Source organism: Manis pentadactyla, chromosome 5, assembly GCF_030020395.1.
Source record: "Manis pentadactyla isolate mManPen7 chromosome 5, mManPen7.hap1, whole genome shotgun sequence".
In the NCBI taxonomy this organism is placed as follows: domain Eukaryota; kingdom Metazoa; phylum Chordata; class Mammalia; order Pholidota; family Manidae; genus Manis; species Manis pentadactyla.
In genome coordinates this window covers 98,185,329-98,257,417 of record NC_080023.1, presented here as the reverse complement: position 1 = coordinate 98,257,417, position 72,089 = coordinate 98,185,329, and positions in this window count along the sequence as shown.

Genomic DNA, 72,089 nt, shown 5'->3' with positions numbered 1-72,089 from the left:
CTGTAAGATAGAGATTAATATGAGTGAAATTAATTATGTGTATTGTGAATATTAGCTCATATGTATAAATTCATGCATGTGAATATTAGTATGTTTAATATATTAGTTAATGCTATGATCTAAATGCTTGTTTTCCCAAAATTCCTATGTTGAAACCTAATTCCCAAAGTGATGGTATAAGGAAGTGGGTCCCTTAGGAGGTGATTAGATCATGAGGACAGAGCCTCATGGATGGGATTAGTGCCCTTAATAAGAGAGGCCTGGAGAGCCCCCTCATCCCTTCCTCTGTATGAGGTTATAGTTAGAAAATGCCATCCTGGAGGAAGTGAGATGGTCTCTCTCGTCAGACAGAATCTATACTACCTTGATCTTGGATTTCCCAGCCTCCAGAGCTGTGAGAAATAAGTCTGGGCTGTTTATAAGCCACCCAGTCTACAGTATTTTGTTTTAGTTGACTGAACGGGCTGAGATAGTTAATGTATGTTAACACTAATTAATAGGTTGAAATGCCTAAGGGTATACTTGACTTGCCATATACACTAAATAAAGTTAGTTGTTATTGCAAGAGTTTACTTGTTAAATGCTTACAATTTATTAGGCAAATAGAGTATTATTTATATCTAAATTCATTTAATGTATTTATGTAGATCAGTTAAAATGCAGACCTAATTTAGATTTATTTTTTTTATGTTAGAACCGTGTATGATTCAGTCTTTCCCTTTGCAAGTGAGATAAAGACCCCAGATGAAAGAAACTGCTAAAATTCAAATGAACATAATGTACACAATCTGAACATGGTCTTAATGACACATTATGACATGTGTTTTAGTCATTTATGCTGGTCAACAGGGTATGTAAGGTCTTATAAATAACATTTCTTTAATAAAACTAGGCATCAAATGCTCATTAACACAGAGATTTCCTGAAATCCAAGCTTTCTCACACTCAGCTGTGTGGTGGGTGGTGGGGAGGTGGCATGGCCTTGCCTCAGTGGGTGGTACGATAGTCCCTGGGGACGGCACCAGCCAGGCAGAGAGCAGCACTCGGGAAATTCTGCACAAGGGAGGCCTCAGGGAGGGTGCCTGGCAAACAGACATTCACGGTTGGGCTCATGGCTGGGGAGGAGGCAGTGACAGGTGGGAGAGGGACAGAACAGCCAGCACAAGTCTAGTAGGGATGTCCTGGTGTGGGCCCGGCTTTCCATCCTAAAGGTCTGAGCAAGCCCAGAGTGCCCTCCTCCAGTCCACCCGCACCGCGGGAACCCGGCAGCGGCTCGCCAAGGCCCTGCCTCAGCCCCGACCCACCGCACCCCAAATCAACACCACTTTTCTTCGTGTTACAATTTAATCTTACTTCTTTTTATTGTTCTACTAAGAAAAACTTTTACATTATAAAAAGAAAAAGAACAGAGCTCTGTCAGGAAAATATCGGGAAAGTTTAAGTTGGTAATCCATGACATTTTTATTGCATTAAGTTTTGCGGAATGTTAATAAGCTTGATGACATATATAGCAAGTTAGTATCATTATTCAATGTTTTGGACTATAGAAGTAGTCAGCAAGACATGTAAAGTCTCTATCTAAAAGAAGAGAATGAAAATATAAGTAAATAAATAAATGAAAGTAAGTGGTGCTATGAATTTAATAATTCAACCTCCAACCTTCCTGTCCTCCCCAACCCTCCCTAGAAATCAGGGGGTGGAGCCAAAAGTTCCAACACTTTCTTCTAGGTTGGTTCCCACAGCAACCAGCCCTTTTCTTAGTGTAGCCCAAAAGTCCCCTTATTAAACTGGCAAGAGACACCTTGTTGCTCTCATCACTAAGGAAATTTCAAGGTTGTAAGAGCTTGGCCAAATATTATAAATCACAATATCACAGAGATGCAACTAAATATAGGTGGTATCAGATCATGTAGGTTTATACTTCAAAATAGCCCTCTAAATGTAGAAAAGCATAAAACCAAAGCTACAGAGTTCTAACAGATGAAGGAAACTATCTAACATTAAAAAAAACACAAGAAAACCTTTGGGTTCTCTAAGTATATGCTATAAAAAGACAAAGTGTAGCATGGGCAGGGAATCAAATCAGTAGGCTAGCACAATAATCTAAATGAAAATTAAGAATCCTGGACAATATAATATAATATTATGATAATATGTGATAATATAATGAAGCCAACATATTGGGCACTTATTCTGAGGTTGCGTCTAAAAGCTTTCTGAAGGATTAAATGTGAGGATGAAAGAATGAGTAGAATCAGGATGGTTCCTAAATTGTCAGAGGGAGCAGCTGAGTGGAAAGTAGTTTAACTGCTATGTAAAAACATGGGAAAGATGGAGGAGAAAATATAGCTTTTGGAGATTTAGGCCAAACAAGAATTCTGTCCAAACAGTTCCAAAACAGGCATGCCAAGTTCAAGGTGCCAGCTGGGCAAACAAATGGAAATATAATAGGTCGTGACATATATGGTTCTGTGGTTCAAGGGAGAAGTGGGAAGTAGATCTATAAACCTGCAAGTGACTGATATACAGATTGCATTTAAGGCCAGAAAACTGAATGACATCCAGTAGGGAGAATATAAAGATAAAGAAGCGAGTCTTGGATTAAATTCAGGAGAAACATTTAATTTTAACAAAAGAAGAGAAACTATTTAAAAAAAGGTCTAAGAAGACAAAAATGAAGAGATTTGAATAGGAATGTAAGTTGTAGATAAATTATTAAAGGAAATATTACTTTATTAGGATTGAGAAATTTTTTTAGTTTATAGAATTTTTTACTCATTTCATAACTTTCAAACAATATTATCAATGTTGTACATTATATTTCAGTTTTATTCTTAATTGTATTTAGTCACAAACCATATACTGCATCGTATTTTAAATTTGTGATACATTTATCTCTGCAATGAGCTCAATACTTTCTGGCTGAAAAGATATAATATGTGGCTTTCTTCAATTTAATTAAACACATTACAATTTATATATGAACTGCAACACTGAGATAAAACAAAAAACCTGAACTTATTTTAACTTCCAGAGAAAACACAAAGGAAGTGATCCCATTCATACCAACTACCAGATGTTCATAAATAGACAGTTTAAAAAACAGGTCAAAGTTTATTCAGACACATTATGAAAAAATTAGGAAAGTAAAACAGGATGCCAACTTAAAAACTTTCAAAGGATAGGTCAGAAACCACATAAAAGTGAAAACAAGGATATAAACTACAAACTCTTTACTAACAATGTAATACAATGTAGCCTTTCTGATATCTAGCAAAGACTGCACTCAATCATAGGGTGTTTGTATGATCCTGTAGACACATTTTATATTTCATAATGAAACATTATCAGAATCTTCAGAGTGGGCAAAGCTCTGGTAATAAATTTGTCACAACATGATAAATCCAAACCTAGTGAATCAAGACATAAATATAAAACTTTGAAGTTTTCATCTACTTTGGCTTTTAGGGAGACTTGACTGGACTGGCAATGTCATAATGAACTATAGTGAAGGGCTTGTTGGCTTTTTTGTTTTAGAAAAAACATATTGTAGGAAAAGCAAGGTCACTCTTCTGTAATAAGAATTTGATCATCAAACTTGGAAATAAAGCATTCACATAGTATATAATAAAATGGAGATTTAATTTCTACTCTATTATTTTTTTACTTTTAAGTAAAAATTTTTTAAGTATAAGGAGCTGGAGCTACATCACCAACATATACAACAGTGTCTAAAGCTGTTCTTGAAGAGAATTGGGTTCATATGGAAACTTAGGGACCAAGCTATAAGATTCCCAGTTTATCAGTTTTGTCTCACTAAAGCCTTACAAGCATACATTCTGTGCATAAAGAGACTTCCCCAAATGTTAACACATGTCACATATTTTCAATAAGAGATATGAAGATCAAATAATTCATCACTTATTTATTATAAATTAAGAAAATCTGAAAATAGAACATTAAAGTAGAAATAAAAAAATATTTATTAACTTAAACTAATACACTTTTCATATTGTGCATTTCTTTCATATTATTCAATGTATATATAACATATAGAGATGCCGAACAAGCATTTATAAATTAATTAATAGAGTGAATAGATGAATCAGTATTATAAAAGAAGGAAATTAATCAAGCATCCCTATTTCCCTTTCAAGTCAAGTGGATCAAATGCCGTTCAACCAGCAACTTGGGAAAGCACCTCTTATGTCCATTTTAAAGACAATTCTTTTTGTGAGTAAGAGGTGGAACCAAATATGCCAAGATCATTTTGGGCAAGGATTTGGAGCCACTAGAGTTTGTAGGCCTGATGTATGTTGTTAAAATTTTCAGTCTGGCAACGTTATTATTGCCTTTGCCTGAAATATTGTCGACCGATACGTAAATACTTTGTTTTATTTATTTACATGTATAGTCACCCAACTACACATAATACAATTAAAAACAATAAGTGTACCATTTGATAAATTTCCAGAGTCACTCTGGCTACTTTGTTGAGAACAAAATACAGAAACACAAGGAAAGAAGAAAAAACCCAGTTAGGAGATGATAAGAATAGTATCTGCTTTATTTCAAATACATTTTGAAGATAAAGTCAAAAGGATTAAAGATTGGTTCAGTGCAGTATGAAAGAAAGGCAGAAAGAGGAAAAAGTGGAAATGAAGGAGTTACTATTAATGAAGCTGTGAGAAGATTTTCCTGATCAGAGTTCTGTGGGAGATTAGGAGTTCAATTTTGACATCCAACTATAACTATTAAGACATTGCACCTCCGAGTCTAAACTCTGGGACACATAACTGGACTGCATATGAAAATGCAGAGTAATTGACATGTAAAGAGATTATAAAATCATGGCCATAGATGAAATCCACAGAATGATATAAGTAGAGAAAGTGAAAAGCAAAGGACCAACATTTGTACCCTGGCATAGTCTAGCCTAGGCGGTCTGAGAGAAGAGTAACCAGCAACCACAAATGATAAGGACGGACCAGGGACAGAGCAGTGCTGTGGAAGCCGTGTGAAGAAAGTGCAGAAGGAGGAGGGGCGGTCAAGTGGATCAAATCCGTCGCTAGGTCCAGTAAGGGAAACCCGAGAACTAATTACTAGATGTACAAACACCAACATCAAAGCCTGAGTGAATTAAGAAATCTTGAAGAGACAGGAACTACAGATATCAAATTCGACAACTTCTTTGAATAATTTTTTGACAAAAGTGTCAACGCTATGACAGTCACTGGCATAAGAAATGAGGTCGAGATATTTACATTTTAGTTATATGAGAACAAAAAAAGTATGCTTATATACTGATGACAATAATCCAAAAAGGGGTTGGGGGTGGCTAGAATGGAGAGATGGGGCTGTAGGGTGGGTATAATTAATATCCCACCCTCTCTGTGTTCTGAGCTTTACATAGCCACACCCTCCCCAAAAGGGAAACAGTCAGTAGAGTTTAGCCCCCTAGGAACATAGCTGAGGAATGAAAACAAATAATGGATCTGGTTGGAGAGAAAAGCAGAGCAAGTGGAGAATAATCAACACATTTCCTCTTTTTTTCCCAAATAATACATATCTAAGAGACAATTTATTCATACTATATATAATAAAAGAATGAAATAATGTTATATGGACCAATTTCAGAAATAAGTTGTCTAACTAGCCAAGAAAATAAGATAAGACATTGGCTTTAGATTATTGATATTTAATATTAAATATTAGATAAATATTAAAATGAGTAATAATTATGTCTACCCTTTAATAGGAACACTGTTACATTTAAATGTCTCATGAGGAATTACATAATCTGCTTTAATATAATCCAACATATTTTATGGGATCCAAATGTTGAAAATTGTGACTATATATTCATTTTTTCAACCTCCAGTGGTTTCTACACAACTCTCATACCAAAATGTCTTTTAAATGCATTCCTACTGGTGTTTTTGAAGTATACCATTATATACATTGTCTTTATTTCCTAAATATGGGGAAAGAACTGTACAGACCAAAGCACATTTCTATCATATAAATTGACTTTAAATATATTTTGTCTAGTTTCCTTTTCATTTCAAAGTAACATAAATCCTCAAAACTACTTAACATTCTTTGTACATGGTCATTTTTCTAAATATTTTACAATGGGATCAAGGGACAAATGTTTTCTTGTTCTATAAACTACAGTAAGTACAAAGCAATCACAAATTCTTTGCAGTCAAAAGAAAATCCAATAATCTTTGGAAACAATAAAATTGTGATATCATTTAACAAATGAAAAGTTGCAGTCCTTGGGGGCCTTTATTTTTGGTCATTTCACAAAACACAAATCTAGGTTGACTCCTTATACTTTCAAGTATGTAAGGAGTTTTAATTCTCAGAATAAGTCTGATGGCAGTATACTAACAAAACATAAATAGTAAGAATGGGGATTACAATGATATCTAATTTTGCTAAATAAGTGAATTATAAATACATTTTTAATCTAAAGAATGTTCCCAATCAAATAAAAGATGACAAATTATTAGTACTAGTAGTAGAAGTATATACTATGGTCTGACAGTTTGATATTGCATTAAAAACTAATTAAATTGAGGAACTTCAATTATGAATTAAAAACTTTTAATATGTCTCTATAAGAAGTTTATCTTTCCTTTTCCTAATAATAGCAATATTTTAGAATTTATGGTGTGAACAAGACTATTAAGTACCTTATATGCATCACTCTGCTTATTCTTCTAACAATTTAAAATAAGTCTATTATCTTAAGTATATAAATCTATATAAAGATATCAATCTCTCTATAATTCATATGTTTATGCACACTTTACAACTGAAAAAATGAAGAATCAGAAAACTTAAACTGATAATGATAATGGAACAATTAAATGGTACAAAACAACGCAAAGTGACTCCAGAATTTTTACAGAATTTTCTTCACTTGTATGAAGACTTGAATATCGGCAGAATATATAGGTAAAAGTTAAGTAATCATGATAAAGGGTTGGGTATATATCATGTTACATATATAAATACATAGTCATATGTAAAAATTCCACATATACATATAGTCCACAAGTTGTTTTATCTGTTAAGAGCCCACAATATACCAGGAGTTAGAAAGTTTACCAAAGAAGAAAAATGAAACAGGTTCTCTAAAGAGCTTAAAGCTAACCAAGAAAATAGTATACACATGATATAATCTATATGATACACAGAATATCTGCTTCAGGTATGTTAAGAATAGAATTATTGTAGGGTACATAGTTTTTATGGAGTACACAGAACCGGAAATTGAAATTGAGGAAAATTCACAAATTGTGAAATTCACACTGCCAAGGAAATTAGGATATAGGTAAGACAATTCTGCAGGGTTTGCATATAATAATAATTGTGAATCTTTCAGAAGAAAGAAAACACCTTCAAAGGAAATCACTTGAGATGACTGCATTCTGACTACTCCAGATCAGTGTTGTATTAGTTCTAGGGCACAGATGCCCACAGGACACTAACACAAGCTATCCTTCTCCTGTTAACAGCATTTCAGTCATCTCCTAACTCAATCAAATTCATAATGGCTTCTGCAGTGGTAAGACTAAAATATTTATGAAAGGATTCTAATCTTTCAGGGTGTCTGTAGTGACAATCTATCATGATAGAGATTTATGTAATCCTCACTTTAGAGTATTGCAGTGTGTTTTGTTATAGTAATCCTTTTTAAGGATTACCCTGCCAAATCACCTAGTTGTAAATTTCAGAATTTAACAGTTTAGAAATGTGTGTCAAATGGAGTTTATCCCCTTTGTTGTCTATAATCTCTGGTATCTAGTATGCTGGAGAAAGTAATCTTCATTTAGTGTCCCTTGATTCAAGGTTGAATTCATCCATTCACTTTTACCTTTTGTAGCTATCACTCAGAGCATTCCTAATAAGATAATAAATATAAGCCTTAAGAAAACAAAATTGGATTCAACTCTCAAGAGGGTGCTTAACTCTGAATTATTCTAGTTCTAACCCACACTCTATCTTCCTGAAATATGTATAAATGACATGATTACTGGTTATCAAGTTACCGTGTCTTTTGATATATATTTTATTATAGTAGACTTAAGAACATTGTACACATATTAATGCATATAAGCATAAGTGTTTTTTTAGAGTTTATGGTAGTAAAGTTTTCTATAATCTTGAGCTACTCAAGAAATAGATATAATACGGCTTCTGTATAGAAAATGTCATTTGTCTAAAAGATCAAGAATAAAGACATTATAGATTGACTAGATTATAGTCTGTGTAATTGGGAGGGCTGCACTTGATAAACACTTTTGAAATTATTTTAAAATGCTGTATTTTAGAGCTATAAAATTCATTTGTATCCTGTAATTTATTTCTATAACATTCTAGTTCAACTAATAAATACTATTGGTTATCTTCTTTTTACCAGACACTTCACAAGTACTTTCTATTCCTAAAACCACTCTGCAAGGCAAATATTAACTCTCTCAATTTTTAAGTAGTCTTTAAGAAATTGCGTTTCTGCTTAATTTGACTAGAGCTGCTTCTGGTTTCTGCTAAGAACAATGACTTATATACAATGTTAAAGGGTTTTTTGCTTGCCAATAATAAAAAAGATACAAATTCTGACTTTTTGCATGAGATTGAGTTTAATGTATCAGCATATTGTTCTCATTTTTTATGCCAGATATAGATACAATGTATTATTATATATCATTTTATGTATATATTATAGAAAAAAGTAAAAGAAAACAAGTGTGTTTGGGGAAGCATATGTGTATATTTATATGTGTATGTGCAAAGAGAAATGGTGAATAAATACTTTGTTGTTCATTTTATAATATGTTGGGCCTAACTGAATGAATAAAATATATTTTTAACATCTTTCTGGTGCAAAATTAAGAAATCTAAACACCTAATTAGCTGCAGCTGTACCATTTTATAAACTGCCTGTCTTCTGTCAGGGCTTAAATTACACTGTTTTTATACTACCCTATGATAGATAGGAGGTAGTACAGTCTCAGGGAAAAGATTTAATCATTTATTTATTTATAGTGTGAGGGGAAAACATTGGAAACAATGTGAGGGAAGTAAGCAGAAAAGCAGGAAGGGAAAAAGAAAGTTCATTGGGCTAGAAAGAAATGGGGCAAAGTAATAGTACAAATTAAATCTGTATTTTGCTTCTCAAGCAAACCTCATTGGAATAGACCATAATTACCACAACTTGAACAATACATTAATGTATTTGCAGCTAAATTTTAGTTAGAGGAATCTCTCTGATTTCCAGCATTGATTTTTAAAAAGACTTTGGAAATTTATCCAATAAGTAATTATATCATATTTAGCTGAAATAGAGGTTTGTAAAAATAATTATTAATTCAATCACCAAAACATTAATCACCCTCTCCTTTCCAAAGAATAACTGAAGAGTTTGGTAGTATGAATTCAAAACTTAATTTTCAACTGAGAATTTAAAAACTGTAATGTCATAGTACATTGCTGTTATTTTATTTTAATAAAATTAAATGTGGAAGTGAAAGTATTTTTAGACAATGAAGTATTACACAAGTATTTCATTTTATTAGAAAACTGTCCACCCAGATGTTCAACAAAAAAATTGGAATCTTTCTTAAAGCTTCTGTTTCTCTCACGCTGTTCACCCTCACCCAACCCATTGTAAAATACTATTCTCTTCATCTTCAGAATATATCTCAAATCATACACATCTCACCATCTCTGTCTTTCCTTACAAATCCTTAGTCTGAGACACCACTTTTTTCTTTCCAGAAAAAATGCAGTCAGCTCCTAACTGGCCTCCCAAACCATATTCTTGACTCTGCACTAAATACTTTAACTTAGTGTGTATTATTTTATATATAAACAATATTAAATACATATGTAAATTATGAAAAACAATAGAAGGAACATTAATCATCCTGATGCTCATGAACCTATTTTTGTGCTTCAATCTTCTATCAGAACAAACCTCTCTCCTTGAAATAACTTCTACTCTAAAATAATTTTTTATGTTCAGTTTTAATATATTTTTATTCCAGTGTATATATACCCTGCTGGGTTTTTAATATTATATTACTCTTATCTTAATGTGCATATTAGGTGTTCTGGATTAGAAACATATATATTATTACTTATGACAGATAATAAGTGCTAGGTCCCCCTTTGCCTACCCTTGCCACTGGAGCAATGTAATGAAAGTCAGATGGAAAAATACAGCAGAAAAATCCATAAGTGAAGGATGGAAAAAAATAGATAATCTTTGCTTTGAATACAGAAGAAAAAGGGAGGAGAAAAACCTATCTTGACAAAGTCATAGAAACATTTCTGGGTTCTCACTGGAAATTTTTGAAACTAAATACACCTCTTCCAGGGTCTGATAAGCCTTGGTGTAACTGGCTTTTATAAGCTAAAGATGTCTTCAAAGTCCAGAGCATCATTTTCTCCTGAAATGTAACAACATAGCTCTGCAATTATATAAATTTCTCTGATACAGTTATAAATTAACTCCCCCAGGCTTGCTCTTAGCTAAGGATGCCAAGTGTTTTTACCAAAATATATTCAGAAAACCCTACCTCTGCAGAAATGCAGACATATTTTCTCTTCAACCCATACATCCTAAAATAAAGCAATAGTTTTTTTTCCTTAATACTTCTATTAATTTTTGAAGGAAAATACACCCACATGGTTTAAACATCCAGCACATATAAAAAGCTATACAGTGAAATGATTCTCGCCATTCCTGTTCTGCACCTCATTTCTTGGATTCCACATTGATGTTCCACAAATACTTGTTTAGTTTCTTGTATTTCCTTCCAGAGTTTCTTGAATAAAATGCTCTGGCTCCTACTTATATACAACAAATTACTCCAATTTGTGGCTTGAAACAGCCATTTATTTTTAAGCTTCATAGTGTTTGTAAGTCATCCGTTCTGGCAGGGCACAGCAGGGATGGTCCGTCTGTACTCTTGGTCTGTGGCACCAAGACAGCTCAAAGGCTGCAGTAATGCTACAGCTGGCTTCTGTACTCACTGAAGACTCGTTCGCTAGCAAACTTGGGCCCTCAGCTAAAATGATTTGAAGGCCAATCAGAGCACCTGTACCTGATCCCTCCATGTGGCTTGAATTTCACACAGTGTTCAGAATGTCTCAGGACCCCAACAATGAATGTTTCAGTGGATAAAGTACAAGCAGCACTGCCCTTATGACCCAACCTTAATAGTTACACACAGAGCCCAGGACAACATGAAAGTGCTGGGCCACCTTGTTCAATAATGATTACAAATTTCAAGACTGTGATGTTAGAGCATTAAACTAAACATGAAACCCTTATAAGCATGGGATTCTGTGTGACTGGCAGGTTGCATGTCCACAATGCTGGCTCTTAAACACAAAGCATCACTTTTGATCCATTCTATTATTTACAAGTGAGTCATCAATCTACCAAATTTCAAAGGGAAAACACATTTTCCACAAAATGTAACATAATAGAAATAAAGTTCTATACCTTGCTCATTTCACTTAATAACATAACTTGGACTCTTATATATAATCTTATTTCAGTTTTCCTCATTCTTCTATATAGCTGGATAATATTACATTAAATAAACAATATCACAATTTAACCAATCTCTTATTTGATGGACATTTCTGTTCTAAACCTTTTGTTAAAACAAACACATGTTGTAAGAGCTAAGGCTAACATTCATTCTCACTTATATGAGTGTGAAAGACCTCCAAAAGAAAGGAACTAGACCAAAAGCTAAATACATTTGCAATTTTATTTAATAGAATAAAATGATATATATTATAAATATTTGTATTTCTCTTATTATGAGTGAGGTTGAGCATCTTTCATGCTTCACAGCCATTTATATTTTCTTTTATATTTACTATTTTTTGATATTCATCATTTAATTTTTACTATTTGCTTTTCGTTATTGATTTAAATGATATCCTGTGGTATGATATAACCATCTACAATATTAGTCATTCTACATTATTTGCATCTATATTTCTTAAGTATCAAAATGATTATTTATAAGAGACTGAATAAATATATTATGGTAAATTATCCATTTAACAAAAACTATGGAGCAATAAATATATGAGAAGTCTTTTAGTTTTCTTCTAATATACATTACAACATATATTTAATTAAAAAAGCATATTGCAGAGTATGTTGCATTGTATATTGTTTCTATTTTTTTTAAATATTTGTATGTACTTCTATAGGCATAAAAAATAAACCTCTGAGAGGACACATGAAAGAGTAGTATCAGCAGTTACCTGGACAGGAAGAGGGAATTAGATAATGGAGGGTGGAAAGAAATAATCTTATGAGAGTTTTTACTACAGCCTATTGATACCTTTAATCTTTAAAGTTGAATGTAATAGCTACTTAAAAATAAATATATTTATAAAAATTATACAGAGTTAAATATGGTACAGATTGATCTTAATTGTGTATATTGTATTAACAATCTAAAATCATTTGTTTCTTAACTTTCTGAATGCTAGAATAAAATGTTAGAACAATAGCTTCATCCTTACAAGGAGTCGTTTTGTCTTTTTTCACCACTTGTTATTGGCTCTCATGAGACTTCGTGAATAGTTTTTATTATGAGATCTCAGAATAGTTTTAAAATGAAAAAGAAACTTATCCAAAACAGAAACAAAAAATCAGGGCAATCAAGTCTTTTGTTGATAGTATTTTTTAAATTAAATTTTGTTTTAATAGTATCTTTTATAACTATGAATTATTACATGGTGAAAACAATTATTAAACTTTTTCTCACTTTCATTTTTCTATGCTCTTTCTTAAATGAATAGGATTCTTGAATAAAAAAGAAAATATGTCACAGCAGGAAGGCAAGGTAGAAACCTCCTCCCACATACACACCAAGGAAGCAACTATAGCAAATACAAAAATAACGTTGAAAACAACCTGAAGTGTGTAGAACAGATCACATACACCTGGTGAGGAAGAGAAAACCAATCAAAGAAGAATAAAGTGGCAGAACCATGGTCAATGGGACTTCAGTCCTTCCCCCTTCCCAGTTCACACGCAGGAGGAAGAGGAACAGAGTGGGGAGGGGAGAAGCACTCAGGAACTCTGCTCACCTGGCCTTGCATAGCTGCTCTGAGAACGAGTCGATATTGCATCAGGCTTTGGTGATCAGTGGGGGCTGGGAACCAGGGAGAGTTGGAGCATCTGGGTGGGTGAGACTCTTGCTGCTTGTGGAGGATAGGCATGCACTATTGGTCCTGCAGAGGTCCATTGAAGAGGTTCCAGTGTAAAGGATTTACCAGCAGCAAGAAGAGTACCAAAGGGGCAAGGGTTGGATGGACAGACCTCTCTCTGCAGGAGAAAGTCAGGTGGCACATACCCAGCTCTCCCTCAGTCCAACTGGTCAGGCACTTAAAAGAGCCTCAAATGCTCTATCCCTCTCATTGGTGGCTCAGCTCCAAGGTAGCTCCCTATGTACCTGCCTGCCTGACTGAACTGCTCAGCCCAGGAATGGTCAAACTTTGCTGTCTGGCAGGTAGAGGGAGACTTTGCTGCCTGATAGGAAAAGGGGTGCCTTTTCCAGTTTTCTTCACTCTGTATCAGTCCAACTGGGGAGGCACCTACAGGAGCGAGGTCCAAATACTCCTTTCTCCTTATTTGTAGCCCAGCCCCGCAACACCCTCCTGTGCACATCTGACCCAACCAACCCATCAGTTAGGCAGAGCTGTCATGGTTGCAGGCAGGCAAAGGGAAGCCCCACTCACAACAACACCAACATACACCTCTGCTTGGTTCACAAAGGGCCAGGTGAAGTGAGCTACCATCCTCTGCTGACAGAGATAAGCCACTATTGGTAGGTAGGCAGGCAGCCCCAACCATAGCCTACCAGTAGCAACAAAGGAGAACCAGGCACTGGTGAATAAAGAGTCTTGAGCTTCTGGTTACCACGGGAAGGTTACCACCATCATCATAAAGCCATTACTCTCCAGACCATGAGGCATAGCAGACCTATCTAATGTAAAGGAAAAACCACAGCAACCCTCTCAAAAGGAGGAGGCAGAGGAATATGTTTCAAATTAAAGAACAGAATAAGATGCCAGAAAGAGGGCTAAATGAAAGAGAGATCACCAATCTTCTTGACAAGGATTTCAAAATAACAATCTTAAATATGCTCACTGATATGTGGGAAAGTATTGATGATCTCAGTGATGATTTCAACAGAGAGATAGGAAAGTTGAAAAAGAGCCACTCAGAGCTGAAGAATACAGTACCTCAAATGGCAAATACAATGGAAGAAATGTATAATATATTGCTGCAATTAGAGGAGACAATGAGATAGAAATTAGAGAACAGGAAAACAAGAAAGCTGAGGACAGGGAGAAAAAAGAATCTCTAGAAATGAGATGTTAAGAGAGGTGTGTGACAATATCGAACAAAACAATATTCACATAATAGGGGTACTAGAAGGAGAAGAGAGAGACAGAGGGTTAGAAAGTCTCTTTGTGGAAATAATTGCTGAATATTTCCCCAACCAGGGGAAGGAAAAAAAATACCCAGTTCCAGAAGGGCAAAGAGTTCCTAACAAAAGCTACCTCAGGAAGACAACACCAAGACATATAATAATTTAAATGACAAAGATTAAGGATAAAGAGAGGATATGAAGTGGATTGAGAGAAGCAAAATATTTCTTATAAGGGAAACTCCATCAGACTTTCAGCAGATTTCTCAACAGGGACTTTATAAGCCAGAAAGGAGTAGCATGAAATATTACTGTAGAAACAAAAGGACCTTCAACCAAGAATCCTCTACCCAGCAGGGTTAATATTTAAGATTGGGGGAGAGATTAAATTTTTCCCAGGTAAATGAAAGCTGAAGGAATTTACCACTTCTAAGCCAGCATTATAGGATATATTAAAGGTACTTCTGTAGATGGAATTGCTTTTTTTTCAATTTTTTATAAAGGTATGATTGATATACACTCTTATGAAGTTTTCACATGAAAAAACAATGTGGTTACTACACTTACCCATATTATCAAGTCCTCACCCATACCCCAATGCAGTCACTGTCCATCAGTGTAGTAAGATGCCACAGATCCACTATGTCCCTTCTCTGTGCTACACTGTTCTCCCCGTGGTCCCCCACACCATGTGTACTAAACATAATACCCCTCAGTCCCCTTCTCCCTCCCTCACCACACGCCCTCCCCTTTGGTAACCAGTAGTTCCTTCTTGGAGTTTCTGATTCTGCTGCTATTTTGTTCCTTCAGTTTTGCTTCATTGTTATTTTCCACAAATGAGGGAAATCATTTGGCACTTGTCTTTCTCCACCTGGCTTATTTCACTGAGCACAATGTCTTCCAGGTCCATCCATGTTGCTGCAAATGGTAGGATTTGTTTCTTTCTTACTGCCAAATAGTATTCCATTGTGTATATGTACCACATCTTCTTTATCCATTCATCTACTGATGGACACTTAGGTTGCTTCCATATCTTGGCTATTGTAAAAAGTGCTGTGATAAACATAGAATCTGAGAACTTGTATTCTTTGGGTAAATTCCAAGGAGTGGGATTCCCGGGTCAAATGGTATTTATGTTTTTAATTTTTTGAGGGACCTCCATATTGCTTTCTATAATGATTGAACCAGCTTACATTCCCACCAGCAGTGTAGGAGGAACCCCCTTTCTCTGCATCCTCACCAGCATTTGTTGTTCTTAGTCGTTTCGATGCTGCCCATCCTTACTGGTGTGAGGTGATATTTTATTGCATTTTTAATTTGCATTTCCCTGATGATTAGTGATGTGGAGCATCTTTTCATGTGTCTGTTGGCCATCTGAATTTCTTTGGAGAACTGTCTCTTCATATCCTCTGCCCATTTGTTAATCGGGTTATTTGCTTTTTGGGCGTTGAGGCGTGTGAGTTCTTTATATATTTAAGATGTTAACCATTGTTGGATATGTAATTTATATATATATTCTCCCATACTGTATGATGCCTTTTTGTTCTGTTCATGGTGTCCTTTGCCGTACAGAAACTTTTTAGTTTGATGTAGTCCCATGAGTTCATTTTTGCTTTTTTTTCCCTTGCTCAAGGAGATGTGTTCAGGAAGAATTTGCTCATGCTGATATTCAGGAGATTTTTGCCTATGTTTTCTTCTAAGAGTTTTATGGTTTCATGACTTACATTCAGTTCTTTGATCCATTTCGAGTTTACTTTTGTGTATGGGTTTAAACAATGATCCAGTTTCATTCTCTTGCATGTAGCTGTTGAGTTTTGCCAACACCAGCTGTTGAAAAGGCTGCATTTCCCCATTGCATGTCCATGGCTCCTTTATCATATATTAATTGATGATACATGGTTGGGTTTATATCAGGGCTCTCTAGTCTGTTCCATTGGTGTATGGGTCTGCTCTTATGCCAATACCAAATTGTTTTGATTACTGTGGCTTTGTAGTAGAGCTTGAAGTTGGGGAGTATAATCCCCCCATCTTTATTCTTTCTTCTCAGGATTGCTTTGGCTATTCTAGGTCTTTTGTGATTCAATATGAATTTTAGAATAGAACAATTTGCTCTAGTTTGTTGAAGAATGCTATTAGTATTTTGATAGGAATTGCATTGAATCTATAGATTGCTTTAGGCAGGATGGCCGTTTTGACAGTATGAATTCTTCCTATTCATGAGCATGGGATGTGTTTCCATTTATTGGTATCTTCTTTAATTTCTCTCATGAGTGTCTTGAAGTTTTCAGAGTATAGGTCCTTCACTTCCTTGGTTAGGTTTATTCCTAGGTATTTTATTCTTTTTGATGCAATTGTGAATGGAATTGTTTTCCTGGTTTCTGTCTCTGTTAGTTCATTGTTAGTGTATAGGAATGCCACATATTTCTGTGTATTAATTTTGTATCCTGCAACTTTGCTGAATTTAGATATTAGATCTAGTAGTTTTGGAGTAGATTCCTTAGGGTTTTTAATGTACAATATCATGTCATCTGCAAACAGGGACAGTTTAACTTCTTCCTTGCCAATCTGGATGCCTTTTATTTCTTTGTGTTGTCTGATTGCCATGGCTAGGACCTCCGATACTATGTTGAATGGAAGTGGGGAGAGTGGGCATCTTTGTCTTGTTCCTGATCTTAAAGGAAAAGCTTTCAGCTTCTCACTGTTCAGTATGATATTGGCTGTGGGTTTGTCATATATGGACTTCATTATGTTGAGTTACTTGCCCTCTATACCCATTTTGTTGAGAGCTTTCATCATGAATGGATGTTGAATTTTGTCAAATGCTTTTTCAGCATCTATGGAGATGATCATGTGGTTTTTGTCCTTCTTTTTGTTGATGTGGTAGATGATGTTGATGAATTTTTGAAAGGTGTGCCATACTTCCATTCCTGGGATGAATCCCACTTGATCATGATGGATGATCTTTTTGATGTATTTTTGAATTTGGTTTGCTTTTATTTTGTTGAGTATTTTTGCATCTATGTTCATCAGGGATATTGGTCTGTAATTTTCTTTGTTTGTGGTGTCTTTGCCTGATTTTGGTATTACAGTGATGCTGGCCTCATAGAATGAGTTTGGAAGTATTCCCTACTCTTCTAGTCTTTGGAAAACTTTAAAGAGGATGGGTAGATGGAAATGTTCTTAAGTCTAAATATTTTTCATCAGTGAAAATATACCAACCGTAAAGATAGTAGACCAATCGCTTACCAAGCAAATATCAAGTTAAAAAAAAAGGGGGAAACAAAGTAGAATAGCCAACTATACACAAAATCAGTCAAAGGATATACAAAAAATGCAGATTAGGACATTTAATGCATAAAGTGTAGAGGAGGAAAAAGTAAAAATGTACTTTTAGATTTTGTTTGAAATAGAGTAACCATCAACTTAATGTAAACTGATACACATTTAGCAAAGTATCCTTGAATCTTAAGGTAACCACAAACATAAAGCCTAAAATAAATAGACAAAAATCTTTAAAAAAAATCCAATCACAACACTGAAGAAAACCATCATATAACAAAAGAAGAGTATAAGAGAGGATGAAAGGATCAGAGAGGAACCAGAAAACAATTAAAAGGCAATAAGTACATGGTTATCAATAATTACCTTAAATGTAAATGGACTGACTACACCAATCAGCCACTACACAGTGTGGCAGAATGGATAAAGAAAGAAGATCCATCTATATGCTGCTATACTTCAGTCCTAAAGACATACACAGACTGAAAGTGAAGGGATAGAAGAAGATATTTCACACAAATAATGGGGAGAATAAAGGAGTAGCAATACTTCTATCAGACAAAATAGATTTCAAAACAAAGTAACAAAGGACAAAGAACTATATTACATAATGATAAAGGGATCAGTCCAACAAGAGGATATAACACTTGTAAATATCTATGCACCCAACATAGGACCACCTAAATATGTAAAACAATACTAAAAAAATTAAAAGAGAAAATGGACTGCAACTCAGTTTTATTAGGGGACCTTAACACACCACTTACATCAATGGACAGATCATCCAGGCAGAAAATAAATAAGGAAAAGAGGCACTGAACAACACATTAGATCAGATGGACTTAACAGATGATCAGGTGGACTTAACAGATATATAAACATTCCACCGAAAAGAAGTAAGAAACATATTTTTTTTTAATTTGTGAGAGAAAATACATTTTATTCACCTTAAAATGAGAAACCATTTACATCCATTTCCTTTCTAGTCAAGGACAATGACAATTGTTATGAAGGGTGAGTTTTCTAATGGTGTGTGTGAATGTGTCCTTTTTGGTGTATATAGACTGTGATACTGTGCATCATGGTAGAAAACTAAAATGGCCTAGCACCAGCTTAGATTTTTCATATTAAGTTTGAAGGAGAACTTAATGCTCTTACAGAGAAGATACATAACTGTACACTAGTTCCCTTTGTTCTATAGTGTGTTGACAAATGTTAGCTAATTTATTTATAATGTCAAGACTGATCTGTTTACTCTCTCTGAAGATGAAATCTTTTCATTGTGCTTGTCCCTTAACTATACATGATTTTATATATTTTATAGACACATTTTTATCAAGTGCTCATGGAATGTACTCCAGAACAGATCACATACTATGCCACAAAGAGAGCCTTAATAAATTAAAAAAGAGTGGAATTGTATGAAGCAACTTGTCACGACATAATGATATGAAAACTAGAAATAAATTACACAATGAAAACAAAAAAAATCCACAATGGGATTGAATGTCATGCTTCTAAATAATAAATGGATCAATAAACAAATCAATGTAGAAATCAACCAATCCATGGGGAAAAGTGAAAACAAACATATAACAGTTCAAAATTTGTAGGATGCTGCAAAGAGGTTCTAAGAGGGAAGAACATAAGAATATAGTCACATCTCAAAGAAACAACTACATTCCTGAATAAGCTGCTTAAACTCACAACTAAAGAAACTAGAAAATGAAGAACAAATGAAACCCAAAGATAGTAGGAGTGACATAATAAAGATAAGAGCAAAATAAATAAATAGAGAATAATAAAATCAATGAAATTAAATGTTCATTCTTTGAGAAAATAAAGAAGTTGCTAGTGAGACATTTCAAGAAAAAAATAGACACAAGTAAACAATATCAGAAATGAAAAAGGAATATTTACAATTGACACTACAGAAATAGAAATTATTAGAGAATACTATGAAAATTTATATGCCAAAAAATTAAACAACCTAGAAGAAATGGACAAATTCTTAGAAAAATACAATCTTCCAAGACTGACCTAGGAAGAAACAGAAAATCTGTGAAGACTAATTACCAGTACAAAATTGAATTTGTAATCAGAAAACTTCCAACAAACAAAAGTTCAGGACCAGATGTCTTCAAAGCTGAATTCTACCAAACATTTAAAGAAGTGTTAATATCCATCCTTCTCAAAGTGTTCCAAAAAGAAGAGGAGGTAATACTACCAAACTCATTCCTTGAGACCAACATCATTCTAATACCAAAACACACAAAGACACTAAAAAAAAAGAAAATTATGGACTAATATCCCAGATGAACATAAATAAAAAATGAATAAAATATCAGCAAACTGAGTTTAAAAATAGATAAAAATGATTACCCATCACAACAAAGTGGGATTTATTCCATAGATGCAAGGATACTATGATATTTGTAAATCAATAAATATCATAGACCACATTAACAAAAAGAAGGATAAAATACACATGATCATCTCAATAGTTACTTAAAAAGCGTTGACAAAATTCAACATTCTTTCATGATAAAAACTCTCAACAAAATGGGTATAGAGGATTTCTATCTCAACATAAGACCATATACTACAAACTCACAGCTAAAATCATACACAATGGTAAAAAGATGAAAGCTTTTCCTCTAAATTCAGCAACAAGACAAGGGTATCCAGTCTCACCACTTTTATTCAATATAGTACTAGAAGTCCTAGCCAGGGCAGTCAGACAAGATAAAAAGATAAAAGGAATTCAAATTGATAAAGAGGAAGTAAAACTGTCACTATTTGATGATTACATGATACTATAAATAGAAAATCACAAAGACTCCACCAAAAAACTATTAGAATAACTGGATTCAGCAAAGTTGCAGGATACAAAATTAATATACAGAAATCTGTCACATTCCTATATACAAACAACACTATCAGAAAGAGAAATAGAAAACTACTCCATTTACAGTTGTAACAAAAAGAACAAAATACTTAGGAATAAACCTAAGCAAGGAGGTAAAAGACCTATACTCTGAAAACTATAAGACACTGATGAGAGAAATTAAAGAAGACACAAATAAATGTTAATATATTCCATGCTCATGGATAGGAGGAATTAATATTGTCAAAATGGCCATCCTGCTCAAAGTGATTCAATGAAATTCCTATCAAAACACCAATCACATGTTTTCAAAGAACTAGAACAAATAATCCTAAAATTCATACTGAACCAGAAAGACCCTGAATAGGCAAAGCAATTCTGAGAGAGAACAAAGCTAAGGGTATTAAAGTCCCTTACTTCAAGCTATACTACAAAGCTACAGTAATCAAAACAATATGGTACTGGCATAAGAACAGATCCATAGATCTATGAAACAGAATAGGGAACCCAGGTATAAAAACACACATGGATGGTCAATTAATATATGATAAAGGAACCATGATTATACAATGGGAAAAAAAAGCCTCCTCAATAACTGGTGTTGGAAAAACTGGACAACTACATGCAGAAAATGAAACTGGATTACTGTATAACTCCATACACAAAAGCAAAAGCAAAATGAATTCAAGACCTAAATGTAAGACATGAAACCCTAAATGTCTTAGAAGAAAACATAGGCAAAAATCTCTTAAACATAGGCATGAACAATCCTTTTCCTGGACACATCTCCACAGGCAAGAGAAACAAAATAAAAAATGAACATGTGGGACTACATCAACCCAAAGAGCTCTGTACAGCAAAGGACACTATCAACAGAATAAAAAGGCAGGTTACAGTATGGGAGAATATATTTGTAATTTATCAGATAAGGGGTTAATATCCAAAATATATAGACTCTTGTGACTCAACACCAAAAAAACAAATAACCTGATTAAAAACTGTTCAGTTAACCTGAACATCTTTCCAAAAAAGGAATTCCTATGGCCAACAGGCACATGTAAAGATTCTCCACGTTGCTAATCATCAGGGAAATGCAAATGAATACCAGAATGAGATATCACCTTACACCATTCAGATGGCCACCATCTAAAAGACAAGAAATAATAAATGTTGGTGAGGATGTGGAGAAAAGGAAACCCTCCAACACTGCTGGTGGCAATGTCAACTTGTGCAGCCACTGTGGAAGCAGTATGTAGGTTCCTCAAAACCTAAAAATAGAAACACCATTTGATCCAGTTCTTCCACTTCTAGAAATTTCTCCAAAGAAAACAAAATCCCTGATTTGAACAGATAGAGCACCCATATGTTTACTGCTTCATTATTTACAATAGCCACAATATGGAAGAAACCAAAGTGTCCATCAATAGATGAATAAAGAACTGGTACATATACACAATGGAATATTATTCAGCCATAAAAAAGAAAGAAATATTGTCCTTTGTGACAACATGGATGGACCTAAAGGGTATTATGCTAAGTGAAATAAACCAAGTGGAGAAAAACCAATACCACCTGATTTCACTTATTTGTGGAATCTAAAAACAAAACAAAACAAAATGAAGAAATAGCAGCAGACTTAAAGACACTGAGAAGTGACTCTGTTACTATGGGAGACAGGTTGGGGTGGGTAGGTGGGTAGGGTGAGGGGGATAAAGGGTAGCAAAAATTCTCAATTATAATATAAGTTGGTCACCAGGAAGGTAGTACAGCATGGAGAATATTTAGTGGTTATGTGAAATTTTCCTATGTTGACCAAAAGTAACTGCATTAGTTGGAGTGAGTATTTAATAATATGGTTAACTGCTAAACAGTGTTGTATACTTGAAACAGATATAAGATTGTATATCAACTATACTTCAATTTTTAAAAAGATGAAAAAGAATGATTCTTAATGACTTAGTGCAGTTCTTCATATACTTATTTTTTAAAAAACTGAAATGTAAAGACAATATAAACTCAGTAGTCCATAGAGACCAAGTTTCAAATTTTGTGATTTTGTATGACCAAGTCATTTTATTCTTACAATCTTTCAAAGTGTTTCAATAGTCAAACATTAGCAAGTTTCACTTTCCTGAAAGGAAAACTACCATGTACTTGCCATTTTCCCATGAATTACCAATTCTGTTCATCTCAATAATTATTTAAGTCCATGACCTTTAACTATCAGTTCTGACAAAGGAGGATGATAATATATGGTGCTGAGATATTTGGCATGTAATGAAAATGGTCCAATTTAATTAAAATATAAGTTATTGTTAGAATGAAAGGTCATACTAAGAAAATGTCATTCAGAAGTATATTAGCAAGCACTCTCCCATTTTTGTTACATGTAAAATATACAGTTAGCACTTGACATTTAGAGGAAATTGGAACTATTCATGATATATACTTGAATTTTTGTGTTCTCATGTTGCATTTGTTCATCTTATTCATATTATTTTTTAATCAGTTAAATGTTACATATAACACTATTTACTTTTTATCATGGGTCACCAAATGCTTTACAGGGAAGCAAATTCATTTGCAAATATTAAAGAGCAAATGTAATTTAAAGAATATTTGAAGATTTTAAATATAAAGTTTATGTTTTACTATTACACAATTTAGTTGTTACTAGTGTATAAAATAATCTGTTATTGAAGAAATACGAGATACACATTCATAATTTAAATGCTGGAACATGGAACCCCTATAAAGCTGAATCAAACCTCATGAAAAGTAACATAACATAGAGTAGCTAGTTAGGGCTCCCATCCATTGTAGTAGATATGATATAATCTTAATTCCTTCATTTATAAATAGTTCTAATAATGTCAAATTTGAAACTAAAAGGTAATTGCACATCTGGATTTATATTAAGTGAAAATAACAAAATGCAGTTCATATTAAAATACTCAAACACATCACTCAGTATATTTTATTAAAATAATATGTTGATTCATTAAACACATATTGATTGCTACCACTAGGCACTATTATTCTAGTCAATAAGAAATCAATGGTCAAAGGGAAGGTCCCCGATTTCAGAGTTTGTTATAATTGGGAGAAAGAGACAATAAGAATTAAAAATATATAGAAAAGAAAAGTATGAGGCAATGAAAAGTACTGAACAAATAATTTTAAAAGATGACTGTTATGTATTAGTGAATTACTCCCCTCAGACAGGATGAAGAGGGGAGAAGTTTCTATAGAGGTGACATTTAGATGGAGAGATGAGTATTAAGAAATGAGCCACAGGGGATCAGATGAAAGCATCAGGCAGAATGAACAGCTAGTACAAATTATAAAACTGGTAATGATATTGATGTTTTAGAGAAATGGAGAGCAAAATTTGTGGCCTGAAATGTCAAGGACAAGAAATTTATTATGTGTGATTCAGAATGTTAATTATTGCCAAATTACTCAGGAATGTGTAAAACAGAGTAAGCAGTTATTCTACATAGAACTGCAAGTCATCGGAGAGCAATAAGCATGGTAATAGTGTGTTATCACTGATCTATTAATAAGACAAAACTACATTCTGTAAGTTTAACTATGATAAAAATAAAAAATATGGTCTTGGGGCCATCAGTTGGAAAGGTATTATTTATGTAGGTGATGAAAGAGAAGATGGTTTAAGTTGGGAGTCATTGGGATAGAAAGAAGTAGATGGCCTTGAGCAGTGCTATAGCTGTAGAGATAATAAGAATGATAATTTATTGGATGTTAACTGGTGGAGGAAAGGGAGTGAAGACAGACAAACTTCAATATTTTAATTTAGTGGGGTAAATGTTATAATCTATGACAGCAAAGTGGAGGGGATTGGGATACTACTGTGAACAGTCCAGAAGTTAGTTTTGGTGGAGCCAAATTTGAGATGCATGCTACACGAGCTGAACATATCAAGTAAGCACACTCACACACACACACACAAACACATATGAGTACACACAAGACCATGGGTTTCTTTCATATCATCAAGGAAAATTAAAATACTATATAAGCCATGTGTGAACATAAAGCAAAAAAAGATGACAGTAACAAACTGAAAGCATAAAACATGCAAGAAAAGAAAACATTTAATTTTGACAACTATATTTTGATTAGGACTCAAAGAAAATGATTTGCATTTTAAACCAATGGAGCATCATCTAACCCTCTGTAATTTATAAAGTGTGTGACTAAAAAAGAATATGAAACAGAATGTTTAATGTTTTATACTGGACAAACAAAATTCAGGCAAAGAAAAATAGTAAACATCTGATATTAACATCAGACAAACAGAACTTTAGAAAGTTTTAAAGAATAAGTAAGTAGTTATTTTTTTTTGAAACTAGTCAAATTCAATGAAGATAGAGTACTCATGAAATTTTGTACACTGGCATATATAACAAAGAAATATAGACATTTTAAGTTGTTAATTGTCTCAATTAAATGTCCCTTTTTTAGCAAGAAGCAGCTATGGAAAACCAGTAGTAACATTTTTTACAATCTATCAAGGGTAGGTAAACTATGACTCTCAGGCCAAATCTGGCTATCTGTTTTTGTATTTATTGCTCAGGAGTCAGGGTTTTCTCTGTTTTGTTTTTGTTTCCTTAATATATTAAATAGTTGAAAAAAATCAAAAGATTAGTAATGTTTTTGTCACATGAAAATTATATAAAATTCAAATTTCTGCATCTGTAGAAAACATTTTGTTTTAACACAGCCACAGTCATTCATTTACATATTTTCTATGCCTGCTTTCTTGCCACAATGGCAATGGTGAATAGTTGTGATAGAAACCATAAGGTCAGTATAACCTAAAGTATCTACTTTTTAACCCTTTATAGAAAGGGTTATGAGATCCTAATTTATATGTCTATCTATAATATTTCCTAAAAAACAGGTATATGACATACTTCATACTTTCCCATGATATGTCTTAAATATAACTATATACCACACTTTTTAAAATATGAAATACAAAAACAGTCAAAATTATTTCTTAAGCATCAAATAAAACAAAATCTCTAATTTATTAATAAAGACAGTATCTAGGATGTTTGGGAATAAGGAATGTGATCCCTCCTCAAAAGTGGAGTCCTCCATTGCTTATTCCTTAGCTAGGAACATATGTGTTAGCAATTTACAGTTTTAACATCTACTCACAATTGTAGTTTTCTATTCCTTTCTGATCTATAAAGATTTTTAGATTGAGGTAATAAAATTTACATATAAGAAAATATAGAATGAGTCTGGAAGTATTCTCTCTTCTATTTTTTGGAAAACTTTAAGGAGAATGGGTATTATGTCTTCTCTGTATGTCTGATAAAATTCCGTGGTAAATTCATCTAGCCCGGCAGTTTTGCTCTTGGGTAGTTTTTTGATTACTAATTCAATTTCTTTGCTGGTAATTGGTCTGTTTAGATTTTCTGTTTCTTCCTTGGTCATACACAATGGAATATTATTCAGCCATAAGAAGAAAACAAATCCTACCATTTGCAACAACATGGACAGAGCTAGAGGGTATTATGCTCAGTGAAATAAGTCAGGCAGAGAAAGACAAGTACCAAATGATTTCACTCACATGTGGAGTATAAGAACAAAGGAAAAACTGAAGGAACAAAACAGCAGCAGAATCACAGAACCCAAGAAAGGACTAACAGCTACCAAAGGGAAAGGGAATGGGGAGGATGGGTGGGAAGGGAGGGAGAAGGGTGGGGAAGAAGAAAGGTGGCCTTATGATTAGCATGTATAATATGGGGGGGCACGGAAGGGCTGTGCAACACAGAGAAGACAAGCAGTGATTTTATAGCATCTCACTACGTTGATGGACAGTGACTAATGGGGTATGTGGGGGGGACTTGGTAAAGGGGAGTCTAGTAAACATAATGTTCCTCATGTAATTGTAGATTAATGATACCAAAAAAATAACCAACATAGAGTCTTAGTGTAAAATTTTGTAAATTTTGGAAAACATACATACCTGTGTAACCAACACCCCAATCAAGATAGAGATACTATGTTCCTTTCAGTCAGTCCTCAACAATCACAGACCACTATTTTTCCTTTGAAACCACAGATTACTTTCACCTCTTCTTGATTTTATATACATGGAATCGTCGTCAATGCATTCTTCAGTGTTTGGATTGTTCTGTCAACACAGTGCTTTTGAGATGCATCCATGTTGTGCATATATATCAAGATCCATTTCTTTGTTTTGGCTGAGCAGTATTCCATTGTAGGAATATGCCATAATTGTTTATCCCTTCACTTGGTTATGGGCACGGAAATTATCTTCAGTTGTTTTCAATTATAAATAAAATATTGTTTAAGCCTTTTTGTTCCAAAAGAAGAGAGAGTTCATAACTAGACCCACACATATATGGCCGATCGATTTTTGACAAAAAGGAAGAGACAATTGTATGAGGAACTGAAAGCCTTTTAAGAAAGGGAGCTGTAGCACCTGGATAATAATCATAAAGGGGAAATGGTCCTCGATATTCCATGTCACAGCATGAACAAAAAGTACTCTAATATTTAATTGTAAACTTCAATAGAAAAACTAAAATGATAATGTAACAGAAAAACTGAATTAAACCCTTGGTTTGAAATTTAACTCTGACATTAACTTGAAAATGAACTCACATAGCCCACAGAACCTTGCAGGTGTTAATACAGAACAGTTTTTTCTTGTTCTCCCCTTTTCTGAGTCTCAGGGTAAGAGATAACACAGAAAACTGATTTTGCAGAACCCAAGATATCCTGTGCTGAGGAGGAACTGATAGAAAAACAAAAAGCAGTTGAATCTGTGCAAATGTCTGCTCAGATCCTTGCAAGCTGCTACTCTATGTGTCTGTGAGCATGAGCACCACAGCCGCTCTCCCACCGTTTCCCCTTTAAAAGCCCGAACTGCTTATGTTTCAGGAGGACAGTGGCTCTGTAAGTCACAATCCTTCCACTTCCTCATTTGCTGGCAATCTAATAAACTACTCCTTTCTTTTCCTCAAAACCTTGTCATTATGTTTTGTGATTTGACCTTGGTGACAAGGACTTATTTTCAGTAACAATAAAGCTTCTATAAGAAATCTGTAATATTTTGGGGAGATAAAGACATTTTAGAGGAAACACTAAAAAGCCCTAACCATAAAGGAAACAAATACATAAAGATTGGCTTCATTAAAATTAAAAGTTCTGATTAAAAGACATTGAGAAGGAAAATGAAAAAGCAGAGACTCTCGCATATATTGTGAATAATTCTATCTCATATATGTAACTTATATAACAACAAAAAATGGGTCCCCATGTACTTAATTCATGGGCTTAAACTGAAGGTATTCATTTTTCCAGCCTTTTCTATGAAATTTTCACTCATTGTTACACCAACATGGCATTCTTCTTGCTTTTTAACTGAAGGATCAATATAAGAACTCTTCAAATCAAAAGTTAGTGAGACAAACTTCCCATGTACATATTTTATTAAGAAACACTTTAAGTTGTTTTACTCCCTGGGACATAGTATTACACATAGAGATAAGAAAGGATTTGGATTTGGGAAGCATCTATTTGGGGAAAACAGCAATATAAATTTAAACTTGCTCAAGCAGAAACTGTACCAAGGCATTGGTGAGCTTGCTAGGTAATACCTGCAGTTGTGGCAAGGTGCAGACTGTGATCCCGGGACTATCTTTAGTGGCAGAGCCAGGAAGGTACTGACAAATTAGGGAAGATCAAGGACATTGCCAAATCATAGTAAAGCCAATATTAGAATTTAAATGTTCTAAACATGTCAGTCTGACAATGTCATTCTATGCAAACTAGTTTATCTCCTATGATCAAATGAGTTGCAGAAATATTGGAAAACTATCCTGGAATATTATTTACATTCCCATGAATAGTAGTTCGGTTTTAATAAAGGACAAGAAGGATTAGTGAAAACATATTGGCAATATTGATAGACACAACACACACATACATACAATCTCACGTAATTAAACAGCTCTTAAGATGGCTTTTAACAGTATTATTCAGAATGGCAGAATAAATTTCTCATTATCCATCATTATCCATTTACAAACCTGGTACAAAAGGCCATAACCTTGAATGTGTGAGTAAGAACAAAAATGAAAAGATGCAAAGGATATTGTCATTGCAGGAAAGCTGACTGTACATTCTTTATTTAAAAAGTGCTTGCACATTTTTGGAGTATTAGCAAGGTGACAGAGGTTTTGCATTTTTTGTTTTTTTATGGCATGTCAAGTATGCTAATGCAAACACAAGGACAGACCATAATCAACCATTTCAACCAAGGGTAAAAGCATAATAGTGTAAAAATTACAGTCTAACCATCTACTTGCTTTTTCCTTGATATACTCTTTGTTTATTAAGCAAGGTTAGTTCTTTATGAAAGTCCAGGATTAGAAGGAAAACGATCAATTTATAAAATGGATGCACAGGGACAAAATATATGCTAAAATAGTGCAAATACAAAGGCATAGTATCTGTGAATAGAGGGACAGTTTGAATTATTAGACCTTATTTCTTCAACTTTTATACAAAATATGTGCATTTGCTATTGAATCAAATATATAATTTATCACTAGTTTTATGATTATAAAAGAATATAATTAATGGACTACAAGTACAGGTAACTCTTGTCTAAGTATTTAAACTATCTAAAAGAACAGTATTTCAGTCAATTATCCATAATGTGAAATCATCAAACTTCAATTGATAGAGCACATATTAAAATCAGCATTCTCAGTGGGGTTCTGGGAAAGATTTAATTCCTTAAGACCCAAAGGCATCCATTAAATATAATTAACTAACTTATCTCCCAGACACCTAGAACTATACTAGCTATGTACCATCCATGGGAGAATTTAGAAAATAGTCATTGAAATCATTTTTTTCTTTTTTCAATTAGAAGTTGAATAAGTTCTGGGTCTCTAATGTACATCATGATGACTATAAGTAACAATATTGTGTCATATACTTTAAACCTGCTGAGAGTAAATCTTAAATAGTCTCACTACACATACACACACAAAAACAATTATGTGGTGTGATGGATATGTTAACTAACCTTATTGTGGTAATCATTTCACAATATATATGTGTATCAAGTCATCATGTCCTACACCTTAAATGTTTACATAATGTTATATGTTAATTATGTCTCAATAAATTGGGAAAAATATAATAAAACATTGTCTCATAAATCTAAAAAAAATAGAGTAGATGTGGTTTATGCAATAAGTGTAAAAGCTCGTTTCATCCTCCCTAGATAATATAAGCCAACCACAAGGACACTTCCCAGCTCTGAGCATCCACAGGAGGCTCCAAGGTGAGAGAATTAGTAGCAATGATGTTAGTGGTAGACAATGTTGGTGATGCTTAGAGGTATCCTAAAGGATCCCAGGCACTCAGAAATGGCCCTGTCTAAGGAGAAGGGGGCCATTTGACAGCTTTCTGATTCTCTCTAGCACAAGGTTGATTGTCTTCTGAGCCCTCAAAGTAGTGACCTCAAGTGCAGTTGTTTGCAGCATCTTCCTTTGCACTAAGTTCTGAATGGAAGAGTGAATGATATTTCCCTGTATGAATCCCACCCTATAGCAGCTGGTTCCAGGTCTACAAAGAGTTCTCTGGATGCCAGCCTCCCAGATCCGTTCTCACAAAAGAAGCTACTGAAAGATGCATTCTATATCATATGCTCTATTTTAGCACATTCCAGCTGATCCTGCCATCAATTTAAATTCCATATTCCAAGCAATAGAGTTCCCAATAAGCATCTCCAATCTGGATGCCAGCTTGGCCAGTGTGAATGGAAAGGCACTCCCTCATGCTGACCTACTGACGTTTACCCACAGCTATCTGTAACCCCCTTACAGATCACACTCCACATACCCAAGACTGTGGCATTTGCTGCCCAAAAGTCTCAGAGTTCACTTACATATGCTTTGCTAGATAATTTTCTATCTTTCTTTACAACTGCAGATCCCAGGCATGAGTAAGAACTGATAGTTTACATGACATGGGTTCACAGCTTGTACTTAGTTGCCCATATGTATGTGCACAAGGTCTTGTGTTACAGGATGGAACCAGGGTTGGGAGAGAACTGAGAGCTACTGATCTGAGGCCTCTATCTTTTCCAATTCTCCATAATTGCTCCAAATATTGGAAGCAAGCCTATGTTTTATTTTGGGTAAAAAATGAAATTTTTATCCATATGTACTTCATAATTTAACACCACCTTGAATGACATTCTTTTCTTTCATTTCTCATTGTTTCTTGTGAGTATACTGTAATACCAGGATTCATTTGATTTTTGGATTGACTTTGTACTTTGCAATTTTGCTAAAAAAACTTAGTGGTTCTAGTGGTTTTTCACTTTATATATAGATGACCATTCATCAATGATGAGTGTTACATGCTCCTTTTCAATCTAGATGAGATTTGTTTTTATTTCTTGACCTATTGCGTAGGTATAAACCTCAATTACCATGGTAAACCAAAGTGGAAACAATTGACATCTTCATCTTGGAAAAAAAGCAGTCAGTGTTTCAAGATGAAGTATGATGTTAGCAGCAGGTGCTTTGTAGATGTCCTTTTAGGAGGGTGAGAAAATCATCTACTATTTTTAGTTTGATGAGAATTTTATCAGGATGAGAATTTATGTTGGATTTGATCAAATGCTTTTCAGTATCTATTGCAATACTTATAATTTTTTCTTGTTTATTTTTCTAATATGATGAATTTAATTGTTTAATTAATATATATTAAACAAAACTTATCTTCCTTGAGTAAATACCACTTATACATGTGGTTTTACATCCCCTCCCCCACAACACACACAATCTGATTTGACAAAATTTTGTAAAAATTTTACAACTATGTGCATGAGTGATTTTGGTCAGAAGTTAACTTTATCTTCATCTGGTTTTGAAATGAGGATGATGTTGATACTAGATTGACTTGTGAAGTATTCCTACTTCTTTTTTGATTTTCTAGAAAAGTTTGCACAACATTGGAATTCTCATTTAAATGTTGGTACAATTCTCCAGTAAAACCATCTCATCCTGAATTTTAGTAATTTGAATCCTTCCTGGAATTTATCCATTTTACCTAAGTTGTTGAACTTATTGATATGGATTATTCATATGTATTATTATACTTTAAAAATATGTAGAGATTACAGTGAGATCACCCCTATATTATTTAACATTAGTAAATTTTCTCTCTTCCCTTTTCCTCCTGCTCAATTTGGCTGAATGCATACCATTTTTATTTTTCTGTAATTTTAAGGAACAAGGTTTTAGTTCAATATTTTTCTTTTATATTTGCTTTTTCTGATATTATGTCTTTTTACACTTGGTTTGTGTGTTCTTTTTTCTTTTTTTCCTAAAGGGTAAGCTGAGATAATTGCTCTGAAACCTGTTTTCTGTTCTATTATTGAAGTTCAATAGTATAAAATTTTTCCTAAGTACCATAATATTTGCATCCCACAAATTTTGATATGCTGTTTTCATTTTCATTCAGTTCAAAGTATCTTCTAATTTTCCTGTCAACATTTTCAGCAATTATGATTTAGAAATGCACTAGTCTCCAAATACATTAGTCTCTTGAAAAACTTTCAAGAAAAATTTTATTGTTATATTTAATTATGTTTTGGTCACTAAAAATACTTTGCATGAGCTCCTTTTATTTGAGATTTTTTTCATGGCCCAGATTGTGGTATATCTTAGTAAATTATATGTATGGATATGCAAGGAATGTATATTTTGCCTCTACTGATTGAATGCTTTAAAAATGTCATTTGTATACAGTTGGTTAATAGTTGTGTTGAAGTCTTCTACGTCTCTCGAAAGTCCCTTTAAGTCCCTACATCCACTTGTTCTATAAGCTTTCAGAAAAGAAAATTGAATCTTCCACTTTAATTTAAAATTCTTATGTTTCTCTTCCATTCTTTTAGTTTTTCTGCTACATGTTTTGGAAACACTCTTCTTAGTAGATAATATTTAAGATTTTATATTCTCTTAATGAATTCATTCCTATCGCTACAAAATAAACTTCTGAACATTGGTTATCTTTGTTGCTGTAAAATTAATTGTTTAATGTTAATGTAACTTCTCAAGTTTTCTTTTGATAAATAATCATCAAAAAATTGTTACCCATTTTTTATTTGAATGTACCTATTTCTTTGCATTTTAAAATTAGTTTTCTTTTAGATATTATATAATTTGATCTTTTAATGCCATCAACGACCCCTGCTTTTTAATTAGGTTGTTTAGATGTTTAGATTGCTTAGAACATTTGCCTCTACCATCTTGAACATATGAAATACATTTAATATTTTTAATGTCCTTTGCTCCTTATTTTATCATCTTTGTCATTTCTCAGTTTATTTCTATTGATTGATATTTTCTTAATTACGAATCCATATATTTTTCTGCTACCTTGCTCATCTGACAACCTCTTACTGGATGCCAGGTATTATGAATTTCGTAATTTGTTCTGGGGCAAAGTTTAAGTTACTTGAAAGAAAGTTGACCCATACAATTTTAACTTTTAATTTTCGGTTTTCTCAAGTTTTTTAAGTTAAAGTTTTGTTAGGTGGGACTATACAGCTGTTAGTGTAGGCTAATTTTACCCCAATACAAAAAATATCATGAATACTCTTGAATTATGAGACTTACCAGTATGGCATTGTTTGCGCTCCCAGAATTTTTCCCTTTGCTTATTTCATGTGGTTCATTTCCCAGGCTCAGTTTTTTTACGTGAATCCACTAATACTTGACTGAATGCTCCAAGGACACGCTGCGTATCTCCATAGCGCGTCTACCTGACAGTCCCACTCGCCCTGGCTCTCTGCTTTGCAGTGCTCTGACTTGCACACTCTAAAACTCTTGCCTTATCCAGATCTACAACTTCATCTCTTCATTACAGGGAAACTGCTGTATGTCTCCTCCATCCCTGGGGCCTCAAAACTTTCCCTAGAGAGTAAAATGGAATTTTTCATAGGGTATGCTTCATTCATTTCCCTTCTCTCAGGAATCATAGTTTCAGGCTACCTGATATGCAATATCTGAATACCATTTTAAAACATACTTTGACCATTTTTATTAGTTACTCCAAAAGGCTGAGTCTAGTCCCTGTTATTCTATCTTGCCCAGAATGAAAATTCACTGAAATTCCTTAAGTATTCTTTAAAAAAAGAGAGAGAAAAAAAAGTTTTCAATTTCCTGAACTTTTAAGTATACCTTTATATGTTAATCTAGGAGAAACACCCTTTATATTTTCTTTCCAGAACCAATTCTCCCATATACATAAACAGTAATATTTTGTAGAAGTTTAATAAATAATGATTTTTTAAAGGAATGCAATGATATCACATAAGGCAAAGGAAGAGTATAGTTGTATTATACACCAGTATATAGTCACCATTAGGGAAATTACTTCTCTGATGGCAGAGATGCCTACGTTTTTTTTTCCAATACAAAGCACATCATTCTCTACTTGTAGTTGCAACATTCATGGAATTCAAAACAAACACTGAAAAAAATACTCATTTAGTTGTCACTTAAAAAATGCCAATGAGGAAGGTTCAGTATGGACAATATTTCAACTTATAGATCCAAACAGGTTTTATACTTTTACTGACAAATGCAGCTACCAATATGCCTACACTTCAGTGAATTTTCATTCAAGGCAAGATAGTAAACAATCCTGTAATATGGGAAAAATACTTTCCCCAGCTGAACAAGGAAAATTATGGGTGAAAATCTAATAAAATAATAAATTTATTATTTTAATCAATGACAGTGTTTTCAGAAGAATATGCAAAAGAGTGAAAGATCTCAAAAGGGTGCCAAAAAGTGTCATCGGTGCCAATTCTGTGTCGTGTCAGCAATATAACAAACTTCTCAAGCATATTTTTGTCACCTGTTGATAAAAGCATCCTGCTTGAAAATTGAAGCTTTATGGTCAGAATTTGTAATGTCCATAAGGAAATAAAAAATCTCATAGAAAACATTGTTTTCAATATTTGAAGCAGTAACATGTATTTCAGAAATATGAAAAAAATTCCAATGACATTTTTGTGCAGATAAGAACCATCATTTGGATTGACCACAATCATATACATTAGCCAATGTAAAAAATAGCATCAGGTGTTTTAGCATTCTATTCCCTATTCATGCATGACACTAAGTAACCTAGAATCTCAGTGAAAGCTTCACAAATCATGTTACCCATGCTATTAATAACATTAAGAGCAATCCTTTGTATGATTGATAATTTCCTAATCAGTGTAAAAGACATTTAACAGGTTTTTCACATAGAGGAATAAAGTTCACTCAAACTTTAAAAAGATTCACTATTAAATGTTATTATAACAATTTTATTCAGCCAATAATAATTAAATACCTAAATGTAATTTAAATTGAAATATTAAAAATCATAGAGCATGTATTTCAGATGTGTGAAAGGTTTACTCAAGTTTTTCTTAAGCTTCAAGATAAATGAGGTATTGATTATATTAAAGTGAAGGAAACTACCATAGCTTTCATAGGCATGTAATTTTATAAAAATATTAATCTTTAAGAAATTTCCAGTTTCTTGCTCTACTGCAGTTATATAGGATATGCTCACATATACTGATTTAGAACTAAATTGCTCCTAGTTGGATGCTACTAAAATTATGCTTTGTTGATTTTTTAAATTTTCCTGTAACTTTCTGATAAAAAGTCATGATATAGAATGTTTTGGCACTCTTTACAGAGAGAATTGAAATAAAAAGTGACTTTGAGGTGAAAGCAAATTTAATCAATTGAAAAGATTTTATACTAGATTAAAACTAAGATTTTTTAGATCCTTTGAATAGACTTATAAAGAAATATTAAATTCTCAAGACATGCTATGTAACAATGCTCTCAATATCATTAATAAAGGAAAGTTTCAAAATTTTTCACATATTGTTATTTCTGCATATTGAAAAATTATTTGTAGCACAATAAAAAATGTTAATATTGTGAAAACTGTATTGTCTAAATTTTCCCAAACTTACTGTGATATTCTCCCCAGAGTTCTCCATGCAAACAATCTACATATAGCCCTTCATCCCACTGCTCCTTTTCCTAGTGAATCCTCTAGTCCTTATCACTTATCAAACAATATGTCCTCTAAGGTCTTTTAACTACTGTAGGTTGAATATATATCTCAGGACATTGTAGGGTTTCAAAACAGAAGACACATTCTCTGCTAATTCATCATTTTACCATCAAACATCATGATACTGAGAATAATTTTGTCACTGCACTTATAAATAAGGTCCATGTTATCTGCAAGAATAGCTTACTTCATTTTATTTCTCCAACCTGATTTTTCCGGAATTTTTTTTCTACACTTTATTCTGACTTAATTTAAGCTTATAGCCTTTTTTTTAAATCATACACAAGTAAATCAGGTGTTTCATAACTTTTCCCAGGTAAAATTTTCACTCTAATATCCACCCATACAGCTCTTTTTAACCTCCCTAGTCCTGTACAAAATAACTTTTTAAACTAAACTAGCCTCACTTATAAATTGATGTATGCCTCTGACTACTATGTATGTGTATCAGTATAGTCATATCTGAGAATTTATACATTAAGCTACAAATTGTTTTCTCTTTTACCTTTTTCTTACATCCTGACAAAATCTTCATTTTATTTTTTAAAATAAATTGCATAGGAAATTTTAATTAGCAAGGAATTTTAATATTATAATAGTAAAAGTCAAATAGTAAAAACAAATTTTTTTATCAAAGTAATTATTCCATTATAGTTAAGAAATCTGAATTAGAATTATTCTCATCTTACTCTCAGAACATTACTATATTCTCCTGAAGTTGATACTTTTGCAAAAGATTTTCATCAAAGAGTCTCAAAAGAAGAAACAGAGAAGGCACCTCACTGGTCATGTCACCTGATAACTATTTTTATTAGCAATAGGATTCTGTTAGAGACTTCATCTTGTTTTACTATATAAACTGTTGGACACATAATGGAAAGAACCCTTCCTGTCTTAGTTTATTTGTGCTGCTATAACAAAACACCACAGACTGGGTAGCTTATAAAAAACAGAAATTTATTTTTCACAGATCTAGATGCTGAAAGTCCAAAATCAGAGTGCCAGCATGGTCCGGTAAGGGCCCTCTTCTCCATCACAGACTTCTTGCATCCTCACATGGCCTGTGGGTCTCTTTCACTAGGGCTCCACCCTCATGACCTAAGCACCTCCCAAAGGTCCCACACACTAGGGCAATTTCACTGGACATTAGAATTTCAACATATGGATTTGGGGGAAACACACACATTCAGATGAGAGCAGTTTCCATCAACTTTTAATACTCTGAGGCCAATTTACTTACTAAAAGGAAATGACAGTTACTAAAATAAAGTGACTGAACACAGTTTTCAGCTAGTACCAGCTCTAAAGGGTTGTGAGAGACTGTATAAACCAAATCTTTCATTACATGGTTCCTTGCTCATTCTGGTTCTTCAAAATGAAAGACCAATTTAATAACTGCCTATGTCATTAGGCTTTACTCCTCTACTCTTCCTCTCCACTAGTCTTGTCCTTCTTTAAGGGTGTAAAAATGTATAAATACAAAAATTGATAGTGCTCTTATATTCTAAAGTACTGTGAAAAAGAATGAGGAAAAAGAAAAATGTAAAGCTATGATCATTGGTGACTTTGGTCCCTGAGGAGATGTGTAGAAAAAAATGTACTGAGATGCAGTGTGTGTGTAAAAATGCCCTGGTCATTTCAGAAACACCACCTACACTATAGAACTGATGCTTTCTTCTGTGAGTAAGCAACCACTGAAAGTCTCTGAGGTAGAAGGCGTATATACACAGAGGGGAGGAATAGAAATCCACAAACTTTCTACTTGACCTCACTTTTGACTCAGGGTCCTATCTGTATGCAACCCTTGGGGAAGGAACTTCTAAAAGAGTTATTCATCACTATTCGTTGATTCAGTAATCCCCCATTTTGTATCTATGTTCCATAAATATTTCAACTTCTAAGAGAGAATCATGGACAGCTATCACTAATATACATCCTGAAAACATATGCTGTACTAGACCTCTCCATTTCTTTAAACTGTACTCAGTCATAATTTCATTAAAATAATAGCAATCATTGTCATTTAATTCTCATAAGTGATAAGGTGATACTATAACTGTAGTTTTAGAGACAAAGAAACTGAGGCACAGAAAGATTAAGTAGCTTACTCAAGTGTTACATAGCTCTGGTAAGAATGCTAAGCCTGTTAACATTAGCAGGACAATGTCTAAGTCTGACTCCAGATGTATATAATAATTGCTCTAAATTATTATGCAATTTTGCATTCTTTCTTATTTAATCAATGAAATACAATGTCAGATGCCTTAATTAAGATTACCCAGGAATTCTTAATTTTGTACTCAAAAGTATGTTTTGCCCTTACCTTAGACATCTCAGTAGCACCGGACCATATTTTCCATCTCTTATGCCACGAGAGTCTCTCTAGAACAGTGTCGACAGGGTTACAATCCTTTGGCTTTCTTCCCAGTTCTGATTATTCCTTCTCACCTATATTTTCTAAGTCATCCTTAACAGCTGCTTCTTAAAAGTTGTCTGTCTTTTCCAAGGTTCTGTCCTTGATTCTCTTTTCTTCTTCCTTGTCATTTTCTTCCTGGGTGAACTCACTTACTTTCATGACTTCAACTATCATTTATAAGGAATGGCTCCCAAATATGTATAATTCACATATCTTTCCTTATTTAAGGCACTTCTAAATACTGACTAGAAATGTTTAGCTCTATGTCTTGTAGGGACTTAAATTCAATATGTCCAAATTTTTACACATATTTGTTTATCCAAGTGCCTTTGCTGGTATTTTTCATCTGCACTAATGACAATACAATCTACCTAGTCTTCCAAGGTATGAACCCTGGAATTATTCCCAATTTGTAAGTTCCCATTGCATTGCTCACAGTTAGGTGTTGCACTGTTACCCCAAATGATATGTTGAAGCCCTAGCCCCCTGCGTCTCAGAATATGACCATATTTGGAAGTGAGATAGTTTGCAAATCTATTTAGTTGAGATGAGGTTATACCAGAGTAGACTGGGCCTTAAATAAAAAATGAGTGCTGTATTTACAGGTAAAGAGAAAGAGTCAGAGACACAGAGAGGAAAGTGCCATCTGAAGATGGAGGCCAAGATAGAATTTAATGCAGCTGCAAAGTAAAGCCAAAGACTGCCAGGAGATCCCCAAAGCTTAAAGGAAGACATGGAAATGATTCCTTCCTAGATACTTCTCAGAGTATAGCCCTGCTGACACCTTGATTTTTGACCTCCAGAAGGATAAGGCAGTAAATTTCAGTGTTTTAAGCCACCCAGTTTGTACTACTTTGTTATGGCAGCCCTAGGACTCTAATACAGTCATTATATCTTGGCTCTTATTTTTTATGCCTAATTTTTTTTTTCTGCCTCCTCACATCAAGGTCTCTTGGCTTTGTTTTGTTTCTCCCATCTATTTCTAAGGCTACTATTAATTTTTATCTCCCATTATTCTCAAGCAATAGGATATTCCAAACAAATGAATCTGATTCTACCATTGTCCTGCTAAAATATTTGCTGGTTTCTCATTTGAAATAGGATAAATTTCAAATTTCTCAATGTAGCTTAGAACAACCATCTTTGGTGGCCTCCCTATAAGCCACTCTTCATATATATCACATCTGATACTCATCTGATCATAAACTCATCTAATAGTAAACTTTTTCTCAGTTTCCTTAAACTTCCTATTCCTGTCTGAACCTTAAGACAAGTACGCGATTCTCATTCCCAGGAGAACTGCCCCCCACCGCACCTCTACCGCTTCCTCTACACTCTGATCTTTCAAGTCTCAGCTGAAAAGTGACTTAATAAGTGAGAAGACCCAGAGTCCCAGGCTAGGTTAGGATCCCTAGTTGCAGATTCTTATAAACCAGGATTACCTTCATATTTTATTTTCATTATTTCTAAACGCACATTCCCTTCCTCGGCTAGGACTACAGCAAGGGTAGGAGCCTTGCCTAGCTCGCTCGGTACTTTGCTTAACTCCTACCACCCAGGAGGTCCTGATAAATACTTGTCAGGTATTTGAAGACTTCTCTTCACCAGGCCTGAACACATTCCGTCCGCCCCTACAGTGTTGCCAGAACTACCACCCCAAAAGCTAATGTGAATTATCTCCAAAAACATAAACCAAACTAAACGCTAATGTTGTGTGAAAGGTTTATGTGGAATTACCCTCACCTAAATTTGTAGTATATCAATACCAATGTTTTTAAAAAAAGGAAAATCAAAGTTCTTATAAACTATTTATAGATCAAGATGTAAAAAGAATGTTTGCTTTAATATGCAGGTAATTATGTATGTTTTAATGTGTCTTATCATCTAAGGTAATTCCAGTAGGAGACAAAAAAGGTGATTTTTTTTTTTAAGTCAAAAATAACATTATCAATCTTGGAATAATAATAATAAAGAAAATCCAATTTGAATAAAATAGTTATGTCAACATTTGCCATCTTATGTGACATATTTTGAAATTCTGTCTGTATTGTTATATTTAGAATTTGCTTTTGAAGAATAACTACATAGGGAACATGTAACAATATATTGTCTTGTGTAGATATTAGCTCAGTTGTCATCAAGGTTCAGGCAAAAGAGAAAATAAATTGTTATTAATTGCATGAAATCTTTAAGATCGACCCATTCTAAGTTATGAACGTTCTTTTAATAGGATCCCACAGAAGTGTAGTTAAGATATTCAATATATTTCCTCCAATAAGTAGTATAGACAGAAGCATAGGCATCACTTAGATGTAATACATGCTCTATGTGATATGGAAGCCAGTTTCATCTATATTCTTCAGAGAAAAAAGGCTTATTTCTCCTTTTAATAGAAACAATGCTTCTTAGCATGTTTCAAAAGGATTTTTGATGATGCTTCATTGTCAAACATACATATATTTTGGTCTAATGCTAAATCATAGCCATTCATTGAGTCATTGTTCAACATTTTAGGAGCTATTGTGCATCTGAAAAATAAAACAATGTCTTTCAAAAGGAGATTGGCTCACTTAGTACTAGACAATTAGGATATGTATTTTATCCATTTTTCATTACTGGTTTAATTTGATTATTATTAGCACAAAAGACTACCAATACAAGATCAATTAGTAATAAAGATGAAAAGCATGCAAATATGATCATAAATATTTTTGTAATGTTAAGGCCAGTCACAAATGGAACTTAGTGCTCATGATAACTTTCCTGACAATGAAGTCATTTGGATTCATCTCTACTTTTGAAGAAACTCCAAAGTTATGATTACAACCTTTTATTCCAGAACTTGTCTCCCTGTGACAAAGAACCTCTGTCCTTTCAATACTGTTCATCACTATATCACAATGCTAAATAAACAAAACAGAAATGGACTAGATGTGAGTGCATAAATGATTTATGAAGAGTGGAAATTTGAAACTGCCTATTCATACTGAGACAGAATATTCCCAAATAAGATGTGTACAAAATGACTTCCAAAGGTATGCACAGTCATAAGCCACACACACACATACATTCATGGCATTGTTACTAAGTTAATACAAAATCATCTGTTGTTGGCATTACTGTTCAAGGTGTTGTTATATCTGGCTATTAACTGAAAAAAAGATATTAATAAATAGGACCTGATGCCTAACATGACATTTTGCAATGTCAGTGCTAAATGTACTCTAGGAATAATTGCATAAGCTGTCTCTAGGAAGCAGAATCAAGTTTTAAGTGACTTAAATTTGCAATCATGTACAAAAAACATGTAATAACAAGCAATACTGTGCACAGTCAGCATAGCCCTTTTTTAAAAAACACTATAATAGGAAGTGTTCAAAGGAGAAAATACAAAATACAAGAATTTTTAAATCAATGTCATACTATATAACTAAGCAAAGTTTTATTTTAAGCATAAATCTCCAAAGAGAGCAAATATTTTAAAGTACAGGTCACAAAGCTCACAATAAATGAGGCAAAGAAAGACAAATTGTAGGGACATTGTCTACGATATTACTTTTATGTGGCATACTAAAATACTCATATAAAAACTTGTCTCTTCAGCGTTCTGTTCTCTGCTTCACTGGAGGTAGAGGTTAATCCTTGTCTTTGGAGAGCCCCACTGAATTCCCTCCTATCTATCATTTAAGTCCTCATCCCCAGAGCCACTTTTGTAGATGGGAGATGATAGGCTTCATAAGCCAGGTATCTCTCTATGCCACTCCAAACCAACATTCTTCTCTTAAAATCCCCATGTTAAATTACCTCATTATTTAAAACTACATTATCTTACTGATATAAATAACTTCAATAAATGGAAAAAAAAGCATTAAAGGAACAATTATGATGATACATGTTCTGCAAAAATAAGAATAAATTTAAGTAAAACTTAATGAAATTGGTCTGCCCTCTCCTGACACTTAGGACCCTAGAGTCCTGCGTTTGCCTCCATATATTAAGCTTAATGTAACACCTAACTACTTTCTGAGGTGTATATTTCTGAGGCAGGGCTCTCGGCATATGAGTATTCACCCACCCCTTTTATCAAAATTCCCATCCCATGCTCAGTGTTTGCCATACGTGGAAATATCTGGTAGTCAATATATATTGATATTTATTCACATAAGCACCTCGCATATTGTGGAAACCTACTCCAGTTACCTAAGAGAACAATCCTTTGTGAAACACAGATACATATGCTGCAGTGCTTTGGATTATTAGCCTATGTGTACAGCAAAAAAGCCATTTAGGAAACAGTGACTGGTGTGCTATTTTTGTTCTAGTTATTAATTTAATATATGATCATAAAGCTTGATTACATGTGCCCTTACCTCTTCTGAAAATTAAGAATTATATTTAGAATGTATATATTAAAATGAGTATGTTACCATTGAAACTAGTAAGAAAGTTTTTTACTAGTTTTTAAAGAGCAGTGTTTTAAGAGCATGCTATGATGTTTACCAGTAACATATAATGTTTTAACAAATGAGAGAAATAAAATGTAACTGCAAATGTCCTACCTTGAGTTACTGGTAGTAGTCTTAAAGATAAAGAATGAGGAGCCGTTCTGGGAAGAAATAAAAGAAAGACTGAATTATACATGATTTGATGAACGCAGGTTTGAAAGATTTATATACCAGTTTTCAAACAGCAACATCCCCTGCCCCACCAAGATAAATTCCTCCATTACAATGATCACATCCAGGGTTTGTGTTGAGGGGTCCTTTAGGCACTCTCCTTTGAAAACCATTGTGGTTGATTATATGGGTCATCTCCAATCAGATCCAAGGATGTAGAGCCTGAAAGGAGCATCTAATTTTATATCCCTGGGTCACTTGAGGCCCAGGCTTCTGAGGTTTTAATCCAACAAATCAAAAACTAAGCAAATTATTTTGGCTTTGCTATGACCCCAGCACCACTGGTCTCTCTGTGCCTTGTGTACCAGGCACGCTACTGCTCAAAACTTTTTCTACTCCCTTTAGCTAGAATGATCTCTCCTCCTCACCTGACCTCTGTGTCACTATGATTCCACTCCATTAAATCAGAGACTCTTTACTCAAATACCTCCTTTATGGATTACTGTGCTTAGAATAGTGCCTAAGAAACAATGGAAATACATAAGTATTTACTGAATGAATGAAAAAGCAAACTACTGGTTGTTAAAGACATAGGAATATGAGAACTAAGTAATTATCCACATAACTATCTAGATAATAGGATAGCTTATCATTTGTTCTATCCTAATTACATTGACTTTCCTAAATTTGGCAGAGCACATATCTTCCAATATTTTTTCCCTCCCACTTAGTTTTTTTTTTTGCAGTAAAGCATCCACAGATCAAATGTTCTAAACATTGCAAAATTATTTCTATTACGGGATATGCCTGTCCTATTACAATATGAGTCTTTGTATGTGAGCTCTAATTTCCCCTAGATTTAACTGGACTGTCTCTACCAGTGAGATTATAATAATACTAAAAATAAAAACAATTATCAAGCAACTGTTACATTTTACTCACTGTGCAAAGTTACAGAGATTAAAATTAAATAGTTTTATCAACAAAGCTCATGATGACAGTGTAGGCAGATGAAGAATTTTAAGCAAAGAATGAAAATATGGTCATTATGCCTTTATGAGACATCATCTGATAGCAGAGATAGACTTTTTGTGAAGTCTGGAAGAGAGGAAATCCCAAAGAAGTCATGAATTAAAACAAGATTAATGGAATGAATGAAAGAACAGAAGCCATACCTATTTACAAGGTAAAGTCAGACCTCATGACTGATGGAATGCAGGAAGAGTAGGGAAAAGAATAGTCTTATTGATCCCTGATAATGCTTTGAGAAACAGTAAACTGAAATACAGATGGAGTAAAATGGTGGTTAGGTCATTCAGTTGTGTCTGGATTAGGTTACATTTTATGTATTAGTACTCTCACCTAAAAATAGTGAAGTCTGGGCTGAAGCTGTAGATCTGGAAGCATTGGTGCTGAAATGGAAAATGTAGATGGAAATCATAAATAAAGGATACAAAAAGGAAGAGGAGACGTCCATGAAAATTATTTCAGTAACTGAGAAGTGAATAGGAAAGAAGAGAGTGAAGACTTTCAATAGAAACTGATTATCAAGATATTTATCTGGTGAGAGAGAAAATGGAGGATAAATGAAAGTATAAATATACAGTTAATGGGAGAGGGTATAGTGAATGAATTTGTATTGATTTTACAAACTTTATGTTTTATGCCTCAGATGTTTCATACATTTTAAAGTGTGAATATATCTATTTTATTCCTCATTGCCTAGTTTACCAATTACTCATTTTATTTATTTTATTTTTTAAATTGATATACAGCTGATATACAATATTATATTGGTTTCAAGTATATAACAGTGATTCTACAGTTACACACATTATGAAATCCTTACTCCAGTTAGTGCACTTTAACATAGGAAGGTATTACATACTAATTGACTATATTGTGCCCCTTTATACCATACACCCACCCCATATAACCTCTCCAACCCCTTCTGCATGGTAACCACCAGTCACTTCTCAGTGTCTATGAGTATACTACTATTTTATTCATTTTGTTTTGTTTTTAGATTCCACAAATAAGTGAAATCATATGGTATTTGTCTTTCTCCACCTGGCTTATTTTACTTAGCATAATATACCCAAATCCATCCATGTTGTCACAAATGGCAGTATTTCGTTTTATGGATGAATAATATTCCATTGTATATATGTACCAGTTCTTTACCCATTCATCTCTTGATGGACACTTTGGTTGCTTCCATACCTTGGCTATAGTAATAATGAAGCAATAAACATAGGGAAGATATATCTTTTCAACATAGGAGAGCTATATCTTTTCAAATCAAGGATGTTGTTTTCTTTGGAGAAATTCGTGGAAGTGAAATTATTGGGTCAGATGGTATTTCTATTTTTAGTTTTTTGATGAACCTCTACAATGCTTTCCACAGTGGATGCACCAATTGACATTATCACCAACAGTGTAGGAGGGTTCCCATTTCTCCACATCTTTACCAACACTTGTTTTCTTGTCATTGGGAGAGTGTCCATTCTAAATGGTATGAAGTGATATCTCATTGTGGTATTGATTTGCATTGCCCTGATGATTAGTGCTGTGAAGCATCTTTTCATGTGCCTGTTGGCCATCTGTCTTTCTTCTCTGGAAAACTGTTCAGGTTCTCTGCCCATTTTTTAAGTGAGTTATTTGTTTTTTTGGTGTTGAGTCATATGAGTTCTTTATATATTTTGGAGGGTACTCACTTATCAGATAAATTGCTTATGAACACATTCCCCCAACATGTAGGCTGCCTTTTTGTTTTGTTGATGGTGTCCTTTGGTGTATAGAAGCTTTTTGGTTTGATAAGAGGCCCACTTGTTCATTTTTATTTTTGTTTCCATGACCTGGGGAGGCATGTCCAGAAATAAATTGCTGATGCTTATATTCAAGATAATTCTGCTATATTTTCTTCTAAGAGTTTTATGGTTTCATGTCTTATATTTAGTCTTCGATCCATTTTGCTTTTACTTTTGTGCATAGATTTAAATAGTAATCCAGTTTCATTCTCTTGCATGTAGCTGTCCAGTTTTCTCAATGCCAGTTATCGGATAAACTTTCTTTTCCCCATTATATTTTCATGGGTCATTGATCATAAATTAGTTGACTATATATGCATAGGTTTATTTCTGTGCTCTCTAGTCTGTTCCTTTGATCTATGGGTCTGTTCTTGTGCCAGTACCATACTGTCTTAATTACTGTAGCTTTGTAGTATAGCTCAAAGTCAGCAAGCATAATATCCCCAGCTTTGTTCTTCTTTCTTAAGATTGCTTTGGCTATTCAGAGTCTTTGTAGCTCCATGTGAATTTTAGGATTATTTGCTCTAGTTCATTGAGAATTTTAATTTTTGTACATTTATGCTGTGTATTTCAGTCCACAATTACAACAGTATCTTTTTTATTTTTTGCCACTTACCAGAATAAAATGACCCTTGGCTTACTATTTAAAAATGTTTACTAAGATTATATTATGTCATATATTAGCATTAAACTCTTATTTTCTCTTCTTTTTCATTATTTCCTCATTTCATTATGATCTTGTATAAATGGTAACTGTATCAGCTCTGTTTTAGACATCTGCTTTGCAGCTATTAATTACTCTTTACAGTTTAGTGCATGAGATGACTTAGCAAAACTGTTTCTCTTAGTTTATTGGATACTAATCAAACTTATTTAGAAAAAGCACTCCATGTGGGTTTTAGTTGACTGTGTACAGAGGGAAAATTATTATTGTAGATTATAGCCTTAATTATGATAATATATTTCATAAATTAATTTTGTTATTTATTACAAGGAAGAGATGTTTGGTATATATAATTCATAACAAATTAATCACCTCCTTCCAAAAATAATAAACTGAACAAAATAAATATATATTGAGGTCTAGTCAGTAGCACTCTTCATATATGAATTACGTATTTTTACTTTAGAAAGAGTGGAGCAAACTGTGTTGGATTTTGGATATTTTGCACATAGGATGTTAAATATATCATTACTTTCCAATGACTTCAATTAAAACATTTAAAAAGAATTGGAATAAAAAGTTAACAAAATTGGGAAAAAACTACTTTGTACTGTGAAAATAGAGTACTATTCTATGAATTTTTCTTTTATTGTGTTATTAATCAAATTCTGCTTGATGTAACCTTGGAAGTTCTATTTCAACCAGTCCAAAAATCTTAGATTGAATTATTTATGCTTACAGAATAGCCTTTTCAATAACATGTAGTTTCCATTTTCAGGTATTCCACCTGGCTCTAATATTTTATCTTAGCCTATCATAAAGGTTTATTTATAGTCTTATTTTTTAAATGTTACCTTTTTTAGATATGAAATCATGTTTTAATTGTTTACAGTTATCTAAATTAAATCCCTATGATTATTATGTATGATTTCTATAAATATTTGTGAAATTTTAGCAGTTGGTTATGCCCATTTTATAACTGGAGAGCCTGTAACATTTTAGCTGATCACATTTGGCTAGCTTTATTCAGATACAATATCATGTGGTAATGACCATATATTCACAAATAGAATAATAAGTCTACTAAGTTGTGAAGAACAATTGTATAAGGATGCTTTCTGAACAAAATGGGAGCAAAATCAGTATATTAACTTAGGTCGCAATGGTTATAGCACCTATTGTTTATTAAGTGCCAATACTAATAATTGTGTTTATGTAATCTGATTTAATCAAAGAACAGATGACTAAATAAAATTCAAATCATCAGAAATTATCGTATGTATAATTAAGCTTTTAGATATCCTGAATATACAAATACTATGGAGATTCTTACAGCTATTTATAAAAGAATTAACTAAAAATGTTCAGTGTTTATGTTAGAATAATACCCCCAGTATAATTTCATTTCCTACAGTGGCTCCTTTTAAAAATATTTAATATCAAATTCATTCCAGCATCATTTTAGAGTCTCCATTTTGGTGCTGCCTGGAACATGTACTAGGTCTTCATTTGGGTATCCAATGTGGGTTAAGCAATTAATACCACTTTGTTAAATTGGGAGTTGGGAAAAACAATGAATTGAACTAATAGATTTTGAAGACTGAAAGTTAGCTAAACATCATTTTCAAATGAGAAAACAATTAACAAAATAAGACAGGTGATATAACTGGCCAAGTAGGAAATTAGTCAAATAAGATAAAAATCTTAATTCTTAAGAGGCTCAAAACAGTATACCAGTGTATATAGCTATACATAGGATGTCAGAATACATATAGTATATAGGAACTCACAGTATTGTATAGAAGTTTACAAGGGATATAATAGAACATTGAACTTTACCCAGTGGATCTACTGATACCATATACAAAATTTTATCTCTTTTGAAAAGAGGATAAATTCAATTTCATTTTTAAAAGTGATGATGGGATAAGAGTTTTTTCTCAGGACATGGGGAACACCCTAGGAAGACTGGCTGGGACTTCAGGGGTATGAGTTAAAAACAGCTGCAGAGGCAAAACCGTTGCTTCTACTTATAGAACCAAAATATGATGCAGGCACACTGTTCAGCCCTTGAGCAGGGCCCTGAGCACCAGAGTGGGTTTTCGAGGTGCTGCCACTATCCTACAACCTCATCCAACAGTGGTAATGATGAAGTCATCTTATAAGGTCCTTACTGCTAATAGGTGTGAGTGGATTTGAGACACATAATACCAGAGGATTTTAAGCTCAGAAGACATAGCTCTTAAGTGCCTGACAGGTCAGATAGAGAGCTGAAAATGCTTTCTTACTGATTGTGTTCTCTCTTAACGCTCTCTCGATAGTAGCAAATGTCAGTAAAACAAGCTCATTTCTTAACGTCAGTGATCTTCATACTCGAAGTTACATGAGAAGAATCACCAGGATTACTTGTTAAAAACAAATCCCAGCCCCAACCCAGGAAATTATAACCAAGCCTAAGGATATGTATTTAAAACACATGCACACAAACACAAGGACCCCATGCATGAGTCTGATGCAAGTAGTCAGTGGAACCATATTTGATAAACAATTCTGTAGATACAAGAAACCACGTGGTTGTCAGCCTGCTGATATGTGCTTTGGTTTGGAAGGGAGACAAACCTAGTGCATTTCAATTTTAAAATCCACAGTTACTAAAGAAAATACTATAATATTTCACAGATTTATTTTAATCTGGTGGAGCAGCTGCAGTGAGGATATCATTTAGAAGTTGAACTGGAAAAAAAAATCCATATCCAAATTGGTGAAATTGTCACAGAGCCATTACTACTTAAGAATGTCAAAGATATTATAAAATATATAGCTGAATATAGGAAATTTCATGGAGAAATACCATACCTTGTAAAAAAATATATGACCTTTCAGAAACTACATGAATATTCTCCTACTGGACATTAGTTTATCTTTAGCAGTTTGATATGTTAATTTATTTCTGTGGAAATATCATTTTTACTTAAATGGTCAAAACTTTGAAATGAATCAGCATATGGATTATATGTTTACCTATAAAGATGGAAAGTTATCATTTTGAAAGAGACTTTGATCATTGTGACTAATTAGGAAAGCCTCGATAGAAGAGATGGGGAAACAGATGTAGACTGAAGGTCTTGGTGTGTTATATTTTTAGATATAGCCACAAGGGAAAAAAAGAAACACAATTCTCATGAAATCTAAGATTGATATTAGATGGAAGCAGTGGTTAAAGCACAGATTCATGGTGAGATGTGAGCAGGCTGGGAACTGAGAACAGGCTACTGGGAGAGGGGTGGGAGGGGAGGAGGGCAGTTGAGACTCAGAGCGGGGAACCTGTCCTGCTGGACAGGGAAAGGGATGAAGATACAAACTGGTTACTGTTGAATAGAAACTACCCTTTAAGATAAATTTTTCTTTTTGAGAATACACCTTCAGACATTTATTTCTGTCAATAAGTATCAAGTCTGGATTTACGTAAAGAGAAATTTTATCTAAAAAACTATTGTAACAGGGAGAACAGTTGGAATATTGGACCTAGAAATGTCTCAAAATGAAACAGGAAAAAAACTTTTATTTTATAAGGAAGCATAAGCAAGGCTAGCACAGACTTTGTGGTGGAGGAGGGCAAGCAGGGGGACATGAGCAGGTGACATGGCAGGAATGGCTTTATGGGAATTTTTTCTCCCTGTCAGTCACTGGATTCTTAGAATGAGACTTTAAGGGAGAATATTATGCTTTCTAGTGCTTGCTTAAGTTGAGGAGTGAGCTAAAGTTCAGGAACCTGCAAGGAGGAATACAGTCTAACTAAAGTAGTTTCAAGTTAAGTCAATGGTGAGTAGTGGGTAAACATAAGCACTTGGTCCATAGATACAAATGATGCATATGTGTATGGATAGACAGATAATAGATAGATATAGGTAGATAGACAGATACAGGAAAAAAATAGAAGACAAATTGAGCATCTACATGATAAACTTAGATCTGTTTGACTGCAGATAACCATGAAAAGTAAGTTACTTTGGCCCTGCCCAAGGCTGTTACTCCTTCCGGGCCTCAGGTCCCTCATGGTATATAACAAAGGCGTAAAATCAGATGGCCTCACCAAGCCTACCTAGATCCAAGGCTTCATGATCCCCTGAATCCATCCCTAACTAAACTATGAAGGCCATCGTAGAATTAAGACAGCAAAACTGGGGCAAGTGATTTATAGCCTGAGGATGTAGGAGCAATGTGGATAATGCGGAATCCTTGGAAAGAACAAAGAGGGAGGCCCTGACTCTTCCCCAGTAGGCTCTTCCCGCTGCTTGTCTGGATCACTGCCGCAGGAACCATCCCTTTGCTCTGAAATATGGTTGTTTTCTCCTTTTTTGTTCTCCAAAATGGAAATCAGAATTTCAACGATTTTTTTAAAGATGGAAAAAAAAATGCCAGAAGAAGATCAAATGGAGGCCAAATAATTCAGTCCATTAACAAGCGAGGGTAAAATGCATAAAACCTTAGAAAAATAAATTATTTCTTACCCATTCTGCAGAGAAAAAATTTTTGCCACAACTATCATTGAAAAAAACCTATTTCTAAATGATTTATTTCACTTTTCCTATAAGAAATTATTTGAAATAATTCTTTATACTGTAGAGATTGAAATCTGGTAATGCAAAGATAAGGAAGTAAGCACTTAGTTTATCTTTATATCCAAATAGTGAATGAAGTGAATTAACAGTGTTTTGGAGCTCTTATGAAAATGTGTCTTATTAATTTTGCCAAATATCCTATTTTATACTGCATACTTTTAACTTCTTGCAGGTACATTGATATTCTAATTAACTGTGTTGGATGATTAGGACAGTCTGCTAAGGGGCAAGGTCAGTGCAGCCTCATGATTAAGCATAATTAAGACAAATGCATAAAATAATGGTTTCTTAACTTAAAAAATTTTTTTAACAAACCCAGATGTATGCAATGTGCATAAACAAGAAATCTGCCAAGCATTATTTTGAAGCTTTTATGATTTTTACTTTCTTTCATTTGATGAAGCAAACAATTTACAGCAAAGGCATTCATTCTGGTTCCTGTCTTATTGGTGATAGATTATGATGCATTTGCAAGCCCCCTTCCAACCCTTTGGCCATTATTTCCAGTGTATTTGATCACCATCCAGCTTTGCATTTAGTCAGCTTATTGCCTGTTTCTCAGAAACCCAGAATGACTTTCATCACTGTGGGTGCAAGGAGGTTGCTTATAACCTGCTTAGCGAGAAAAGTTGTACAGATGCTGTGCACCCTCTCCTCTCAGGGTCAGGTTCTGTCCTGGGTGGTGATCTGTCTTGGTTATGAGGGCCTGAAGGGGAGAATGGCAGTGACAGTCTGTCCTATTTTATACCCTGAGTACAGCAGCAGGGTGCTCTGCATATGGTACTTTTAAAGATTTAACGATTAGGATTTAAGTTCAGTCTGAGGGAAAGATTGATTTTAGCATATCGGTGAACCTTCACTTCAGGCTAAGAATAAAAACTTTACTTCTCAAGTCTGATGTTATTACTTTTCATTTGTTTTTATTGATTAGCTGTCAGTGATAAGATCTTGCCTCTCAGAGCAAGACAGGTGCTTGGTGACCATTTTTCCTTTTTTAAAAGCTTTTTGTAGAAGCAGCTTATAGAAAATAGAAATAAAGGAGATAGAAATGAAAACAAATATTCTTGACATTTTGGAACTAGTAGTTAGATATAAAATACTGAAATAGAATTTTACTGTCTTAGTAAGATAAATGTAGGATAAAATAATGAAACACATTTTCCACAGGTAATCCACACATTTTTATCTTACGCGTGTGTGTGCGTATATGAGAGGGAATAAAAATATATTATAAAATATATATTTTAAAAAACCTGCTGTTTCATAGCTTGACTCTGTCAGGGAAAGAGGAGCAGGGAATATTTGACACTTTTGTTAGTAGATCCTGTTTAACCAGCCTCACTACTAATAGTCATGAAAAGAGACAAACTAACAGAGGTCAGATAAGGAAAGTCAGGGAACAATTTCTTTTATAATTTAAGTGAAACTAAAATACATAAATTAAGAAATGTATATACATATATGAAGTAAATAAACCTTAGAGTGTAAGAAATAGGAATGGTAAACTTTTTATTACATTAATGTATTTTTTTTAAGTACATAAATACAAAGTGAAAAACACTTCCAAACGTGCCCTCTACAAGGTTCAAAGAATGTTTTGCAGATACAATGACTTCACTGAAGTAGTGGGAGTTCTGTTTCTGTGTATTTTCAGTCACTGTGTTATTGTTGTTTATATCCAAACCACAGAACAGAATGTAGAGTACTACAGGACTTGGAGATGTGAATGTATCCTAAGTGAAATAAAATGATTCTGAACACTATGAACCAACTCTCCACAGGGACTCCTGTGTCAAAGCTCTGGTGTGCTGGAGGCTTGCTATATTCCTGATATTTCTCCGAATTAATATTCACATGGAATGCCACTTTTACCAAAATACAAGTAACATAAATGCATTAATTAGAAGTTTAAGTATATATAAGATACATACATACATATATATATATATATATATATATATATATATATATATATACATGTGTGTGTATATACACACACAATTAGCAATAACTGTAGTTTTCTAGAATATGGACCAACATAAGATTTTTATCTAGGGAATAATATTTCTTCAGTGATATTAATAAGATGGCCAAAGAAAAATAATTTTTGAAATAAAGAAGGCCAATATTGAATTGATTTTATTGTTGCTTGTAATTTTCCATGGATAATGCATCCCCTTCTTTCCCATATTCTGGACAAACCAATCCTACAGCCCCACTGTTGGTCCATTACAGGACAGTAGTAAGTACATCACCCAGAGTGTTACAGAATATTTAAGTTTAAAAGCACTTAATAACATGATGTTAAATTAATCTAAGTTGTGTTTTGCAAAAATTAAATTCAACCTAATATAAAAAATTTATTGCTAATATAGCATAATAACTACAGAATTAAAATAAAACTTTCAAGAATCAAAGGAGTTAAGCTAACTGAGCTCTAGAACAAGGAATTAGGTTATTTTTGCTACTTTTCTTCCACTTCTCCATCTTCAATGGTATAGGAGAGCCTGTAGGATCTTATTTTGAATTGACATTCTCTATATGTAATTAACATAATTGCCATATTTAGGATTACATTCATAAATTCTGACCAAGAAATGAATGGGAACTATTCCTTACTATTTTGAGTTAGAAATACCTATGAAAGAAATCTGTTTGTTCTGGCTTACCTAGAATATGCCTTTCATAAATTACTATGAGTAGATTTTTTTAAAATAGAGTTTAAGAATATTGCTTGAATATTTATTAAGTTATAATGCAATTTATGTGTAAACGCATTATTTTAAGTTTTAATTTAAGTTATAGTGCATTGTAATTTACATTTTGGTTTTTTTGTTAATTTACATTTTTGTGTAAGTTTGTTTCTCAGTTACCAAGAAACTCTTTAGACTGTTTAAGGTTTACAAAATTCAAGTAGAACTTCAAGATTAATTGGAATACTCTATAATAAAATAGTAAAATATTAAGGTGGAGAGGAAAACTAAGTTGCTTTATTAAACATCTGTTTATCTGTATTAAACAAATTAAAACTTTGGTGAAAGGATATTTAGATTTATGAAATGAACTTTCTCAGTGCTCAGACCAAGACAAATATATTGGATGCTGTGACTATGGGCTATGAGATGTATAAAATAGTGTAGAGATATTTCCTGTCTTTGAGTTGCTTAGGGAAATAAGGAACATAATAAATTCTCTAGTAATATAAAATTATATCTGAATGAATTAAAACAAATATCACAATCAACTGGTATAGCATATCATCTTATATTATATCAAGTATATATTTGTTACACATAAACATTTAGAGGAAGATAATTCATAGAATAATATACTAAGGTGCTCAGCAGCGTGAAATAGAGGGATTTTTGCAGGGAAACAATTAATAGTTAACAGGGCAATAGCTGGATCTGAGTACAGAATGAATTAAGGCACACTTACTGGTGCAAAGACATGAAAAACAGATGATCTTGAATAGACAACTCACATAGGAACAATTAATTTATTTTGAAAAATGGAGGAAAGAAGTGAAAAGTTATGACGCTGCCAAATTGAGAAAAGTCTTAAATACTAAGATGTGTATATGAGAATGTAGAACTAATAAAGTATTTTTAAAAGAAGAATGAAATGAAAATAGATTAATTTAACAGTAGACTTCAGGATTGTTGGAAATATAAAGAAATAAGAAACTGGAAATGAAAGAATGAATGAAATGGCTACCAATTAGTGTGGTCATGAGAACATAAACTCAATGAAGACCAGGGGGAATGAAAAAATAGAGCCACCAAAAGAGGATTTTAGATTGAAAACTGGTAATAATAAAGGAAGAGGGCAATAAGCAAATATTTCTGAGGGTTTTAGTTGTAAAATCTCTACCTTCTCTTCTAAAACCGTTCCTAGAATCTCTCCCACCTATTGCATTTATCAGCTCTTTCGCCAAGCCTAATGACAAGGGAGGATGAGAAAATTATTATAGCTTGACATTGTAACTGGATATAGTTGGAATTCTCTACTAAGGGAGAAAGAAAATACGAATGAACATTGATACAGAAAAGGCAACATTACATCTCTGCAAAAATATTAACAGTGGTCTCTGTTTTTAATTGATAGAAAACTAAATTTTAAGTTCTTTTTTTTATTTCCTCCCTTAAAAGACAGTATATTCTGTCAGGGTAAGTAAATTGAGTTCCCAATTTGTAGTTAAGGTCCCAAGCAATTCTGACATTACTTGAAATATCCTTCACATTACTGAGAAAAAAAAGTTTGATTTTAAGCTAGCACATTTATCATGCAATCTCTACTTCATCAAACATCTGAGTGAGAAAATAAATGTATATCAGATTATATGATGATTTGTATTTTGAGCAAATAGTGTAAAATTAAAAGTTACATGTATTCCTGTATCAAGATCAAGTCATACATTTTGAAATGTCTAGAGAAAAATACAAAGCAAGTTTTCCAGTTATATTAACTTTTCTATAAATCATTAAATTAAGGTAGGCAAGACTTATGCAGAAACAGATGGAATTTTTCTCTTATTACACATATCTTGTTAAACAAGTTCCATAAATATGAAGTAATGCAAATAGTTGTGATTGTATTTACAATATCATGGTACATAAATAATAATTATTTGCTAGATATTCACTACTGTAGTAAAGTGCTTGTGCTGAAATATGATCACCCATTAAGTAAAGGTCAAACAAAGGCTTTCTACTGCTCTTATCTGAGTGACTTTTAATTTCTGCTGCTTCAGTTTGTAAATCCTTGTACATGCTTAGTTAGGGCCTATTTATTGCATTGTTACACCATTCATATTTACTGCTGCCACAGTTCCTATTTCAATTTTGAATAATGGATCTGCATTTGACATACAGAAATATTGAAGACAGAAGAGGGATACTTTCCATGTAGAATAAAGCACAAATAGGAGTGATTGAATGGAATTAAGAGAGTGGCAAATCTCAAAAGTAATTGCCATAGTCATTTTTTTAGCCTGAATTGAGAATTTACAAAAGACACAAGGGCAAAAACATCTTTTGAGACATTTGGCCTAGACTGGAAAAAAAAAAACTTTGGGAAATAAAATGAAGTTTTACATTGAGGGTGAAATTAAATGAATGAACTTTAATATCTATTCCCTTCATCAGAAATCTTATTTCATTATCACATATGAAAGCATCTATAACTGAGCTTAAAAGTAGATCCACTGCCTCCCAAACTCAGAGTAAAAATATAGAGACAGAGATAATACATAAAGGTAATGTACCTTAAGTATAGAGTAATTAAATGACTTATTCATTGCTACATTTTCTATTAAAAAATAGACTTAATTTGTTGTTTCAGTTCAAATCAGGGAAGATAAATTTCTAGTATTTTCTTTGTTCCAAGCTCATTTGCAATTGAAGGAACCTGAAAAAAGAGGCCAGCATTACTCAAAAGTTACCTGTAAAATTACAGAATTCTGTTCCTCATCACAGGCCCACTGAACCAGTATTTCTGAGGATGATTTGGTATATACTGTCATACAACCCAGGGAAGTCCAAGACACGTTAAAATTTGAAAAGCAGTGGAGTACACACTAATATAAACTTTATCTTTCACAAGATCTAGAGTAAATTGAATATCAAAGGGTAAAACTAAATTGTGAGATATTGATAGTAACATTGATATATGCTTATTGCACATTTACATTATTAGTGAATACTAGGAGTCTGAATATTTAAGGTGTGCATGTGCATGTATGTGTACAAGCACTGCCCGCTTGTATCCTTTGTCCCAGAATAACCATGTGCCTAATTGATGGAAACAGCTTGTTAAGGGAGACAGACTCCTTTGACCAAGATTTTGTTCCTTGTGACCCTGGTCTCACAAGAATGATCTCTTTTAGCAAAGCTTGCAGTCTTTATACCCTCTCCTCTGGCACACACTTAGTCTTTGTCTCCTCTTTCCACAGAAGCAGTTGCCTCCCTGTTCACAATAGTGATGAGCAACCATTTCCAGCCTGCTGCTCCTGGACTTCCTGTACCTAATTCCCAGTGACCCCCCCGTGTCCCATATGCTGTCTCCATGTCTTCTCTTTGGTGTCCCAAGTGCTTTCCCACTGCAACTCACCCAGTCTGACATGTGATCAGTCTTGTGATCACACAATATGTAAGATAATTTCCTATATCTATCTAAAGGAAGAGACAGCATGCAGTACAAATATTTATGTATCAATCAAAATATCATAAAAAGGAATTTCTAAACATGTATTATAATTTCCAGTTATTCAAATGCAATTATTTATCCATTTAATTAATACTTCTTACACTTACCAAATAATTATGCATTATGTTCTCTTTAGATTGTATCTTCTTGTAAGTTAATTGAAAATAATATTTCTGCTTGATACATCTTTTATCATGTCCCTGAATACTGTACTTTACATTTAGTATTCTAGGTATACATGATGAAAATGATCCTGTCCATACCTTATAGGAACATGTACTCAGAAGTAAGAAAAGAGATGGGCAATGCATTCTATCTTGTGTATGGGATGATACTTAAATATGAGGTATGATTTGGTATTGTGTGAATACAATTCATCCATTATTATAATTTCTTCTCAGTTTCTCTGCGATCATCACCTATTCAAGCACAGGCAACTCTAAAAGTTAAATTTAAGATTACTTAAAATAAGTCTAGATGGTCCAGATTACTTTCTTTGAGCAACAGAAGTTAGAATAATTTCTCTGTCTTGAGGATAAGGGGAGGTGGCACATCAGTAGGTAAACCTGACCAGAAAGTGATCAGATATAAAAAGACATCTGTGACAATTACCAGAGAAGTTATCGCTTACAAATAGCCTTAGAATGAGGTTTCAATCACCTTAGAAAGTAATTAGCTCAACAATACAGTTTAGATATTAGAAAACTTCAAGCAAGAGATGTTAAGTGGTTAAGCCGAATTAACTCAGTCACATCAGGACTAGAATTTAGTTCTCTTGACTTTAACTTTGATGTTTTTGTTTTTCCCCTTGTGCTGCATTCATAGACCCCATAATATTTACTCAACCACTCTTCCATGTGAAGCATATCAAAATGTCTTCTTCCATCTTGCCTTCTGTCAATATGTATAATTTAACACCCTGAGTTGGCTCAGTTGGCTGTCTGATTTTGAATGCCTACTTATGGTTAGTATGGTAGAAAATCCACTGGATTAGTTTAGCTGAGACAATGGTTGTAAAGTAAAACAAAAAGCTACAGCTACAAATAGCTTTGTAGCTGAATAAAAGAAAAAAATATGAATCAGAGAACAGTTATAACAGAAAACGTGAGGGCAAAATACAGAGCAGCATTATGTTAAAATAATCAATACATTATAATTATGCTTACATGGTGAAATGCCCATTGGTTCCTTTTGATCCCTTCAATTGTACCTAAACACAAATTTTCTATTTTTGTCTTAGTACTTTCTCTCTTAAACAAAAGTCCCATGAAGTTCCTTTCATGTAACTGCTCCATAATAAAACGTAAGAGTTATTAAAAAGTAAAAAAAAAAACAATGTAAAGTCTCTAGAAATTATCTTAATGGCATACAGTAAATGAAGAAAACTTATTTACGAAAACCTACTGAAGTTGTTACGAAGAGAAATAGTCTGTGGCGTTTTAAACACAATCCATTCCCTCCTTTCTCTCTCAGGTCAGCATGATGAAAACCTTATTCTAAATAGTTGCAGCCAAGAACTCACGGCCCTCTCCTCCCCTAGCTCCTAGTTGAACAACTGTGATATTATCTCCCCTGCAGGGCAGAATGTCCATATTACTCATCATTTCTCCAGCTACTTGTTTTGCAGCAGCTGAGTTCTGAGTAAACGAGGCCAATAGGTATATATGTGTGTATGAGTGGTTCTGTCTTTTGCCAGTCTGCATTTATAGAAAAGAGATTCTACCTTGCCTGAGCACACCGAGATTACTAGGGACATAAATATCCTTGTCCTTGCTCTTAACATAAAGGTTCTACACCAAGAGAGGCAAATTAAGAATTCCAAAGGTTATTCCTTCAATTTAGCAATCAGCTTCTAAAAACAGAGACATCACCCAGAGAGAAACACACCACCCACGGTTCCTGACACCAAGTCTAGTTCCATGACTCTGAAACTTTGAAGAGGAGTAAGCAGAGAGCTTCAAAGCTCTCCCCCATATCTCTCCTCCTTCCCCTACCCAAGAAAAAAAACAGTTCATTTTCAACAGAATCTGAGGCAGTTTAATCCTATGGCTCCTCTACTAAGCAGTGGAAGTTATGGTGAAAATTAAGAAGAGACTGACAGTTTTAGCACATACATAAGTTAAACCACAGATTAGTTAACAGAAACCATGCTTAAAGAAGTAAAGGAAGATATGATAAAAATGTTTCAGCAAATTGAGAATACTGATAAAGAGATATAAACTATCAAAAAGAACTAAGTGGATTCTGAGGTTGAAATATCAATAATTGGAATAAGAAATTCACTTGTTGGGTTCAACAGATTTAAGGGGCAGCTAATCTGAAGATTGTTCAATAAAGATTATACAATTTCAAGAACAGAGACAAAGAATAAAGAATAATGAACAAGCCTCAGAGAAATGCTGGGTACCATTCGGGTAACAACATACATGTAATGGGAGTACCAGAAGAAGAGAAGAGAAGAGAAAAATATCCAAAGAAATATGTCTGAAATATCCAAAATTTAATCAAAAATGTTAACCTGCAAATTCAAGAAGCTCACCAAAATCTAAGGATAAATAGAAAATGATCCATAGACTTATCATATTAAAACTGCTGAAAGTCAAAGACAAGGAGAAATCTGGAAGGCAGCAGAGAAAAATGATTGCTTATAAGGGACCCCAAGAAGAACAGAGGCTTACTTCTAATCAGAAGCAAATGAGTCCAGAAGGCAATGGCATAGTACATTCAAACAAAAGAAAATGGCTGTACTGTATTAATATTCATGCACTTAAAGGCAAGAGGTATTCTTAAAGATGAAAGAATACAGTTTTCAATAATGAAAATTCAAATCAATAGGAAGTATTTACAATTATAAATTTTTTTCCTAATAATCAAAAACTGATTTTGAACCCAAACTAAGTAAGACTATACAATAGCTTCATATAGGAAAAATACATTTCACATAGTGAGGTAAATATGCATGTGGGTATAGAAAGATTCAGAAACTCTTTGTATATCAATTTGAGGAAAATATTATAAAACTATTCAAGAAATAAGCAATCAAGAAAAGAAGCTGTAGAGACCTCAAAATCAAATAAAGTAATTTTGTTTACAATGAAAACAATCGTTTTTATCTAAGAGATACATTTGAAATGATTGAGGTATTAGTTACTTAAGACTCTTGAAACAAGAAAACCTTGAAACAGTGTATATATAAATTATATATATATATATATATATTTATCATGGAAATAGAAGTATTTCAATTCTTTCTGAAAAATCTTGGCATTGAAGTGCATACAGTTGTGATATACAAGGTAGAAAATAAAAGATCAATCTAAGAGATAAGGAAGAGCAAGACAACACAGCAATTATGCTCTTAAATTTACAGATAAAATAAGACATATAATTGTTGTGTCTTAGAGAGATTTTCAGGAAAAAAATGTTGATAGTTGACTATAAATAAGACTTTAAAATATTTAAAATTACACATTAAGAAAATCCACAATCTATAAATCAATAACATTAGAAATGATAAAAATACTTAAAAATTATAAATACTTAGAAATTAAGAAATACACTTTTAGATAAACCTTGTGCCAAAGAAGAAATTAATAGTGATCTTATAATCTCTCCACATACCAATGAAATGGGAATATTTCAATGAAAGGCAAAGGGAAAATATATTAACAGCAAAAATTTAGCTTTTAATAACTATTTTTTAAGGAAAAAAGCAAATGAACTTTGTCCTAATATTTAAAAATGTTAGGAAAATACAAGTCAAATTTGAAACTTTCTAGAAATATATATTACTAAATATAAAAATTGAAAATATTGAAATGTTAAAGAACTAAAATTAAAACAAATAATAAAAATGATAATCCAAAATTGATTTGTTTTAAAATATGCAAAATTAGAGATAAACTTGTAAAATTGTTTAAGTAAACATAAATGAAATACAGATTGCAGGAGCTAAAGATAGAAGGAGAAGCTAACTAGGTAAATTAAGGAGTGAGTAAAAAGGATTTAACTATGAATATAGGAAGAAAATATGATTTTATTAAAAAAACATAAATTCAATATGTGCAAGAACAAAAATATAGTTAAAGGATATTGGTAGTTTTCTGGAAAAATGCTATGGCTAAAATTGGTCAAAGTAGTAATTCAGGTATTAGTTTTTTATGTAATCTTTGTTATAAGCCTTATTTTGGAAAATATATATTTCTAAATTACTAATTTTTGGAAGTCATCTATTTATTAATACATATTTTATAGGAATTTTCAAAGATTGTGATCTGTAAGAGGTAAATATAACCAGTTGTTTAAGAGCCTGTGCTTTGAAGCCAGACTTATTTCAAATGTCAGCAGAATATGGTTAAAAGACACAAGACTGTATGAGTATAGAACACTTAAATTTGGAAAAGCCATCATATTTTGTGATTTTACCTTTTATGCCTTTTAGCCTAATAACTTAATCCAGTTCCTAGTAAATCCATTTGGATTTATCCTTATTTTGGAACCAAAATAGGTAACCTCTTTTAAAGTCCTTGAATTACTGTTTTACAAAAAAAAAAAAAAAATGACTGATAGTCAAACTCCTTGCTGTGCCTGAAATTAGATGAAACACCATAGAACATATGATCACAAGATCAGAAAGTCTGCCTATTAAGAACAACACATCTGCTACACTGAAGGAGCATTTAGACTTATATTAACTCCTATAAGTGGCTACACAAAGGAAACATTTGATAAAAAAATTCAGTTGCCACACTACATGCTTTAATTGTCACACTACCTTTAAAGGGTACTGATAAAGTCAAGTACAGGGACAGAATGGCTTCATAACAAGACAACATTGCATTCATAATGTGTGCCAGGAAATTGGAAAATAAAATAAAGTTGGCAATAGTACTACAACACTTTGGATGATAGATAAATCATACAGAGGAAAATGGATATACAATGCATGTTTTATGAAGGGTAGATCAAGATTTATGAGGTGCTTAAGTAAATAGAAGGGAAAACAAACATCCAAATAGAGAAACAAAAACAAATTAGTGATAGCTACAACAGAAGAAAGTCAGCTTGGATTGGCTTAACAAAATATTACTAACAATTGAGAAATTATTTTACACAAATTACTATCTATTGTTTATCAGTAATTATGCTCAGGAGGAAGGTATTTTGCATCAGGACGTTTGGGTTTCCAGCTCTATATAATGACTAAGGAGATGGAAGAGCTGCACAGGTACTTAGTACTACCATAAAGTGGTCCTTTAATCTCTTAGTTGGAGTGCTCTAGAAACTTCATAGAAAAGTGAGATTTCCTCTAAGATTTCAACTGTAAAATTAACTTGATGTATCTTAATAGACATAAGTTAAGAGAGACAAAAGAATGGTTCTTAGACCAAAAAAATTTGGTTAGAATATGAATGAGTGAATTTATACAACCAAAAAATAGATGTATGATGGAGTTTTGAGTCATGGGATCCAAGATTAGCAAACACAAAACACAGAAGGCGGGGCAGTGTCCATCTATGTACTGCCAAGGGGCACAGGGCAGCTGTTAACTATTAGAACCTGAATATTTATGGATCATCTCTGTGGAATAAATGACTATGTAGCTTAAAACCAATTCTTTCCTCAGTAACACCAACATTTCTATGATGTGGTTAATGCATCATACTATAAGCATTTGCAGACATTTAATATTTGATCATGTATTCTCTCTGTTCTGATACCACTCATTATTAGCAATTTATAGACATAGTATGATACCCTGAATACTAACTAGGCACCAGATACCAGTACCAATACTTTACATTTAATCACAACAACCCCGATGAGGGTCTATTATACTTACTGCCTTTTTTTTTTTTTCTGATGGGGAATTAATATAAAGAATGATTACAGTGCTGAATAATGACATAATGATAATTAAAACAAAGACTCTGACACTAAATCACATAGTTTTAACTTGTGTGCAATCCACTTTCTGGTCGTTTTATGTAAACCTGACTCATGAGGAAAAGTAAAAAATCATATGAAATTTTGATGATTTTGTTTCATTTTCAAGTGATTTTTTATGATGAATTAATAAAGTAAGTTCTGATTATGATTTGTCTTCTTCACAGTTGCATTAAAAAATAGTCCCTTTGACAATCATAGTTTTCATTGTACACTAATAAGTGATTCCCTTAGGGTCAATATTAAAATAGGAGTATAAGGCAAAGTTTGTTGATATGGGGAGACTGCCTTGAGTTAGTGGTGAATGAGAAAAGTAGTAGCAGAAAAGAGTGTATAATATTTTATACATCAATTTAATGTAAAAAATCTCTCTCTATAAATATCTACTCACTGAGTTAAAATATTTATGACATTTTTTGGATCATGGAGAAATTAGAACAATCAGCAGACTATTAAAGTGAGTTTATAAATAACCCATAAATATTACTTATAAATTGGGGAAGACAGAGTCTATTAATGATTTACAGTTATGCTCTAGAAAAATTTTGAAACAGGAAGCATAAGAAATATAAAATTAGACTATGTTTAAGAAGAAATTGATAGGTGAAAATGAAATGGGGTTAATCAATACATATTATATACAATGCATATATTTTATATTGGCTATAATAAATATAACACACAATATATAAAAGATATGAAGTATTGCAAGCAAATACACCTGTGAAATCAAGGCAAGATTTTAAAATATAATCATTATAAGGCTTCAAAGGAAGCAACATTCAAATTTATGAATTTTTCTTTCACACTTTGAATTTTCTTCCAGATAATGAAGTATAATTAGATGCAGAAAATTTTACAGAAAAGCTATCAAGTACATAAAATTCAAAAGAAAAAATAATGTGGACTTATATTAGTACAACGCTAGCAAAGACTAAGTTGATGAATTTGGAAAATCATCAAATAAGGACAGAGAAGAGAAATTCATGCCAGCAAATTTCCAGAACAAATTAAAAGTACAGGCATAAGATGAATCTTATAAATAGTTGGCAGGAGTACAGCAATTATATAACTGCAGAAGATGCTGTAAATCAAATCAACTTTAAAATGCTGGCAATGACCAAATTTTGGAATGAACAGCCAATGGCCACATAAAAAAAAAAAAACAAGACAAAGTAAAAGACTTCAAGTGGAGCATGTTATTTTTATTAATATTAACCATTATTATAAATCACCATTTTGGAAAAATATGTAACAGTATCCTATGAATGACAAAGCATCCATACCTAATATAATTTAAAAATAAACATAGAAACTATGTAAAACTGGTTTCACACTTCATTTTTACACCAGTAATTCTTGACTACCAGCCTTTGAGTGATGGACTGAATGTTCTTTTTTCTATCACTTCCTAGTAACTTTCTAACTTTCCTAAAAACTACAACTTGATTTCTCTCTTCTCACTTTTCCCATTCTCCCAATAAACGTTTATGCCAGAGACTTTGGAAAGATGTCCAACCAGTGTCTTACCTGGTTTTGGGTGTAATAAATACTAACAGACAATGGTATGTGTGAGAAATACAGCACCCAAACAAACAAATGAGTGAATTAATATGCTAAATGTCAATTACTCAATATTTTATTCTTCAGCCTCCATAGAATACAACAAAATCTTAGAGTAACAAAAAGAGACTTGATATTTTCACACCTTTTAAAGTTTCCGAATATGTTTTTGAAGTATGGATACTTACTAAATCTAAAAACTTTAGAAATAACTTTAAAGTTTGTCATATTAAATTTGTGACTATCCTAATATATATTTCAGTTCATACACACTGCCAAAATTTTTTAAGGTTAATAATAGTAATAATTTTTGGCATTTGTGTCCCACAAATTTCTTGAGGTATTTATTCAATTTAATAATAAATTAGCTTTTGAAGTAGCTATAATTACAAATTTCTTCAAGAGTTATTTGTTGTGCCAAATCTTTTAAAAATATTTGCAAGGAACACATCTGACTTTCTCTACTTTATAGGAAGAGAAAGTGAGGCAGAGTGCCTCCTTTACAGATTTATTGGGATCTGTGAACCTATGAAGTATTGCAAAGTGTTTTGAGGTTTTGTGTCTTCTTCAGAGACTGATATTCCATTCAACTATCAATGGTTTCCACAACATAAAGCAGGTAAAAACAGCTACTCTTATGCATGCTTACTCAGACATCTAGGTCAATAGATGCTTGGTCACTTTGGAACTGAAACATGGACATGTGGCATTTGAAGTAAACATGGAAGGAGAGAGGGATGGGTAAGGTGTACCAGATTTCAACTACCACTGATATCTATTACAACTGCTTATTTTTCCTTAGACACATAAACACATATGTCCTCAGCTAAATCACAAAGCAAATGGGAACATACTAGGAAACATCTGGTCTACCTAGTGATCATCAACCCCTCTCTGCCAAAGGTAACAAATAAAAGCAGTGAGAATAAAGGGACTAAATGCTGTGGAACAAAACTAAGTTATATTATTGACTAAATATTATTGGAAAAAAATAGTGATTTGGAAAAAAATTGTTGGATACATAACTCAAATAAGATTAAATCCAAATAGATAAAAAATGTAAACAGAAACAATGAAATTAAAATGCTAGAGGAAAACGGATTTTTTTACATTAGAACAAGTTTTATAATAAAAATTACGACACAATCTAGAAGCAGAAATGCAAATATTGGAAAAATTGACCACATTAAAAGTTAATTGGAAACTATTGACTAGCCAAAAAATAAAATTATATCTATACTATTAAAAAAGACAAATAGGAAAAAACAAAATATTTTAGCAACTCATATCACAAAACATTCCCTTTATGACAAGAAAAATATACAAAAATATGTGCAAAAAATGTATTTAAAGTATGAGACACTGAGAGGGCAATTTGATAGTGTCTACTATAATTACAAATGCTCCCCCCCACACTTAATCCCACAACTCTACATCTAAGGATATGTTACATGATTACATGACCTCATGTGAAACAAAAGTTACAGTATTTTCACTGAAGTATCATTTACAATTCCAAACAACTGGAAACAACTAAACTGTTCATCAAATAGGGTACTGGATAAAATTGAATCCAACTACCCAAAAGAATATTATGCAGCAGATACAAATAATGAGGAAGATTTTATGTATTAAGATGGGCATATGTCTAAAATATATTTTTTATAAAAGCAAGCAAGGTGTACATGTTGTGCCTATACATACTGTTGGGTAAACAAGAAGTAGGAATTGAAAATCTATAATATTATTTTCTTGTATAGTCATAAGGAACCTCAAGGAAGAATTTGGAAGGCATGGAAACTGAGATAAGAGACTGTGATTCAAGAAATCTTTTCACTGTTGACATCCACTAAATATGTGTAATACCAATTTAAAAAATCCAAATAAAAATTTTAAATTAGATGCAATCTAACCAAAGTATACTATTTTTGATGAATTAGACATAATTCTTACAGACATGCTTCAAAAACACTGATAGAATTGCAGTATTCATTTCACACAGTTCAACTATATTGAGATTAAAATCAGTTGAATTTTCCATATTTTTTTGCAGGCATTACCATTAAGGAATATATATTTCCTATTTAATTCTTATGCTTTTGGTGTGTTGTGTATATATGCAAATGGCTTTAAATTCTTGATATTGCTTTTTATCTTTATATAATTAATACTGTATTTTCAGAGTCCTTTGGATATTTTTATCTAAAATACTGCTATTTCTTTCACAATCCATGTTTCTTCATCAACATAGCAGCAAAGCACATTTTCAAACTACTGACAAAAATGAATAGTCAAAATCCCTGCCTTCTAAATCTATAGAACTACAACTGAATGACCAAAATAAATAAACATCCCAAACAAATAGGCAAGTACCCAAAAGGAAGCCTATGCATGGGGCTATAGGGGTAGTAAAGGTGTTCTAGGGTGAGGCTTAAATAATCCTTCAGAAGAGAGAGAAATGCCTGAGTTCTTTGCAGGGATGGATAGGAATAATTACCCAAACAACATTATCTGCAATCATGCAAAGCCATTCATCCCACCCTTGTTTAGAGACTAGTAAGGAAAACTTTTTCCAAGGTTGTTCAGTCAACTACTATTTCACCTAATAATTTGTGTCAGGCAGCCAGTATGTTTCTCTCTTGATTTGCTTCATCCAATCACCTCAATTACAATCAAGATAATATTTTCCTTCTCTTGTGATTCTATAAAAAATTGATTAGTTACACTTATGACTATTTATTACCATTGTTCCTGTTGATAGTCACTTATTTTTTTTTCTTTTTAAGATTCAAGATTCTAATTACACTTTTTAAGATGCAAAAATGTATCCTATTAACAGTGCACTTCATAATCGTTCCTGGGATAGGTTGCTTTTTAAAGTGTGTTTTCACCTTCCTGGAGTTACAATTTCATTTGCTTTATATTAGCTTGTGGTACTTCCAATTTAATAACTACTTGCCTAACTCTCAAAAGGTTATCAGACTCAACACATGTACTTCTAGTATCCTAAGATACGATCACAGAGATCAAGAGATTTAGAATCTTTAGGGCAGTTATCTGCTTTTCAAAAATCTCATTTATTTTGAGCCACAATTTTCTATTTCAAATATTTGTTCTTTGTCTATAGGACATTTCCAAATAAGTTTATTATCAACATCTCAAACTCAGAATAACCAAAAATAAATCTATCTTCTTGTTCCTCCCATACACAGACATACAAACTCCACATTTCCTACTTCTCAATGAATCATTTTTGTAATATAGTTGTGAATTATGATATATTCTTTATTCTGTTTACATATTTGTGAACAAAATAACAACTATTCTAATTATAATATCAAGCAACTAAAATCTCATTACTATTTCATAAAAATTATTGAAACCAATTATTTGCTAAAAAAGAATAATGACAAATATTAAACAATAACAGGAAAATCGTCCCTTAAGATATGCTAAAGGAAGAGTCAGAAAATGTAATAAAATGCAGGAAAGACTAGTTTAATTGTAGCTTGCAACATTTATTTCTTCCAAACACACCTAAGTAATACTGAACTATGGCAGCTTTTTCTCAAAGAGAATTTGAGGAAGAGATCTTAATTTCCCTGCTTAATTCCTTGAAAAAGCACTATGAAGGAGAAGGCAGAGACTCTAATATATGGTACATATATATTTTTTTCTTCATTTTTGTCACAGAATCCCAGTTTTTAGCTGAATGCATGACAATAATGCTGACCAAACACAATACTCCATTTTCTAGTCTCCCTTGCAAGTAGATGAGCTCATGCAGCCAAGTTCTAAACAGTATCAGTAACTCATGAGAGTGAAACTTCCAGAAATATCCTAAAAATGGGAATCTGGAACTTCAATTTTCCTACTTCTTTTATCCTGTTTCTCATAGTTGGAAAGTGCCTCCATGTTCATGGATTGGTGGGTTTATTGCTAAAATCTCACTATTACCAAAACTGATCTACAGATTCAGTCCCTATAAAATCATCTCCCCTTCCTTCTTTCCTTTATTTTCAGTTAATTTTTAAAAATTATTTGCAAATATCAACAACCTGACCCTTAAATTTTTTTGCAAACACAGTCGACTAAGGCTATTCAAAATAATCTAAGAAAAGAACATGCTGAAGGACTCACACTGCTGTACTAAAAAAGGAAAAGAAATTGGAACTCTTACACATTGATGTTGATTGTAAAATTGAGAGTCGCTTCAGAAAAGTTCGACGGTTCCTCAAAATGATAAACAGAGTTGTCATATGGCCCAGAAATTCCACTTCTAGCTACATACCTATGAGAAATAAACATGTATGTCTACTCAACACTTGTATACAAATTCAGATAATAGCCACAAAATGAAAACAACCAAAATGTACCTTATTAAAGAATGAAGAAACTATGATGTAGCTATACCATGAAATATTTTAAAATAACTCAAGCTGTGTGTATAGGATCACCCATTACTTACAGAGATAGGATATCAACTTCCTACCCTAATAACTGATCATTTAAGGAAAAGCTGTTTTGTTGTCTAATTTTATCTAGTGTCCCATAATTTTCATCTCTGACCAACAAGTCTTCACTAATAGCCTCAAGTATTTTTCTACTGTTCACCAACCAGCCAGTTTCAAAATCATTGCCACATATTTTATATTTGTTATGTCAGATTCCTACTTCCAGCTATCACATTTCTGTTCCAGTTAGCTACTGATGCATAACAAATCTTCTGTAAATTTAGTGACTTAAAACAATTATTTTATGATCTGTGATAGTTTCTGTAGATCGTGAATTCAGGAAATGTTCCCCTGGTGGTCTGTCCTGAGGTATTTATGTTGGTGCAGTATAACAGTGCTGAGGCTGGAGTATTGACGTGGTCTGGGTACTGGGTGAACTAGTGGCTAGTCTGGCCTTTTTTCTCCATGGAATACTAGTTTGGTCTTCTGAACAGTAATGTGACATTGGGCTATTGATATGTTCACATGGAACCTGAAGGCCTCAAAATATGAGTATCTCAGTTGTAACTAAAAAGACAGCAGCTGTGTTATCTCTTATGACCTATGCTTGGAAGTTCTGTAGTATAAGTTCTGACACATTCTGATGGTTACAAATTATTTAAAAATCCATTCAAATTCAAGAGGAGAAAGATTGTACAATACTTCATAATGGGAAGTGGTAAGGTTCCAGAAAGGCATTTAGATGAGAAATGTTACTGTGGTCATCTGGGGCAAATGCACATTCCAAGATATACTAAGTAAAAGTATAAAGAAATAAAAAAGGATGCAAAGAATTTTGGCAAGAATAACACACTGTGAAGTAATTTGAAGCAAACATCTGACTGACTGTAACAAAGATAATTTGAAATAGAACATCATCATATTTTTATATGCTATAAAAAATACAGAAGTGTGGAATAATGCTGTATGTGTCTTTCTGTGATTGGCTTAATTTACTTAGCATGATGCCTTCTAGGCCCACCAATGTTTTTGCCAATGGTGGGCTACCTTCATTTTTATGGCTGAATAACATTCCATGGTATATAGGTATATATTAGAGATAGAGATCAAGAGATACCTATTACATTTTCTTTACCCATTTTTCTGTTGATGGGCATTTGAGTTGTTTCAATATCTTGATGATTGTGATTAGTGCTGTGATGAACATGGTAGTGAAGGTGTGTCTCTTTGAGAACCTAATTTCAATTCTTTTGGATATTGACTTTGTTAGGTAATATGGTATTTCCATTTTTAATTTTTTTTCTAGGAACCTACATACTATTTTCCATAGTGATCATACCATTACCATCTCACCAACTACATATAAGGACTACAATTTCCATACATCCTCACCATCACTTGTGCCTTTTTTGGTAATAGCCATCTTAAAAGGTATAAAATGATAGACAAACTTGTAAAAGCAAAAAGTAGAATGATGTTGCCAGGAGATGGGTGGAAAGAAAAATGGGGAGTTTTTTGTGCAATGGCTATAAAGTCACAATTACACAAGGTAAATGAGTTTTAGAGATCTGCTGTACAAATAGTGCTTATAATTAGCAATAGAGTTGTGTACTTAAAATTTTATGTGAAGGGTAGATTTCATGTGAAGGGTTCTTATCATGAAAACAAAAACAAAGGAATGCCAGGAAATTTTGGGAGGTGACATATTTATTTGTATGACCTTGATTTTGGTGATAGTATCACGAGTGTATGTATATGTCCAAATTCATCAAGTTGTATACATTAAAAATGTGCAAGATTTTTGTACATCAACCTCAATAAAACCATTAAAAATCACAAAATTGGGATATTGATGTTAAAATGGATAGAAGCATAGATAAAAATAATTGTATAAACAGACAGTAGTATGCAACAAATATTGAAGTGCACTTAGTATTTAATAATATGATTTTTGTAAAACATATTATAAAAACACATATATACACTGGTCAGAGAAGGATAGATTTTTTTTTTAACTGAAGTATAGTTGGTATACAATTCTATATTAGTTTCAAATATAAAACCCAGTGGTTCACCACTTACCCACATTATTAAATTCTCATCCCAACTAGTGCAGTTACTATTTTTTAGTTTGCTGTAGTCCCACCTGTTCATTTGGTCTTCTGTTCCCCCTGCCTAGGGAGACATATCCAGAAACAATTTTCAATCTTGATGTTCAATAGTTTACCACCTATGTTTTCTTCAAGGAGCTTTATGGCTTCAGTTCTTTCAGGTCTTTAATTAATTTAGACTTTACTTTTGTGTTTGGTGTAACAGTGATCTAGTTTCTTTCTTTTTCATGTAGTAGCCCAGTTTTCCTAATACCAGTTATTGAAGAGCCTGTCTTTATCCTATTGTATATTCATGACTGCTTTATCATCTATTAATTGACCATATATTTGTGGATTTATTTTGGGGCTCTCTCTTCTGTTCCATTGAGCTATGGGTTTGTTCTTGTGCCAGTACCATACTGTTTTGATTACTGTAGCTTTGTAGTGTAGCTTGAAGTCATGGACTGTAACCCTCCAGATTTGTTCTTCTTTCTCAGAATTATGTTGGCTATTTGGGGTCTTTTGTTGTTTCATAAGAATTTTTTAGGATTACTTGCTGTAGTTCATTGAAAAATTCCATTGGTATTTTGGTAGGAATTACATTGAATATGTGGATTGATTTGGGCAGTGTGGGTTTTTGACAAGATTAATTCCTATCCTTGAGCGTGGGGTAGGTTTCCATTTATTTGTGTCCTCTTTAATTTCTTTCATCAGAGTCATAGTTTTTAGAGTACAGGTCTTTCACACTCCTGGTTAGGTTTATTCTTAGGATTTTATTCTTTTTAATGCAAATGTAAATGGCATTGTTTTCCTGATTTCTCTTACTACTAACTCACTGTTGGTATACAGGAATGCAA